This window comes from Mastigoproctus giganteus, chromosome 3 (assembly GCF_048544385.1).
Source record: "Mastigoproctus giganteus isolate SK-2022 chromosome 3, ASM4854438v1, whole genome shotgun sequence".
In the NCBI taxonomy this organism is placed as follows: domain Eukaryota; kingdom Metazoa; phylum Arthropoda; class Arachnida; order Uropygi; family Thelyphonidae; genus Mastigoproctus; species Mastigoproctus giganteus.
The window spans coordinates 21606954-21679042 of NC_143577.1; the positions used below are offsets into that span (position 1 = coordinate 21606954).

General features: G+C 39.3%; 1 pseudogene across 3 annotated transcripts; it reads right to left on the reverse strand.

The window, feature by feature from the left end:
* Window positions 1-28043: 28043 nt before the first annotated feature.
* LOC150087792 (innexin shaking-B pseudogene) lies at window positions 28044-41325 on the reverse strand (annotated as a pseudogene). 3 transcript variants are annotated; one of them, XR_016546726.1, is made up of 2 exons: window positions 41144-41325; window positions 28044-31341 (listed from the first exon to the last, which is right to left on the reverse strand). The product of XR_016546726.1 is annotated as an innexin shaking-B pseudogene, transcript variant X2 (transcript). The 3 variants fall into 3 exon arrangements; XR_016546727.1 differs by lacking the exon at window positions 41144-41325 and adding an exon at window positions 36950-36989; XR_016546725.1 differs by lacking the exon at window positions 41144-41325 and adding an exon at window positions 36486-36574.
* Between the last annotated feature and the right edge of the window lie 30764 nt (window positions 41326-72089).

Below are 72089 nucleotides of genomic sequence, written 5' to 3' on the forward strand. Positions count from 1 at the left end.
ACTGCCTTTGCCTGTCGAACCTTTTCTGTGGCTCTATTACACATCACCTTGTAGCTGTTATAGGCTTCAGTACTTTTTGTTGTTCTGTAACCTTTCCATGCCACCTTTTTCTGCTCAAGTAATGCGGCAACTTCACTAGTCATCCAACTTGGAACCCTCCTCGTGGAGTATTTTTTTAATGGTATATACGCATGCATTCAAGGCATCTGTGATTAATGTTTTAAAAGCGTACCACAGTTCAATTGTATTCATTCTCTGCGCGATATCTACCCAGTTAATAGAGGCCATGTAGTACCTTAAGGCATCGTAATTTCCTTTTCTGAAATTTTTTTCTTTCCTTTCCTTTTCAATCATATAAAACATGCTCCCATGTTTTATATGATTGGTAGAGCAAACACATCTTATTCTCTGAAATGCTTCAAACTTATTCAACCTTTCAAAGAAAAATCCATGACCCTTAATGAGAAACAAACTGCACAAGTTTGAAACAATTTACAACAGAATTCTTTCTTACATCTGGTAGAAATTTTCTTGTTATTTTTTTTTATTCAAAGTCTCCCATCGACTTTGCCAACTTGTTCCATACTCTTCTTTTCTCCCGATTCATATCTACTAAATTTAATTCTATTTCCAGCAGCCTATAATGTTTTTATCGTCGCAAATAATAGCACAGTGCCCTGTAAGACAGCCCTCGTGAGTAGCACAGTGGACCGGGTGGAAAAGACCTGAGTTCGAATCTCGTCGATCAGGTCTCCAGGAAAATACATCGGAAGCTAGCGAAGAAATACCAGTTGATCAAAGAAAGTAAACCGTAACACAAGTACGAACCCAGGTTCTACTAGAGACCCCTACTCAGAAATTGTAATGGGAGCTTGCCATAATAACGGACAAGACGATCCCCACACACAACCGTCACTGACAAGAAGGGAATGGCTACCTACCCGATCGACATTGAGGTGCCCAACACCAGCAACCTGCAGAAAACCTACGAGGAAAAGATCAGAAAGTACACAGACCAAAGACAGGAAGTCAAAAAAATGTAGCATATGGGACAAGCAATGACCATTGTGATCACAGTGTCAACCACTGGCATGGTGCCAAAGAGCCTTTATAAGAACCTAGCAGCAATAAGCCTTCCAGAGAACACTTTACTGCTGGCCATTTCGCCGTGACGAGTATTATTGTTCCTAGTACTTTTATTGTACTTAGTAGCAATAAAGATAATTTAAGGTAATTTAATTTACATGGAACTCCAGAAGCCGCGATCCTGAACACTTGTAAGATAGTTATAGTTTCTCGACCAACAGTAATAATAATAATAGTAACCGAACACAACCAACCACCACATGCACTTGTTGTGAGTACCCATCACGGGACAGAAAGAAAAAGTTTTAATAATAATAATAATAATAGTTACTAGGGGGCTGCGCCCCCTGCTCGCTTTGCTTGCCAACCCCCGCGCACGCTTTTCTACGTAAAATGTAGAGATATGATGGAGTAAGTCAAATCTTTTCTATGTAAAAGATGCACCTGTCGAAACGCACCGATTAATATCTAATCAGGAAATGACCCATGTAATTATTTACCTGTGCATTTGTAGTGACATAATTGCCCTCAGTTGTACCAAGTGACCCAAATCCCTCTTCTCCCATTGGCTACCTCAACACGCGGCATTCTCCAGGTCGAATAAATATAACTATGTAATTATTTACCTGCGTTTGGATAGGTCAGTTAGGAAAAGGCCTTCTGCTTCGGGTTCCATAATGCACGAGGAATATTGTTGCAACCGAAAGAGAAGGACTAAAATATTTACAAACTATACAAATATTTAAAATATTTACAAAATGCTAAAGTAAATACTAAAGATATAGAAGCTATATCGGGACGATGGATCCATTTTCCTATTAATATACAAAAGAACGTTACAATGGAACATCAAATAATTTCGAGCATGGTCATGTATTACACAGTGAAGCACGTGGACGAGGTTGTTATGGAGGCAGTTGTCTTGCAATGCGCTGAACGTTGGCATGCGTCCCACGTACACATTCTACATTGTCATCGCGTGTCTGATTCTGCTCAGTAACCCATTTGTGTTCCATCCACAAACCTCGTGCACGTGCTTCACTGTCTAATACATGACGACGCCCAGCATCATGTGATATTCTGTTGTAACGTATTTTGTATATTAATGTCAGCTGCCTGAAGAAGAGATCCATCGTCCCAATATAGCAGAGATATGATTTTAAATAGTTTAGTATTTTGTATATATTTGTATAGTTTTGTATAATAATATTATACTAATATACTAACATTATAACGCGCTGATCGAAATCTAATCAGGATTAGTGAGGAATACAGAGTTTAATAAGACCTCTAGTACCGTTTACTTTGTGGTAATGAGACCTGCAGCAGCATACATTCTCCTTTAGTTTTTCGTGCATTCTCCTAGCAGATCGAAGAATTCGCCAAAGTCAAAACACAATCAGCAGACAGAGCCAAAAAATCACAGATGAACCATTTCTTATCTGTGAGAAGCGGAGACCCCTGCCATGTGCAGTCCATTACTCTTGTACCTCCTTTTTGTATGTTAAAAGTAGGTTAACATGCACGCGGCATTAAAAGGCGGTCCACCGAGTAATTCCTCTTGGTAAACGTCCATTATGTGCGCACGATGAGGCAGATAATTTATAGGGACGGTATGTACAAAGTGAACGACACTAGGCTGATTTCCCACGCTCCCCGTAAGGGTTTCCCTAGTAACTGCCACCGAAATTATGGCGATTTTAAATCAAAAATATCGCTCACTCTGTCTTGTTTCGAATTAGAGAAATGGTCAACTCAGAACGTTCAACGAGAGAAATATATACACAGTTTTATATACACAGACATACCAGCTTTGGAACATACATTCGATTTACATTAAACATTAACGAACAACTTTCTAAGTATTGCGATTTATAGATATGAATTCACTTACCAAAAAATTAGAAGCTTTCATTCAATATTTGGTAGGTCTACCTTTTGCCCTAATTACAGCTTGTACAGTTCTGGCATGGATTCCACTAGGTGTCAGAAGGGAGGGCGGATCTAGCTCCAGATTTGACCACGATATTTGTTAGTTCATATAGTGTAGAGAAATGCGAAGTCTAACTGTCCTTTCCAACATATCACAGATATTTTCAATTGGAATTCATCTGGAGAATTATGCGGCCAGGGTGGATAATGGGAATCTTGGGAATATTCCTCGACCCATTAACATTTAATTTTTGCATGGTGGTTAGTTGTTTGTCTTTTAGAAAGAATCCATCGAAATCCGAGTAGATATTAAACATTGCACGGTGAAATTGGTATGATACGACAGAGAGATATTCATCAGAGGTAACGCGACCTTCTAACCATATGAGCAGACTCAGTCCGTACCAACGGAACATACCCCATGCCGTGATACCACCTCCAGCAGCTTGACCAATGAACACGAGACAGTATGGATGCTTGGCTTTATGAGGATCACGACACATTTTTACCCTAACATTGGTGCAAAAGAGTGTAAATCGAGACTAGTCTGATCATATAATCTTTTTCCATTGTTCCACAGTCCAGTCTTGGCGTTGGAGCACCACTCCAGTCAAATCTTTCGATTTTTTTACAGACTCTTTCCTAAGTTGAATAATTCAGTCATTTGCTGCACGCCGACCTATTCTGATGCACAATTCGTTTAACACTCCTGCGGTCGGTCCTCTTGAAGTACCGATTTTCTGGTTGGTTGTTATACCGTTTTAAGCACATCATAAACTCATCCAAGTTGTGAAAAAGATCCATAAAAATTCCTCAAGTCATTGACGGGATTCAAACTCAGGTCTTTTTCACCGGTGTATGGAGGGGGGGGGAGGTGATTATACCAATTCTGGTACACCCACGTGGACACCGACTTTTTACCGCATTTCTTCCTTTAAGAGTTGGGTTCTGCCTTCTATTGAACAGTGGTTTCCTTTGTTTTCTAATTACTGGAACTCCTACTAAGCATGCTCCAAGAATAACACCTACGTGAAAATCGGAAAGACCATTTTTCTTCCTCATGACCGAATCCTAAGAAGCCTCAAAGCGTAAATATTTATCTGATACCAAGGCACTTGTGATCGTACTATGCGACAACTTATATTTGCATACTGTACATTTAATTACCATGCTCATCTGTTAGACGAGAGGAAGGATTTCGTTCTTCAAAGACTTAATCACCCAAACATTTTGAATATGAGCAAGGAATCATATTTAAATTCCAGTTGAAAATAATGTTTTTGTTTGGTCATATTTCCCACTAAATTGGAAAGCTTTCTAGTACTCCAGCGTGCTGGTTAGGAGAGTGGGGAAAGGGATCCATTTTGATATTTCTCTTCAGTAGACATCAAGGTCGCGTTCATATTGAAGGAACGTGTGTGTGTATGTATTTCAATGATAAAGAAAAATATTTTCCCAAACAAAGATGTTCGTTTAGCTCCAAACTTTCAACTTCATCACATCAATTAAAAGGTGCAATATCGGACAAACTCTGCTTCCTCCCTGGAATAAATGAGAGAAGGGGGCAGAGGAAAGGGCTGAGAATGGGAAGAAGAAAGAGAAATCGCCAACGCACAAATCCAAAGGGTCTTACCACGTAGGTAGAGCACGAAAACCATTTTGTTTGGCTTTGTTACCGCTGAGGGCACAGCTGTGGCCTTTTCCAACAGCGGGGTTCTGACCAGTGTGTTTGAAATGAAACGTCACGACCAGGGCAGTGTCATCGACAACATTCACAGAGCGAGGAGGAAGGGAATTCGTGATTAGCAGCGGTCTGTAGTTGCGAACTTTCCGATTTCTTTTCTATATTGGAAAAGAAATGGAGATCGGCTTTTCAACCAGAGTCAACAACACCTGCCCACCCACAGATGCGACACAAACGCTAGTTGGAGAGTCACTTTGTAGCCTCCACATTTCAGCTTTCATTATTAGAAAGCTGAATTATTCTTTTATGTATGTGGAGAGGGATATGCCTTCGGATTAAATGACCATAAATAAAGGTCAAGTGAGCACAACATTTAAAAGACAACAGACGCAGCCCAAATCTGATTCCTCTATTTACCTGCTCGGATTCAACAAATGAACTGTTTCTTCTTAAAGCCCATAGGCTCTGATCGATTTTCAGGACTGTTTTTTTGGGGATGAATATCCAGATTTTTTCGGGAAAAAACAAAACAATCCATAAAATATTTTGCCATCTAGATGATATCCAGACTCATCTCACTCCTTGTCCAAAAATAACGTGGTTCCACTGTATTAGCTGCAAAGATTTTAAGATCTAGTTTGTATCTCTGTTATAAGCAAAGTGTTATATTAGCGCCACCCGAGAACTAACTCATTTCCCGATGAGTAATATGTCCATAAATTGAGTGTGTTCTAAGGTCGATTTGCTTGTTTTCCTGGACGAAAAACCAAAGTCTTCGTTAAGGATGAGAGGATAGCGTTGCTTGAGAGAGAGAGAGATAACTCTAAAACATGATTGTGCAGTTAGCATTGAAATTAAACTCTGAGAGGCGGTGATCGATTGCTGTTGACTGGAGGAGTTGAAGGACAGGGCTTCCATCGCGTGGGTTAGGCCGTGTTGCACAGTCATAAATAGGTAGAAGCTAGTGCAAGAAGTACCAGCTTTACAGAAGAAAGTTGTCTGTTGCGCTTGGGCCTCTAACTTTTGAGATGAAAGAGATGGTAAAGATTCTATCGTACAAGCTCCTGAAGGAGGATATCGCAGGAGGGAGGAGGATTTCAACTCGAAGATCTGAGAGAGGTCTGCACCAATTATGTTAGTAAAAGAAGAGCGACTATCTGGATTTCCTGGGCCTCTTAGAGTTGCCTCCAAGTCCAGGAGGGTTGGAGGCAATCTGTGCTTCAAAGACTGAAGGTTGCCCAGTTTTCAGGCGTTTTTCTTACCGACTTTAAAACGTTTTTACTGCAAGATAGAGATTTTAATATTCTTTGACTTTGCAATAGTTCTAGTTTTGCTGAATTAAGAGTTTCAATATAGTTACCGTAATTTTGTGAAACATCTGTAAAATATTTCCTCATTTTAATTGAGTAATCTTCGAGATTGTCCCAATTTTGGATATGATTACCAGGCACTGGATGCATTTGTTCATTTCACATTTTGTGAACAAAAGAGGTGCATTTGTTCACGAAGCTGCTCTACATCTTTGCATCTGCATTAGTCAGATGCAAAGAGAAATGGGCTGTTAGATGAGAGAATATCTTTTCAGTTCATCTACAATCCCAGTGGCCCTCGTGGGTAGCACAGTTGGTAGGATCGCCGTCCTCCCCACACCGGGTGGAAAAGACCTTAGTTCGATGGCAGAGGAATTTTTATGCGTCTTTTTCACAACATGGCTGAGTTAGTCGGTCTCAAGCGAGAGTAGCATGGTTTTTTTTCCCGGAAACTCGGGTTTTTCGTCCAGAAATTAGAAAATCGACCTCAGAACGCACGCAATTTACAGACAATACACACAGAGCAACATGTCGTTACTTGCCAATGTTCCTAAAACCCAACCAACCAATATTCTCAGTGGAATTGATCGGAAGATTGGGCTGGCCAGAGCAGATGTCCTGAAGTCTTCGCCTTTCTCAAAACATTCTTTCATATATTGGGAAGAGGGTTGGATGGCTGCTTTGTCATCTTGAAAGTGTGAAAGTGTTTTGAAGGTCCATAGGGATCTAGATGATATACACACCACGTAGATTCCTATGCCCCCCATAAATCTCCTTTGGCTACATGGTGTGTACACCATGTAAGCAAAACCTCCGTGATTCTAATAAAGTGTCCACGCAGTGTACAAGGAGGAAAGGAAATAATAATCTGGTTCCTCAAGAAAAACCATAAATGCAAATAGTACATTGCTAGTGGGGTTGGCGATTGCTGCTGTGGAGAGTAACAAAGTGACCAAACAGCTTTTCGTGCTCTCACCTAACAGATTTAAACCAGTTGAATCAGCATCGAAAGGAGCAATCCACCATCACCCTCTCATCAACAAAAGGCATTCACTAGCATGAGACCTTATTGATCGAGGGGAAAAAAACAGAGAACTTCAGCTCCGCTGTTTTTACGAGGCTCTGCGTTTGGACCGGTCATCGGTAACCTAGTTCTGGTGATAGATAGGCAGAGAGAGCCAGAGGTCGGCTATTTTGGTGTATTCGAGACTTCGAGTCTCAGGTGAACTGTCGTGTGTCAGTCACACATACGATACCAGAAAAGAACCCCGATGCTTAGCGACAATAATTTATATGGTTACGTGACGAAATTCTCTTTTCCGAGTTCCCCGTTCTATCCAGAGGGGAGGGGAGGGGGGTTCTGATGTGGACTTCTAAAAGTAGACGTTTTTTGTAGATATCGCTAAGAAGAACACCACGCACTAGTTCAAGGAAAAAGTGGCGGTATTAGGGTGGTTAAGTGGCACGAACAGATCGAATTTATTCCTTTATCTCATTGATTTAAGACATACCATTTCACCAATGAGCTAATGGAAAACTTCAAGGTCAACTGTCAACATTTCTCATTTCTTTAATAGGAGACTTCAATTTCCAGTCTCCTGAACAGATGCAGCAGTTACCGTTTTTACAATAATACTCCACAAGTCATGAGATTTTTAGAGAATCAAAACTTTGTTTAGTTCCAGATATCACCGAAAGGTGCGCTGATGCACAGTGACGTCAGTGAGACTGGCATGGGATCCACCTCAAGTCTTAGGATCTAGTGGTCAAAGGACTTCGTTGTCGAAAGAATTTTATTTAAAGCAGTGCAATAGCGAGGCAACTCGTTGTAAAGGTTTTTATCACGATAATAATCTTTCAGAGAATATTCGCAATTTTTGAGAACTGAAAAAAATTCGAGGAATATTCTCAGCATTCTTTATTCGAATGATGGTAGAAATTAAGGGTTATGAGAAACAAAAGCGTGTTTTTATTTAAAAAATAATTTTTAAATATTAATAATGCTGATCGTAAGATTAATATTTAATTTTAAACTGGTGCATTGCTGGGTCTAGAAATCGATAGCCCCTACTCTTGGATAGTTTTAGACTCTAAAATATCCTAATATTGTCACAAGGCAGCTGGATAGACGAATTTTATTGTCCTCATAACACTCTAAACTCCTATTTTTATTGTTTCGAGTGATTTTTTCTTTCCTCCTTTAGATATGAAAAAGTTTATGATGTCTATGAAATCTGTTTAAAGATAGAAAATGATTGCACTCTCTTTCTCTCTCTCTAGTGATGCAGTTTATAAATCAATGTACAGATTTTCAATGAAAAAGGTTTCTCAATAAACAATTTATCCATTCGGTTTCAGTTGAGATGGAACTGATTCCCCGCCCTCAGAACATAACCCAAAGAGGTAAACATGTTTCCCTAAAGTACTGTTTACGAAAACGATGAACGAAGCAACCCTCCTGTTCATAAAAATGAAAATACAAAAATTTCGTCGCGAAGGTATTCCTTCAGTTTTGGGAACAACCAGAAGTCGTTATAGCAGTTTTTAAAAGTCGTAGGATCAGCAAATAAAGGTAAATCGTTATTATAATAAACGAAAACAGAACGGATGCGTACATTTTCAATTTAATTAAATAATCTATTAATATTTTTAGGCACTGAAGTTGATTAGTAGCATATAAATGTCTCATAACTGCTACTCTTGACTAAAAAATCCCAATTTACGCCTCCAAAATTTTTTTTTTAAAGATGGAAGACATGACTGTTGATCCCTTGGAAAGATAATTATTGTCTTGTTTTCATTCAATTAAGATAATTATCATTCTGTTTTGTAAACCAAGAATAAATTTTGTTTCAGATTACTCAAAATAGTATTTTTTAAAACCGGTTTGCGCATGTCCAGTAACTTATTAAAGTGAATCATAGCATTCAATCGGCAAGTATTATTCATTGACAGTAATCAATTTTTTCTATATAAGGAAGTATGGAAGGCATGAGGAAGTTCCTGCTACATGTACAATAGAAAGATTGATTGATAAGTCCGAGTGCTGGGGTTATTAGGGTGGTCGAAGTAACGCTCAAACTATAAAGCAACTAGATCGAAAGAACATTTGAAAATCTATATCTCTGAAATGTGGTCAAGGATGACATTGATGTGGTGTCCATTCGGTTTGATTAGTTAAACGGAGTTTTAATGATGATTCATAAACCCTGAAGAGCAGATTTAGCAATTTTTATTAAAATACACCAGTGTCTAGCCATCAATTCATCTGAGTTATATTTCGCTTTTGTAGTATGTAGGCAAAAAAATGGTAACAACCCATGTTATGAACAGCATAAATAAATATGCTGCCGTCACAATGAAACTGTTCTGACAGCAATCCAATGACATCATATATAGTTATCTCGTTGCTATAGTTACCTCGGTACACACCGTTCACCAATAATCTTACGGTTTTGCAGATACACCTTTATTATTGATAATGCCGTTCAGCAAGGATTGATTTAGTGCAAAATGTTCACGGTCATTTTTGACATCAAGGCCAAAAAAGCTATACGAATGACGTAGTTCATAATAGAAACAGAAAGAAGGAAGAGTGTAATCTATAAAATAAATGAAGAGGTTATAAATTCTCTAAGGTTACGTAATCTTTTTATGAGGTGAAGGTTAACCATGTGGTTAAGTAGTACTGATTGTAATTTAAATCTAGGAATATCTACAGCAAGTTGGGAATTTATTCGATTTCTGGAAGTTTGAAGAAAGTTCGTTTGTATAAAAATTTAACAAACACTGGGATCGAGATTTAGTTGATTAGAGAAAAGGAGTTTTAATGATGATTAGTAAATCATGAAAAGCAGCTTTAGCAATTGAAAAAAATGCTAAAGTTGATTAGCTAAAAGGTGTTTTGATGATGATTCGTAAACCCTGAAAAGCAGTTTTAGCAATTTTTATTAAAATCCATCGGTGTCTAGCCATCAATCTATCTGAGTTTGTTTCGTTTTCTAGTTAGTCAACTTTCATTAATTTCTGAAAGTTTGAAGAAGGTTCGTTTGTGCAAAAATTTAACAAACACTGGGATCGAGATTTAGTTGATTAGTTAAAAAGAGTTTTGATGATGATTAGTAAACCCCAAAAAGCAGCTTTAACATTTTTAATAAAAATTGGTAAAGCTTTATTAAATTTTAATAAAAATTGCTAAAGTTGATTAGTTAAAATGAGTTTTAATGATGATTAGTAAACACTGAAAAGCAGTTTTAGAAATTTTTATTAAAATCCATCGGTGTCTAGCCATCAATTCATCTGCGTTTGTTTCGTTTTCTAGTTAGTCCACTTTCATTAATTTCTGGAAGTTTGAAGAAAGTTCGTTTCTATAAAAATTTAACAAACACTGGGATCGAGATTTAGTTGATTAGAGAAAAGGAGTTTTAATGATGATTAGTAAACCATGAAAAGCAGCTTTAGCAATTAAAAAAAAATGCCAAAGTTGATTAGCTAAAAGGTGTTTTGATGATGATTCATAAACCCTGAAAAGCAGTTTTAGCAATTTTTATTAAAATCCATCGGTGTCTAGCCATCAATCTATCTGAGTTTGTTTCGTTTTCTAGTTAGTCAACTTTCACTAATTTCTAAAAGTTTGAAGAAGGTTCGTTTGTGCAAAAATTTAACAAACACTGGGATCGAGATTTAGTTGATTAGTTAAAAAGAGTTTTGATGATGATTAGTAAACCCCAAAAAGCAGCTTTAACATTTTTAATAAAAATTGGTATAGCTTTATTAAATTTTAATAAAAATTGCTAAAGTTGATTAGTTAAAATGAGTTTTAATGATGATTAGTAAACACTGAAAAGCAGTTTTAGAAATTTTTATTAAAATCCATCGGTGTCTAGCCATCAATTCATCTGAGTTTGTTTCGTTTTCTAGTTAGTCCACTTTCATTAATTTCTGGAAGTTTGAAGAAAGTTCGTTTCTATAAAAATTTAACAAACACTGGGATCGAGATTTAGTTAATTAGAGAAAAGGAGTTTAATGATGATTCGTAAACCCTAAAAATCAGCTTTAGAAATTTTAATAAAAAATTTTAAAGTTGATTAGTTAAATGGGGTTTTAATGATGATTCACAAACCCCGAAAAGTAGTTTTAGCAATTTTTATTAAAATCCATCGGTGTCTAGCCATAAATCCATCTGAGTCTGTTTCGTTTTCTAGTTAGTACACTTTCATTAATTTCTGTAAGTTTGAACAAAGGTTCGTTTGTACAAAAATTTAACAAACACTGGGATCGAGATTTAGTTGATTACTTAAAAGGAGTTTTAATGATGATTAATAAACCCCGAAAAGCAGCTTTAACAATTTTAATAAAAATTGCTATTAAATTCAACTAAATTTTAAATTAAATTTAATAGAATTAAATTAAATTTAATTCTATTAAATTTTAATTTATTAAATTTTATTAAATTTTAATATATTAAATTTTATTAAATTTTAATATTAAATTATTAAAATTGCTAAAGTTGATTAGTTAAAATGAGTTTTAATAATGATTAGTAAACCCTGAAAAGCAGTTTTAGCAATTTTTATTAAAATCCATCGGTGTCTAGCCATCAATCCATCTGAGTTTGTTTTGTTTTCTAGTTAGTCCACTTTCATTAATTTCCGAAAGTTTGAAGAAGGTTCGTTTGTATAAAAATTTAACAAACACATTTAATAATCAACTAAATCGAGATTTAGTTGATTAGTTAGAAGGAGTTTTAATGATGATTAGTAAACCCCGAAAAGCAGCTTTAACAATTTTAATAAAAATTGGTAAAGCTTTATTAAATTTTAATAAAAATTGCTAAAGTTGATTAGTTAAAATGAGTTTTAATGACGATTAGTAAACGCTGAAAAGCAGTTTTAGAAATTTTTATTAAAATCCATCGGTGTCTAGCCATCAAGTCATCTGAGTTTGTTTCGTTTTCTAGTTAGTCCACTTTCATTAATTTCTGGAAGTTTGAAGAAGGCTCGTTTGTATAAAAATTTAACAAACATTGGGGTCGAGATTTAGTTGGTAAACTGCATGTGGAAGAGACGAATTTAAGAATCTAACATCTTGGCTGTATGGTTAAACTTCGTTATAATGGACACTTATCAGTCCAATGATAGAAATGGATTGGTTTGCTGATAAAGAAGTCTGCAAGCAATGACGATTGTGTCCCCGGAGAAAAACAGATAAATGCAAAGTAAATTAAAACACGTTTCTCTATGAGACTCAACCTCGTCAAGTGAAGGCAGAAATATTTCAAGAAGCCAGAAATAAAGACAGTCGCAGGAGAAAAAAAAGTGAGCTTCATTAAAACCTACAGGGAGAGTGCAGTTATCAGGAACACGAAAAAAAAAAAAGAAAGAAAAAGAAAAAAAAAATGCCATAACACAACTGAACTGCCGATAAAGGGAATAACCTTCGGAGGAAATGGGGAAATTATCTTTATTATAATTACCGTACGAAGCACAGAATGAAAAATCTGCCTTCTAAATGGCTCTCCCACAAGGGCCGGAGAAAGAGACAAGGAAAATTAGCCTGTGATTGGATATAATCGTGCGACTTTAAATCTCATCGAGAGCCCTTGTTGAAGCTTAAAATACGATTATTTCTCAGGCATCAACCCCCTACCCCTCCATGAGGAGACAGTAGTGAATTTAAATTTTTTTAAAAGTTATATTTGGAAGGTTATAAAACTCTCCGAACAATACCGCTCAATTACTACATCTTTTTAAAACTACGTTTCGAGTTTTCTCCGAAACCTTCTTCAGGCCAATATTGTGATTATTGGGTTTTAGGAGCATCGGCGACTAAGGACACGTTGCTCCGTGTCTATTGTTTTCTGAAAACCTGAGTTTCCGGGATCAAAAACCATTCTACTCTCGTATGAGACCGACTAACTCAGCCACGTTGTGAAAAAGTCCCTTTAAAAATTCCTCCCGTCATCGACGGGATTCAAACTCAGGTCTTTTCCACCTGAGGGGAGGATGGCGTTCATATCAACTGAGCTACCCACGAGGACTCAGGCCAATGAGAAGCCAGCAAGATACTTTTAAGTACCAATAAATCTACGAGAGCTGTTTAAAAAGTAAGGTACCACAGATCTTTGTGAGAAGAATCTCATAAAGATCTCAAACCATGTCTCGCTAGATTCAGAAACATTGCCATTCAACCAAGTTCCAAAGTGCCATTCAAATTCATTGAATCTAATTCCTGCCAGATGCTTTTAAAAGGTTCTAAACAGTTTAAAGTCAGAAAGGGCAAGGTCAGGACTATGTGGTGATGCCCATTTGTAACGCTTTTAGCTAGTGTAGAGTACATGGGTCATCTGCAACGTCTGTGTGGTCTTAATTGAACTGATTGTGCCAGAAATATTTTGTTTCCTTGATATGATTGTGGGAAAACACAGCTTGCAGATGCTGATGAGTTCCTGTGGGTTTGGTCCCCTTGACACATAGAAATCCGATAACTGAGCGCACTTCTTTATTCGTCCACATTTCAATTAGGGCGGCCATTTTGTTTTAGTCACCTAATGTGAACAAAGGTATGCAGTGACTTGGGAAGACAGTTTCTCTTCCAAAGGGGTCACTTACCTTACTTTTCAAACAGCCCTCGTACACCAATATCGTCATTTTTGACCTGAAGAGGAAATTTATGTTCGATCCGAAACGTAGCCTTAAAAATGTTTTAGTAATTAAGAGTGGATATTCGTAAAGCTTTGTACCTTCCAAGGATATTCTGATTGTGATTGTTTCTTTCCAAATCAAAAGAAATTTCAAACTAAAAATAGGGCCTCTCTTCGATTTAGGGGGCCTGAGATGCAAGAAGCGAAAGGAATAGTAAAGACAGATGTCAAGTTTTGCATTGTAAACACCGATTAAGACACGTAAAGTCTCATTTAATCTGAAGCTGGCCGATTTCCTAGAAATTAAACTGACTGTGGCAAAACATATTTGTTTCTTGGATATTATTGTGGGAGTACACAGCTTGCAGATGCTGATGAATTCCTGTGGTTTTGGCCCCTTAATGCGCAGAAATCGGATAACGTAGGACGGCCATTTTGTTTTATTCACCTAATGCGAACAAAGGTGTGCAGTGACTTCAGAAGACAGGTTTTCCTAAGGCACCTCCGTAGCCAGGTGGGAAGGAGCAGCAGTGCGTAGCACACGCTTCTTGATTAGACCGGGGTTCGAGCCCGTCACCACCAAATACGGAGGATGCCGAAAGGTCAGGAAATGACGACCGCATATCCCGGAGCAATATGGCCTTAGTTGCTAATGCTCCTAAAAAAAAAAAAAAAAAAAAAGGTTTTCCTCCAAAGCGACACTTACCTTACTTTCCAAACAGCCCTCGAACATCATATTAAAGAATTGAACTATATTATTATCGGATGAGATCGTCATTATTCACCTGAAGAGGGAATTTATGTTCGACCCGAAACGTAGCCTTAAAAATGTTTTAGCAATTAAGAGTGGATATTCGTAAAGCTTTGTACCTTCCAAGGATATTCTGATTGTGATCGTTTCTTTCCAAATCAAAAGAAATTTGAGAACAAATAAAATTGGGCCTCTCCAAAACGTCACTTATCTTACTTTTCAAACAGCCCTCGTGCACCAATGATAAGGAAATGAAATATCTTGTGTCATTATCGGATGAGATCTTACAGCGGATGAGATCGTCATTATTGATCTGAAGAGGGAATTTATGTTCGACCCGAAACGTAGCCTTAAAAATGTTTTAGTAATTAAGAGTGGGTATTCTTAAAGTTTTGTACCGTCCAGTGATCTTCTGATTGTGATCGTTTCTTTCCATATCAAAATGAAAATAGGGCGTCTCTTCGCTTTAGGGGGCCTGAGGTGCAAGACAGACACCAAGTTTTGCATTGTGAACACTGATTACGACACGTAAAGTCTCATTTAATCTGAAGCGGGCTGATTTCATAGAAATGGCTAAACCGTGACACCGAAGTTCACGGTGCGGGTGTACTTTGTACGAAGGTCGGGAAGCGGAGACGTAATGAACATTACAAGAATATCTTGCGAGGGTTTTCAGCTGCCAACGTTACACTTTGCTGTGCAAATAGTCGCTGTCCGGACCGGCAAACTACCGCCGATAACATCGGTGCCCGCGAGGTAAAACACGTTGGGTGCAGCCGCCAGTGCCGCCATAAAAACGAAACTTTCGTTTAAGTGGAGGCCTAACTTGGCGAGCTACTGAGATGCATTAGCAGAAGAGATCCGCACTAAAACTACGACATGACCGGAATGTACAGTCGTTATGCCATACGTTGACCTCCTACGGGCCCGCTACCTGTCTCCCGGGGGCTGTTCGGCGAGAGCTGTAGGTCATCTTTAGCTCCAACTGTCAGTGCTGAAAGAGAATGTCGGCCCGGACGGTGTACGATAGCAAACAAGCACCGTCCTGCTCATCACTCCCCTGATTAGCGTCTGATAAACACGAGGATTAGCATCATTACCTGAACTCCGTAATGGTTCCGCTGTTCTGCGTAAATATGCTCTTCTCGGAGACGTGTCCGGACTTGACAATGCCACGAATTACCCAAACAACAGCACTAAATGTTCTATTTTGGTTCTTTTACAAGCTACTTTGGCTCTTTGTACGCGGTTGGTTTGTTCTTTTCAATTCCGTGTCTTTCTTAACCAATACACACTATATTACCAAAAGTAATCGAACACCACTGGGATTTTGTAAAAAAATGAATGGCAGATGGCTCAGAATAATTATCAAACAAGATGGCAAATGCTATCTTGTCGGAGAATACGAGTTGAAGATATGTCCAGGATAGTTGACAGTGTATCTGTCAGCGGTACCAGTGGTCCCCAACAAAACCGCATAAAAAGGTGGTTGAGTGAGAGAAGTCAGAGAGTGGTAATCAATGCCAGAACAGGTCATGGAGTGTTGTCAATGATATACAGGGATTTTACTAGTAGGGAAAAGGAGTGATTATCCCTTTGTTTAAGGCAATGGTCAGGCCACACCTTGGGTATTTCCTACTGATCCGGAGGCCTCATTTTAGGAAAGATGTAGAGTTTCTTGAGTGAGTACAGAGAAGGCCTACAAGATTGGTGAGGGGGACGAAGGGGTCCATTTACCAAGAAAGGCTAAAGATCTGCAAATTGCGGCGACTGGAGACTAGGCACCTGCGAGGTGATCTGATTGAGGGGTATAAGGCCTTGAATGGATTGAGCAGGCTCAATTCTGATGTGATTCTTCCTCTTGCTCAGATTACGAACTCAGGGGGCATAAATTCAAATTGAGGAAAGACAGTTGTAGAATAGATGTGCAGAAATTTGCCTTTCTGCACATCTATTCGAATGCTGGAACAAACTTTCATTTGTTATTGTGGACGTTGATAGCTTAAATTCAAGGAGGAGCTGGACAAACGTTTAGAGGGAATGGATGTGTGAAATGTTTTTTTTTTGGCTGATGCTACATAAGCTTGCTTTCTTGCATCACATGCTTCTACTACTGTGAAGAAGCAAAAACTGCCAAGGCCAGATGAGGGTGTGAGTAGTGTAGGTATAGTGAGAACAGTGTTGTTCATCTGGCCTCTTAATTACTGGAAGGCCCCTCACCAGGAAGGGGCATTCAAGCATCCGTCCACGGCACGAGTAGCCGGGACAGGTTAGCAGAGAGAAGCCTCCTGCCTAGGAAGGAGGGAGAAGACCAGGGAAAAGTAGTTGGGGACGTTGGAGGGAGAGAAAGCGTTGAGAAAAGGCGGGGGCAACAAGGAGGGGTCCCTCAGGCGAGTTGGAAATACACTAGTGGAAGAACACTCAAAGATAGGTGGGTGATGACATTGATGTAGGACGCTACATCAATGTCATCTTTGATCACATGTCAGAGTTATAGATTTTCAAATGGATGTTCTTTCGATACAGTTGCTTTATAGTAATCTTGAGCATTATTTCGACCACCCTAATAATTCCAGCACTTGGACTTATCAGAAACAGTACATGACAAAGACGATAGAGACAAAGAGAGGAATGAATGCCATAAGACGACAGAGGATGGCACCCCTGCACCAAAGAGGAGACAGCAGACAGAACGAGGGGCCTGCGCGGAGAAATCCCACGCCAGCAGTGGCGTCAGCAAGAGATTCAACCCCGAAGTCGAAGCAGTGGCCAGCAGATTTTTTTCTACGCTTGAAAAGAGCGGTGCAAAATTGTACGAAGGCATTGATGCTTCCCTGTTGCCAGTTAGGGCATGAGGTGGAACAAGGGCTGGAAGATTGGTCTGGAGGAGAAGCTGCTGGCTGAGGTCAAGGTAAATTGTGCAGTCTTGGAGGAGGTGGGTTGAGTCTTCCCTCTCACCACACAGGCAGATGTTGTCTTCAGCAAGGCCAAGATGTTCGAGACGGATTTATGTCCAGAATGTAATCTGATACTTGTGTAAGGGATAGAGTGTATTTTTCCCATTTTCACAATCACCTAAATACAATGTGCGAATATTTGCGATCGCCTACCACGGAAGACAACCTTCCGGGTTATTGACGGGTGTTTACAACTTTGTTTCCCAAAATGACTCAGACTACTTGTATCCACAAGAAAAGGACATGAAAGTGGAGCAGAGAGGAAACGCGAGGGGTTACCCTCAAGTATTGGCAAAATAAAGTGGTAGAAAGAAGATAATGTGTCTGTTTGGTCACAGCCATTGTATTTTTGCTTCAAATCGAAAGGCGTGCACTGTACCCACCCTGTGTACCTAAAAAGGGTGGTGTGGCTCCGTCTTGTCCCCATCTCACTGATACTTTGGTAAGTTTACTAAAAAAAAAATCCTGATTAAGAAGCTTAAACACGCTGTGCTGAGAGTTCAGTTAAAGAAAACCTTTCCGATAACAGAACTTAGTGAAAAAGAAAAAAAAAAAAAAAAAAAAGCTAATCAATCTTCGCACCATCTTGGGGTGTCAACTTCCCGTCCGTGTTTAATTTCGGGGACAAAATAACTCATTTGTTTCTTCCGAACACGACCTGAATGGGCCCCCCCGCAAATGACTTTATCCTGTAACACGAAATAGCCCCGTGTTCGACAAATTATCAGACGCCACCTCAAGACCAAAAGAATCGATACAATTAATCACCAAATAGTACAGTCGGGGAGCGAAAAACAGGAGCAGCCAATGGACAATTGCTCTTGACAGATTTTAAGTAAAGAAGTGATTTCACATACACCGAACTACACCACGTTATCAAAAGTATTGGAATACCACATAATAATCACATATAAGAAAATTCGTTAATGATCGAAATCGATTGGAAAGCCGTGTGGGTGTACCTGACGCACGCGGTAACCGACAGACGGTGGAGTCGATTTTTTTTTTCCTTCTCCGTTTTGAAATTCGTTACGCGGTTAGTGAACTGTGCCTTTTATTAACACTCCTCCCCTACGAAGGGTGCAGTTTATAATTGCTGCACGTAACGGTAGCTAAGCACAGCGCATTAATGGTCGAAGGAGTTACCCCGAATCACATGACAAATGGTCTGCGCGAGCGTGGGCGATGCGCTGTTTCTCAAGGGAGCCGCGAAGAACAGATTATTGCAGTAAATAGATTAGGTTTCGGTGTGGGTCAAAAGGATTTTTACAGCTGATGGATGGTCCCCTTTATGCGTGCATGTTTTATTCACCAAAAACGATTTGCAAATGCGGTAAATGAGGTCGAGTGGGATGTGTCGCTGCAAATTCACCTTCGTATTGAGCAACGTGGCTGCTAGCCACGTTTTCTTCGCACCTCTGATTCATTAATTTCACTTCTGTTCAAAAACTACGTTTTTCAGAGCACAGTTACTTCTGGATTCTACCAAAGGTCATCTTTCAAGAGGTTTGAAGATGGACAAGCTGTTTATTTTGTAACAACAAATCAATGGACTAATTTCTTGTGCGATATCTCACAACAGTGGTGGGGAAAACCAGCTACGTCACTGCATGAATCAGTGGTATTGCTTAATACCAGTTGTATGGATTACACTTCAAAAAGTAAGCAGACCTCGTTTTCGTAGTCCGTTGGATCTTCCCCAATTAACAAGTGGATCAGACTGTTTTGGAAGAAAGACATGCGAAGCACAAGTTAAATGTTCTCGTCTTGCATGTTTGTGCAATTGCTGGCAGCCTACACAATTCATCGGCTATCGGTGATTTCATGAAATAGAAGCCACCAGTCCACGTGACCAGAGGGTATTAAGACAGTCTCGTCAGATATCCACGTAAGATATCAACTAGGTGTTTAAGATGTCAACAGGGACTAAGGTACTGAGGAGTGATGAATATGGCTACACCCTATTCCGATCTAATGGGCGGATGTAGGTGTGGAGAATGCCTGGGCAACAGACTTTCCCCAGGTGTACTGTGCCAATAAAGAAGTTCAGAAGAGGTGGAGTTATGGTGTGACGCTGTTTCTCATTGTAAGGCTTAAGACCTTTGATTACTGTGTGGGGAACCATGAATTCCGACGCTTACCTTAATATTTTTGACAATTCCACACCATACTACCGTGCTGTTCGAAGATAGTTGATGGACATGAATGTACATAAGTTGTAATACCTGGGGCAGAGTCCCAATTTGAACCTTATCGAACGCCTATAGGTGTTCGTGATGAATGCCAGGTGAGGGCCAGACCTACACGTTCCACATTCGACTTCAACTCGTCTGCAGGCAGACTGGAGGACTGTATCCGCTACAGTAAATCGTTTGTTGGCGTAAAGCTTCCCAAGGAAGATGGTGTGTCATAGCGCCAAAGAGGCATCAACACACTATTGAAGTGAGTGGAACTGATATCAATACGAAACTAACGCCTTCAATTATTTTTTTGGTGGTTAATGTAGATTCAGTTTGTTTTAAGTTAGCAGTAACTGCGCGTGTTTTTTTATTCATTAAGGGTCTTCAGCATTTTCAAGGACTGATCTTCCTCTACGACCTTTTTTATGTATGTTATCAAACCAAAACTAAAATGATTCCAATTTGAATCAGTTGAAGACATTTAGAACATTACGATGATACTTTGGAAGGGTATCATCATAATGTCCTGTTTTTCCACCAGGATAAAAAAAAAGATATATATACAAGTTTTCCCATCTTAAATGGACTCGAATTTACGAACCTTCAACCCAATATGATAAGGCAGAAATCATAACCACTGTACTAGTCGCGATGGTTGGAAAACCAGAATACGTTTATCTATAAACAGAGCAGATGGGTAAAAGGTTAATATTTTTATCATAGGAAGGCACTGGAGCCTACTCTAGTGACAACGATGAACAGAAGGTTGGGCTGAGAAGCGCCTTCCATTAAAGCACTAACGTTTTTATTTCTAAGCGCAACAAGTTTCTTCTCAACTTTCAACCATTCACGGTAGGTTCTAGTGTATTTTCTAGCTTAAACTTCCTGATAGATAGCCACTGAGGAGCAGTCAGTGTTCAGGCAATTTACATCTTTGTTGGAAATAAGGTTCATTTATTGTTAAGGGATATCAAGAGAAGGTGTTTATTTTTCGAAGACAAGCAGTAAAGCCGATACTAATTGGCAGTTTAAGAGGCTAATCAGAACAAATAGATTTTCATCAAAAAACGAAGGCAAATCTTTGATAAATAGCTTTACGAAATGGCGAAAAGTAATTGAGGATAATTACCACGACTATCAAGACCTGAGAGAAGAATTAGTGAGTTATGTGTCTGATCTTCAGTCGATGATGCCAGAATGTGAGGCATGCCTTCTTGCGATGAAGGAAACTTTTTTGACGTTCCAATTGTTTGCCTGGAAGGTTTTTCGAAGAAGACATGCAGAAGTACATGTCTTTTTCGAAGGTTTTTAGAAGATGACATGTACTTCTGCAATTTGAGCAGATCCAGGATGATTAGGCTAGTATGATATTGATCCAGAATGAAGATCCAGGATCAGTGGCGGAATACGCAGTAGTTTTCCTCTAGCTATTGGAGCGGAAGTTTTAATTGATTAAGGTAAGCATGGGATTTGCTGTACCCTTCGGATTAACGGTGCGTTGCTTACCTCTAAATAACACCATTCTTGACATCTAGAAGAAGGAGGAAAGTTATCATCATCTAAGCATCTCTTGTGGTGGTGAGCGTTGTTATTGTCTGGACTGGGCAGCTCCTTGTGCTGTTCAGTTTTGGACTGCCAAAATATGCTGATGGACTGCAGTTCTTATCTTTGTGAGAGTGAGCTAGATGAACTTCAGACATTGTTGCATAATTTAAATGGCAGTACCTCATTTTCTGTACGATAGCGTAAATCGTATCTGCAATACTGTATGTAAGGTACTGTAATACACTGTACAGCATGATGCTACAATTTGGCAGGGAACGCTATGTACATAGGGTACATAGAGTGGCATAGTGTTTCGTGGAAGGTGCCACCGGTGGTTCCCACATCTGCGCCATAGTACTTTGTGAAGAAATACAGAATCACTGTAAAAGCTAGAAAAGTGTGATGTCTGGTTTGTGTATGTAGTTTTATGTTCTGTTGTTGTGTCTCTGGCTTCTTGGCCGCAAGGCCCTAGTGGGACTCTGCGTTGCCAGCCGCCACCACTGGAAGATGAGTCAGGCTGCACCAGGGTCGCCTGAGACATTAAAAAGGAGCAAGGGGAGTATAGAGAAGAGCAGGGATAAAGTGTTGGTGGACGGCAGAGGAGAATATCCACCAAGATTGCTTAGGCGAAGATAGGGGAGGGGAAGGGGGAATAAAGCCACAGATGCTGATGCACCTGTGCGAACGACATAGACCAGGCGCTTTGAATTGTGATCACCATTCAAGAGAGTGCCTGAATTGATCTCACCTGGTCTAGAGTTTGCATGGCAGAAGCACGATGCTCCGCTAATCCTGCACTTAGATTAAGTGCTAGCACAATCCTATCCCATTTGGATTTGCATGATCCTATCCTGATACAGGGTTAACGTGGAGCTCGTCCTGTCCTGTTGGAACTCCTGGTACAATAAAAAAATCTGGACGCACTTTCAAAGTTATTGTAATACCCAGGTCCGACTCCACGTGCCAGAAATTGGCACCAGGGCAGCCGCTCAGGTATTGCCTGCTCCCTGGTGGCAAAGTGATACAAATCTCATATTTACATACTTGGGCGAAACTGGCTAAATTATCTCTTTGAAAAGGGCCCCCACTCAATTCCCTGATTTGCCTCCAAGTTTCGAACACCAGAGTTTTACAAATAGAACAGTTACAGAATTTTAATCAACAAATGGATCCGATATTTTGGCGCTAGTCAAATTTTATTACTTCAACTTCAAAAATAAAAATTAATCCTCTTGGATTGCCACAGTCTTCATCATATTTTGTGCAAAAATGCCAAAAATTTGACACCTCACCAGACAAAGATGAATGATTATCAAGTATCGGAACTGGCCCACAATGAACATTCCAGTTAAATGTTAACTCTGAAAAACTATGGCAATTTATCTTGAATCTTTGGTTCCCATACTTCTAATGCATAAACATTCGAAATTTTTTCAATGTATACTAGACTACAAAGTACGAATTTAAATAACTTCACCTACGTAAAACTTGGAGAGAAGCCATACTGTATTTTTAATATCAACGTGGTGCTGCCATCTAGTGTCGGGATTCTGGATTAGAAAATACTAAAAAAATACTAAAAAATGGGTTAATATTAAACAGCTAATATCCCACATTTGTATGCTGATGACGTATTACCCGCATTGAAAGAATCCTCGCTATCTAAAGAGGTACTTTATAATGTAGTACAGAGTTAGACGATCTTCAAAAGATGAGGGCTCAAAGCACTTGAAAGTAATATGACGCAGATGATAAACGCTTGATTCTTGTGGGAAGGTCAGTGACAGGTAATAAAGAAGAAACCTCCATTTTGTTACAGAGAAAGAGTGGGTGGACCACCATGACACTTACCCTCCCTATTAGAATCAAGGAAGTGCGAGTCATCTGATGAAAAATATTTTTTGTCATACCTCCGCAATGAAAATATGGGATTCTGGAGGAAATAAACGCGCTGATTCCGAAAATCATAAAACGTCTCTATCATGTCTACATCAAAAGATGTACCATTTTCGATATAAATGGTACATCTTTGGATATAAAGGAATATATAATCAGCATACCTGTAATTGTCCTTAAAAATGTTTGCTACTAAGGGATTTTCTCTTGTATTCCTGCTTACTTTCCCTCACAAGGAACTAGCAGTAATCTTCCATCATTACAGGATCCCAGCGACCTTGGTACCGCATTTCCATCGTGGAAATATCTTGATTGAAACCACTCCCCTTGTTCGTTACTCACATCTCCCAGATTTTCTGGGAAAAAAATCGACATGGGAATGAAGAAAATGAATTTTCAATGGCATTCGACAGCCCATGTTTTGGAAGCACTCGAGTGAATTGGACACCAACATTTCATAGTTTTCTTCTTTCCTATTGCCCAAAGAACCATGTACCAGCGGCCTTAAATGATCGCCAAGTTACCAATTCAACCTCCTTTAACTGGGTTTCAAACACGTCTTTCAGGAGTTTCCTAATTTTGGATCCTATGAATATTCCTTCCTTAAGTTCGGCGTATGTTAAATTAGGAAACACATTTCTCAAGTATGCAAACCGGTTACCTTCTTTATCTAGTCCCTTCACGAAATTTTTTGTCAATCGAAGTTTGATGTGCAGGGAAGAAGAACCTTGTTTGATTGCACTACAGGAATATATACTGGTGTACAAAACTTAAGAACTAGTCAGGTTTTCACCTGTAGCTTCTCATAGGCGTGGTCTGGATATGTGAAAAGCATACCAAAGCAACCTCGTGAGATACAGAAATGATGAAGGAAACAAAACGGTACAGAGCGACTTTATTCAAAAATGGCAATATAGCACTGACTGCCATGATACAAATGCATCACTGCCAAAGATGGAACAAAGGGAAGAGGTGGTCCTCAGTAAGAGATATCACTACCCCTAATGTCGATGCAGGATTTGCACCGCCTGTCCATACTTAGAACAATGTTGTTGATAAGTTCTTGCGGTAATATCGTCCATTCCTCTGTCAGCGCCATCTTCAGCTGGTGAAGGTTTTCTGGTAGGCGTGCACGTGCCGCTAGGCGTCTACCCAGAGCGTCCCATATGTGTTCGATAGGATTTAGATCGATGGAACGGACAGGCCCATCCATACTAACAATGTCCTCACTTTCCAAAAGCATATCAACAGCTGCAGTGCGATGGGGTATGGCGTTATCATCCATAAACACGAACTCGGGGCCAGTGGCACCTCGGAACAGACGTACATGGTTACAGTACCACCTTCCAGTATCTGCAGTTGTGTACGTCCATCCAGATAACGCCTCCCCAGACGAGAACACCTCGACCGCCATATCGATCACTTTCAGTGATGTTTGGGGGACGATACCGTGTGCCAACCTCTTGCCAGATCAGCTGACGTCCAGAATCGCTACTGAGACTGAATCTACTCTCATCAGTAAAGAGTACCTTACCCCATTGCGCTGCTATCCAATCCTTGTGTTCGATTCACCACTGTAAACGGTGTCTCCGATGGGCAGGTACAAACGGACACAGCGTACTGGCCATCGGGCAAACAGTTCATCTTTGTCAAGCGCCTGGCCACAGCAAACCGCAATGTCCTGCGTCCAGTGCTCTTGTGCAGTTGGTTAGAATGGATCCCGCTGTCTCGTGTCGGTCCCTCCTGGCCTGTAGGAGTATATAGTGGTCATCATTGGGCGTCGATTTTCGTGGACGACCACCACTGATCCTTCGAACAGCTGTATCTGTCGTTCTGAAGGCCGACCACGCATATGAGACAATGCTATGGGTGATACCGAAGTCTGCAGCCACACTCCTCGCATTTCGAGCTTCCCAATTATTCGACACCAGGGTAAAGTCCTCCAGATGTTGTTTACTGGCCATTTCGTTGTCTGTAGCACTCTATGAAACCAATCGAACGTCTGTAACAATCGTGCTCACCATTCAGTAATTTGCACATAACTGCTGAACTGCTGCTTTTATCTGTTTATGTGAGCCCTCTAATCACGATTCAAATTTTTGCATGTGCACCAGCTTTCTACTGAACGTAGAAATCGCCACAGGCTGTTTCGTTTGAAATTGTGGTTGTAACCTTTAGAAATAGTCTTGGTCCTTAAGTTTTTCACACTAGTGTATTTTACATTACATTGTTCTGGTACGAACTTGTCCCGCTTGTCCCAATGTTGTGCAACATAAGGTTCTTCTGCCGCATGGCTGTCCTACAAACACAAAAACAACAATATTTTGTGAAACCACCCTGCAACCAACAAGAAAACGAATAACCTTAAGATCACTGCATATGATCCAACCATAATCCTGGTAAGCCTTAGACATGCATTTATGACTTTATTTTAAGTCCAACTGAATGAAACAGAGGAACTGATGGAAATTCGTTGCCATTATGAAGCAAAACTGCTTTTAAACTTAATTTTGAGGCATCTATGAATAAACGCCATTCATCTGACTTATGCACGAAGCCTAGTGCTTTCAGAAGTCCAATAATGTAGGGATACTGTAGGAATAAAATACAGTCCAATTTGTAGGGACAGGGAAGCAATTGTCCCCTTGTATAAGGCAATGGTCAGGCCACACCTTGAGTACTGCATGCAGGTCTGGAGGCCCCATTTTAGGAAGGATGTAGAGCTGCTGGAAAGAGTACAGAGAAGGGCAACGAGATTGGTGAGTGGAACAAAGGGTTGCTATTACTAAGAAAGCCTTAAGTTCTGCAAATTACAGCGTTTGGAGACTAGATATCTGCGAGGTGATCTTATTGAGGTGTATAAGGCCTTGAATGGGTTGAGCAAGCTCCATGCTAATGGGATTCTTCCTCTTGCTCAGATTACTCATCTGAGGGGACATCAATTCAAATTGAGGAAAGAAAATTGTAGAACAGATGTGCGAAAATTTCCCTTTAGTCAGCGGGTGGTTTGGAGGATAGATTTACTGTTTGGAGGATAGATTTACAAACCTGAGAACATGTCACGATTAGTTAACACTTGGAAAACTTTGCCACAGCCTACAAAAATCCTCACCAAAACGCTAAGTGTGCTCTCTTCAAATTGCAAATTGGAATTTGAACCATAGGTAGAAGTCTGATTATGTTTATCACAAGAAAACGAAGGTCAGAATCGATTGCTAAAATTAAGAGAATTAGCTTATATCTGTTAAAATAAATCAGTATGTTTATACGAAATTGAATATTTTGGTGTGATGTAACGCCCTCTATATTTAATAACTGTAACATGATGTGAAACTATCATGGTGATTTTCGAAATATACGCATAAAAATTGCTTAAAAACAGCATTTAAGTTTTTGGATGTAAAAATCGTGTTGGCTAGTGAAATTTTCGATTAGAATTTAACCCTTTCCTTCTATCTATCATCTTCTCGTTGGGCGAGAACCTAATTCAGAGCAGTACGAAATAAAAACGTATTTCAGAATATTTATTTAAAAGTATCATAACTGTAAAACTACAGTCCCCAACCAGACATATTTATTTCATTATCAACACGACTCAAGTTTAAAAAATGACCACCAGGTGGCTATAACTAATACTTTGACTACCATATTCGCACTGTCATTGGCATTCATACGTGGGAGGAAATGATATTTACGTTGACGACATAAATCAGACACATAACGAAACGATGTCTGAGAAACAAACGAACCAAAACCAATTTCGTAATTGGCAGTTGAAGTCGCAAGGCTATTGGTGATCGGAAGTATTCAGAAGGTCGACCCACTCTTATTCCCCCCCCCCCCCCCCAAGTACTTTGAAGGACGGAATCTGTGGATGGAGCAAACAGGAAACTAGTCCGGTCCGCTTAGTGCTGTACCTTAAAATCAGAGATCCGATTTGATTGGTTTACGCGATTGGGTGATTGGGAAGATGAGTGGTTGTGTGTCTTTCTTTGCTTTTACAGCTGTTCGAAAGGACCCCTACTTTTAGGAGTCGTTCTGAATCATCTTAGCAAGGGCTTGCACGCATAGGGTACACAACCGATCTTTGAACGCGCTATACTTTAGTCCTGTATGTCTCAGCACTGAACCAAAACAAACTCCAAAGTGGAGAGAAATGTGCCTTGAAACGCTGGTGTTCAAGGTGCGTGGAAAACTGTTTTCTAAAAAAGTTTATTTCTGTTCCTTTCCTGTTCCAACGTCTTTGGTGACGGAAGTTGGTGGATATTACATTACTACCACAGAAATTAACTCTACTTCCAAGGTTGGAACTTTCACAATAAACAGGGGAGGCGCAACAGTTTCTGATCTACTGAACACGTATTATTTGGTTTCGCAAGAGTAAAAAATAGAACCAAGAGAAAACGCGTTTGTGTACAAACGGACCACATCAGTCAGTCTATTCTGACAGTTCTTTCTTTATTGATTTATCACATAAGGACGCCATGATGACTTCTTCCTGGATATTTCTGACCATAATGTCGGAAGTTACCATTACTCCTATCCACTTAAAATAGATTAATTAATAACTTTTGTCAACTTGATAAAAAAACATCAAGCGCATCCGCATACTGGTGCATTCTTCAACCCCCTTCTACGATTACTTCCCTCTCTCTCTTCCTGTAATTAATGTAAGATGGAGATGGTTTCACAGACATCCTAAGTCGCCATAGAATGGAACATTTGGGATTTATAGAAAAAATAAAAATTGGTGTTAGAAGACATGCAAAAACACACGTGTGTTTTTTTGTTATTCGAGAAAAAGAAGGTATATAAACAAACAAGTTGTTGTTTTTCTCTTTTGTTTCTGTCTGTGGTATGTTGGAAAATACTCGAAAAATAAAATACACTTTTTTACAACAGCTAATATATATTTTTTTTATTTAAAGACTAAATCGTTCTATCCGTACATAGCAAAAAAGATGATCATACAAAGGCACCGCTTATTTGCAAAACAGGAATAATCGTTGACTTCGTAAACTGTACAGAAAGATCAGCTGAAACATCAGATAAAAGGTCGAACTACAAAGAATCTGAGCAAGTTCTGGAATGTCCACTTGCTAAAATACATCCTCATTATCAAAATTAAGTACTGGCGTGGAAGAAATTGAGGCAAGGCAAATATGAACTCTGAGGAAGGCAGTACAAAAATGTCTTCGAAACGTCAGTATGTATTCCTTTTAACTCGTGAATACCTCTGTTAATAAGAATTGCGTGTTCATCACAGACATGTACAAGGCACTAACTATCATTTTTAACTTCACAGTTCAAGGCACTAGTAGGAAAAAAAAAATTCTTGCAGTGAACTACCTACACAAGCGCCCTTCTCCCAAAAAAAATGGCCAGTTATAATTTTCCCACATATTACGATCTTTCGTCACTATTTTCTTGTTTATTTAGATCTACTTATGTGATTCCCTGAGATAAAATATCCCTGTAAAATCTTTCCATATCTAGAGATTTTTCATATTTATATGACAGGATTCATCGGCTGTCAGGGCCATATCCGGCTTGATCCCTAATTCCCATAGTTCTAACGAATTTCCATGCCTTTTCTTTTCTGCGTGTTCTGTAGTTTTAGATAATTCGGTACATTGTCTTGCTGGATACAGGAAAGCCAGGAGTTGATTGATTTATCAGTAGGCATTATTTTGGAACCTACTGTACATTAGGCGATTTTTTTTTTTACAAATAATAATACAATATCTATTGATATAACACATTATAATAGCTATTGCCTGAAGTTAAATGTACGATTTTTAGAGGTATATTTTCTAGAATAAAGGCCATCAGTCCAAGATAAACATGAGCTCTGAGAAAGATGGAATAAAAATGTCCTCGAAACGTTAAGCCTTGCCACACCCTCATCCTATTGGAAGAATATTTTTGGTCCTGTTTCATTTATGTTCTATTTTGCATTTCCATTTACTGCTACTGGTTACTTGGATAATGGATGCGTTTCTGGGATGAAGCACTCCAAACCAGTTTTCTAAAACATGTGATCGAGGCCGTGTACATTTGAATCAAAGAATTGTTGTTAAACTTGCATCAAAACAAAGTTTTTGAAATTCTCTTTTTCCTTTATCTTTTCTTTTCTGCGGATCTTTTTAGATAACTGTCTTTGAACCTTTCGAAGAAGGTAAACTATTTCGCATACACACATCCGAACAACATTTATCCACATTTAATCTGATGTAAACAACTTTTTACTTTGATGCCATTTCCTTGTTTGTGCCTATGTCGGCATTTTTCTATAAATAGAACATTTCCCTTTTCTCTTTTGCTTCCAATATCGAGCCTTCTTTCTATTTTATTCAGCATCCGACCGTACATGGCCAAGTGGTCCATTTCCTGTTTCCAAGATCATTTCCTTTCTGACATGTTTCACATTAAACGCTGTTTCATCTGCTCAGCATGCATTTTTTATTCTAAGCAAGTTGCTGGCCAATCCAATGAAGCCGAGTGCTCTCTCATTAGAATGGATGATGGGGTCATCACATCTCGTCCGTAATAACTGACCCCGATTACTAAATTACCATTGGCTACTTCTAATCCCCAATTTTATACAATTTCAGAAACAGAGAGACGAATAAGAAAAGCGTTTTCAGGTAGTAATAAACATCAAAGGGTTGCGCAATACTCACAAGCTTGGCACTTTGCCAAAAAAACGTATTGTGTCCCTGATGAAAGGTTGGTTGGCTGTACGTTTACCAAAATCGTAGCGTTAGCTAAAAACCCCTTTCCTTGTACATCTACTCCAACTGTATACGTCTATGTATGTACGACGGTAGTATAAATACACAAATTTACTATACACGCTATATACATACTTTGAGATATTTACCTACACTGATGGACAAAATAATGATAGCCAACATCATAAATACTGTTACAAAGTTGAGATACCCAAACAAAATTAAACTCTTTTCATAGGAGGATAGGATAAATCTTGACTCCTGCTCGAATCCGCGCATGCCTCACAGTTATTCTGGCTTTTGTGATGATTGCTTTGATTTTGTCCACCGGCGTGGTTTCTAATATTCCTGATTATAGAGAGGAAGTTCTTTGAACACAATATGACACGAGTCACGTTAAACACTCCACACTGGACGCTCATATTACCACGTTTTCACCCTCACTCTGCCTCCTGACTTTCTTTGCCAGATCTGTTACGATGTCCCGGAAGAAAATGGAGTCGACATTATTTCCCAGCATATAAAGCAGGAACCAGTCCCCAATATTGGTATGTCTCACGATTGCGTCGACGTGGTCACGCAACGCGAGACGACACCTGGCGTGAAGAAAGGGAGCGCGAGACCGCGGTATCAGGATCAGTACCACGCGGAGTAAGACTACACAAGCGGTGATGGCTGTAAGGAAAATAAACCAGAACCAGAGAAAGAGGTAAATCTTCTCGTTAAGGATGTTCAGAGGTAAGAGGCAAAACACGTCGTACCTTTCGATGTCACCCGAAGGGCCGTATTTGTAGAAAGTGCACTTGGTCATCCTGGGGAAAATAAACATCATCGGATCCTCGCGGTCCTCCTGGTCCAGTTCGGCGAACTGGACTACTTTGATGCCATAAGTGAGAAATTCTCCATCGAAGAAGCGGTTCATGAGGTACATCTGGCCCACAACGTTCACCAAACACAGAAACTCACAGAAGTAGTACTTAAACACGTACATCCTGTGGCGGCGAAGGTTCCTCAGGAGGTAGTCCATCAGCGTCTTCTTCTTGACCTTCATCTCCTCGTCCGACACCATGGCCGTGTGCATTCCGAGGCTGATCACCCCCATTTTCCCTCCTTCCCAGGTCTTCCACAGGTAATGTGGAACGTAGAAGGTAATGGCTTGCAGGAAAAGCACGAAACACACCCACTGGTAGTAGGCATAGTACTTCCGGTCCTTATTGGCGGAGTTCTCGATTCCGGGATAAGGCACGTCGACCCCCACAGGTTTCCTGAAGGCTGACGGGATCGTGAAGGTTACATGAATCCAACAGTACATCTCAATCAACTCTACGGAGACTTTGTCGACCTTGGTGCAAGCGATTGGATCGCCGACGTACTGTCGGGCGGCGATAGCTATGCTAAACGCCGTCAACACAACGCAAGTGACGAGCCAGTGGAGGCGGAAGACGGTGTTGTCGATGGTTATCGTTCTCCGTTTGAAGAGCCGTCGAAGGCTTCCGAAGACATCCAACATCGTCGTTCTAAGGCACGGAAAGAGAGCTCGTAAGGAAAACTCTTTGGATGGCAGCGACGATAACCATTATGGCTTGTGGCAAGACGACACCACTGCAGAACGACTCATTTCTCCCTAAATAAATAGAGAGAACTGTTACAAAAGGGGCGTTACAAGGGTTTATTGTTCAAATACAGAGAAATAGTGAAATTAAGGGTAGGGGAGAAGCAGAAAACATTGACATTACGGACACGAATTACAGCATTCACATCACCATTTTCATGCACACGCACACCCCCTTCAATCGAAAACCAGGGAACTGATACATCTACGTGGCCTACACAGTAAGTTGGTAAAAAGTGGACAGTTCGAAAAGCAAGCCAATAAAGTGTAACAGATCACCAGCGTGTACCCAATGCAGAGCTGCACATCCTCAAGAGAAGAACTGCGAGATTCTGGGCCAAATACTTCTATCTTACGCCGTTTAATGTGAATTTCATACGGCGTTGTCATGCACCGGCGAGGAACTTCAAACTCCGAAAAAGTGCATGTCATGCAGACTTTTGCCACCAGACTGCCGATCATAATAGAAAATATGGATGAAGCACCTCAGATGTTACACTGGCTTTCTTTTTTGACGAGGCTGTTCATGTGACTGAGTAGGTGTAGTCTGTGGTGTATGGAAATCCCCACGCAGCACCTGAAACTTCCCTGCACCCTATCTAACGTCATTTCCAACATCACTCCCAATAATGCAGGCAGTGTTTCTGAGTATGCCGATTTATGCTATGACCACGCTGGTGCTTATTTTAATATTTTTTTTGTAGTAAATCATTCAACTTCAAATAATAAAGAATGTTACTTGTAAATTTAATGTCTCTAGTACTCTTTTACTGGAAGTTGGGATTTTTATGAGTTTTCTTTTAAAATGACTACCTTCTATATGTTATTTATTGAAATGCTAACCGCTCAATGTAAACTTAATACAGATTGGCTATGTTTCCTGTTCCACCAAACCCCATAATCATACTTCTGTGGGACGAGGATTAAGGCTTAAATACTAATGAGAAATGACCCTATAATTAGTAACTGAATATACCCTAAAACACCGAATGAGAAATGTTTATTTGAAAGGGTCACTGTAGATAGCAGATTGGGCCTCCTTCTCTCCAAATGGAACCGAATTAAAACGAATAAAATTCATGTAATCAAAACGGCCACTAAAAAAAAATTTATTTGAACACATGGAACTGGACATTGCAGTTATGCAAACAGTATATGAGATACATTGTGAGCAATACCGCGAAGGTAATAATCCATCACAGATCTATTTTCACGATCGTTCACAACCATCATTATTCTCGTTTCTCTCTCGACTGTCACCTTCTTGCGTTTTGGACAGGATCCACCACCAAGTACGCATTCAGCCTGGTTATTGACCTGTTGCTGTTCTTTCTGAAATTCCTCGATGATCCTATATAAGCCGATATGTGCTCGTCCAACTATACACTCTCATCTTCTATGCCAAGCCTCAACACTGTTAGGCGCCTCCGTAGCCAGGTGGGAAGGAGCAGCAGTGCGTAGCACACGCTTCTTGATTAGACCGGGGTTCGAGCCCGTCACCACCAAATACGGAGGATGCGGAAAGATCAGGGAATGACCACCGCATATCCCCGGAGCAATATGGCCTTAGTTGCTAATGCTCCTAAAAACCAAATAAAAACAAACGTCAACACTGTTTTGGGTGAGTGGAATTCCCAGTTGAATGGAATCGTATATGGGTCATAATTTGGGTGGAAATAATGGTGGAGCGTGAATTACCGTACCATTATCCATCTAATTCTTCTATATATATAATTGTCTTCAAACCACTCTATCACATCACTAGCTTCCCTCGGGAAATGTGGCTTCAGGACATTGAATGCTTGTGGTATCTCACCAGAAGGAATAAATGCCAAGGCACACAAATGTAGAAGCAGCAAACGAAATTCTTCATCGGTGCCGTACTGAAATGTCAGTCCACTTTTTTGATTTTTCTCCAAACATATTGTCCCAGGTGGAAAAAACAAACCTTATTAGAGACGTTAGGGATCTCACCTTTGGGGGACATTTATTGCAGCTAATTCCAGGTCAGTTAATATGGCCAGTGGTCTCAATTCAATTTCATTTTCTTCGGCAAAGCCAATCATATCTTGAAACAAACGTTTATAATTGTCTTTACTCTTATTCGTCATCAACACGTCAACTAAGGGAATAATTCGGGTGCATGTATCGTATATAACTAATTAAAAAAAATTGTGGGCACGGTTTTAAATGTACCATCCCTAATCCAATACTGAAGACATGATAGGCGTTGAATATTTACTTTTGTTGTAAATAGAATTCTTTCCCACTGCAAAATCTTTAACAAGAAATCCCATTTTCTTAGTAGAAGAAGAAAATGGGATATTTATTCCTCTTACCCCTTTCAAAATATCCTGCTGGGCCCCATGATCATGCCTAATGTACTTGTCAAAGAAATTCGTGAAAGTACAGATAATAACAAATACCTGTATAATTACAGTTTTAGTTATGCTAATGATATTTATGACAAAATATTAGGGTTGGACTGTCCACCTAGAGGCCTGATGACGGAGTTTGGTGGAATTTCGAAACGTAGCCAATCTATAATAAGTTTAGATCGAGGTGTTAATATTTTAAGAAATAACTTACACACACAAAAAAATTCTCATGTGCTGGACCTTAATTTCATTAATTGATAAGATGACAAACTGCAGAACGTCTCCCTCGCAATTAACTTTCATTAATTACAAATTGCTTTACTGGAAGGATAAATTCAATGCCATAACAACTCTGATGCACTGAATCTGAGCCTGCTATGATTGTGAAATAATCAAATTCATGAGCAAATCTCCGTGTTTCAGCAATAGTTCATAATTACTTATGGAACCTACCAATAAGTTCATAATCTGTACTTCCATAATGCAAAATATCCTGTACCAAAAGGCCTTAAAACCTTAATTTCTGTCCATCAGTGTATATTCACCGACAAAAACACAAAAAAGTTTTAGATTACAGTCGATTCTGAGTTGATTAAATTAGTTGAAGTGCAGAGTTGGAGAATAGCCCATTTATTCGTTGGAACATATTCAGTTTAGAAATGTAGATTCTATATGCATCAATTTTCGGCTTGTCCCTCATCAGTTTGACGTTCTTAAGAAAATTGATTAAAAGGGACATCAATCCATTCTCATAGTCTAACGATGCTCGTGGCCAATAAAAATACTTACAAATCCATACGGCCAGTACCTTCCAGAAACTGGAATACACAAAACAGAAGATACTGAGTAAACTGTCTCGCACTCTAGTTAGGGAAATGACATTGTGCGCAGTTAGGTGTGGAAGCAGAGCAGCTGGTTATCCACAGATTGTATTTAGTATTTTTACAGATCCGGAATGGCATATTTAAAATCTTCAATTCCTTTCATCTAGTACCTTCAGTTGGAAAATCCTTCCACTTTACCTCACATACAAACTGTGTACTCCGAACTGATTTAAGCGAGAAATTCGGGGAACCTGTCCAATTTTACACGCGATTGAAACACAAATCTTCCGTGTGTAATTCTCCACGAAGGCGGATCCTCTGACGTCACAACGGAAAGGTGAAATGTTCGAGAATCGGACGTCACAGGATATTCAACCAGGTGTGGGTGAGTGTGCTATGAAGATGTTTGTGCACCTGCCCAGGTAAAAATTAAATGGAACACAATGAGATACTATCCAGTAGCTGTCAGTATATTATATAAAATCTGTCTGACCAAACTCGTGTGGTTTTTATAAGAAACCTTCCTCATTTGGAGAACGTACTTTTCCCTAATAATGTAACCATTAAGGATTAGCCAATGCTGTCTTCAAGATATTCAAGCCATCCAGTATGTCTCGTGAAGTTTACTGCTGGATCTAGAAGAAAGGTTTATCCAATTTCTTAGAAAGATGTCCTGTCCCCGTAATTTTTTAAGCTTCCCTCTAATCAAAGAGATTACAATGAGGAGGTAACAACCCCATCTCACCTTGCACGTAAGAAGTACGTTATTAGGACTGCACATGGACTGAACATAATGGATTCACTTTTGTTAAACTCCTTGCATCTTACTAAATGACTCATAGTACTTTCTTTTGGACAGCTGAAGATTTTGTCACATTAGTCTTAATGGTTGTCTGATCGTAAAGTAGATTTAACTTTGAGAAGTCTGTGCTTCTTAAGTCATTCTTCTCCTCGTACAAGTGACATTATGACGTCGATAAGTCAATGAGGCTTTTCTCGCGAAATGCGAAGAGATATATTTGGAAATTGCTAGACACAATCATTGACGTATTAAACGAGCAAAAGGTTTTTTCCTTCACGTAATGTCCTGAAATGGAATACAAGTCAAACTACAATTACTGCCAGTGACTATAAACACTTTCCAAACTGCTAAGAGTTTGAAGTGCTTCGCTAACTGTTTCAAATGTACACGTTGGGCCAAAAGTGATGAAACACTGTAATTATATATAAAGAGATCAGTGTAGACAGGGGAGAGGAACTTTTATGAGAAGTCTTCACACGTGACCCATTTTGATCAGTCTTGGTAGGGTCAAGATTTTCCTCCTTAAATTACCGACTTTTCATCCAGAAAAACTGAAACAGACTATAAAATATGTCCAATTTACACAAATACACTGACGTCTTCAAGGAACAGAAGTTCATTAGAGGATGGATGGTTCTCTCCTATCTTTATCTCATTCTGCACCACGATATCTGGATAAAAAATGTCTTGTGGGCTGTGTACATTGTCGTGGACCTATTGAAAGGCCATCGACATCACAACAACAAATTTAAGACCCTTTAAATTTTTCTCCAGGGGCTATCTTGAAGATAAAGGAGGTTACAAAATTTAATCCTGTGGACCACACTTTTCCAAGATGGGATGAAATAAATATTAAAATTATTTTATACGTTCAACAGTTGTCGCTTACATATTTATAAAAAAAGGGTCATCACAACAAACTTCGTTGTATGGAAAGTATGACGTCATATTCATGCAGAACTCTGAGTCTACAGAAGACCCATCTGATCCCAGAGAGGGAGAGAATCAATAGATCGCATAAAAACGAAACCCAACAGTTCCCAGTATCGAACCCATCTTAATAACCATACATTCCCGTGAGACACAGAAGAGAGGGGTACAGTACCCCAAATAATAATTACAACAGTCTCGTCAAAAAAAACAGCAACTTACCATGGGGTCAAGGGAGTATGTAATTATTCCGCAGGTCACAAAGCGGCGAACGCAGAATATCCCAGCGACGGTCGTACTACATTTGCCCCTTTTTTCACAACACACCTCCATTCGCGATATTTCCGTGTGACGTACGCTGTGCGCACCACACCGAAAACATGTCTGGCAGGTGGTTTACAGTTAGGTAGCGGTGGAAGAGTACACGCCGACTGTACAGCGGGAAGGAGTACACCGTGACAAACGAGTGAAGCAAGCTCCGAGGCGAATTAATATTCATCTGATGTTTGGGAGGTTGAAACCAAGAGGGGAGAGGGAGGGATTTCGTGTCATTTCGAGTTCCCGGAATGATTGTCCGATGAAGGGGGATGCAAAAGACATTCACAAAAGCACATTGAAACAGACAAACACGCTACGGCAGGGATGATTATTACGTAACAATAGGATAGGGATTTTTTTTTTCTTACCTGCGATGTCCCCGGTGGTGCATCGAAGCGCGAAAAATGTGTTATGGAAGAACGGAACAGAAGGATTAACGCATTGGTACCTTCTGTTCTTCCTGCGGCGACGTATGTCTCATTTAAACGGTCAGTAAAACTATAGCACCTGCATACATGTCAATAACTGCGCGTGAGTCATCAACCCCCCCTTCTCTAAGGTACGCTGCACATGGAGTATCAGACCCGAGGCATTTTCGACATTCGCCCGTACGTTTCGATTTCTTTTCTCAGAGGTTAAGTTGGCAAATGAACAGGCTATTGATTTCGTAACATTAAATAGAAGTCTGTTTCACTGTCAGAGCGTGACTCATCAGAGTAATAGATCACGTGATCAGTGGAAAATTAACTGCTTGCGTGTTTTACGAGAACTGTGGTCAATGACGTATGAGACCGGTGGAAAATCTTTACCCGTATATGATGGATGGCGTTATAGCCTTCATAATGCGCAGTTCATATTAAAACCCAAATAAAAACTCCATTTCAGAACTAAAACTCTTTAAGTTCAGCTTCATCTGTGCTGTTTGTGTAGTTTTTAATGTTCCTGGTGTGTCAATAGCCTTGGACATACTACGACAAGTATTTGCTGTCATAAACAGTCGATCAGCGTATGTTCTTTATATTTCAATGCCAGATGTTGCCCTATAACCAGTAAAATCTTTGCAGTTTAGTTTATAGTGTCTTGTCCGAATCCAGTAGAAGGAGAGGAGGGATTTTTATAGGCTTTTTTAAACAGTGGAGAATTAGTCAGTAGCGAAACTTGCATGGCCTCTTCTTCTTCCTGTAGAATAACGAGTTCTTCATCCCACAAACCAGGAAGCCGGCCACAGAAGACGCTCAATGTACAAAAAACTTGTCATATTAGATCCATCCGAGAACAATCTCATCTGTCCGTATGCAATATGTCCATAAATTGCGTGTGTTCTCTGGTCGGTTTGCTGGATGAAAAACCAGAGTTTCTGGAGATCAGGAACCTTATTATGCATGAAAATTCCGTGTGTCATTGACTGGATTCGAACCCGAATCTTTTATTACCCAGTTTTGGGAGAAAGGTGATTATAACCACTCTGCAACCCACGCAGAAATTGATTACATCTACTCATGTGTATTGTATCTGTAAATTGCGTGTGTTCTCTGGTCGATTTGCCTGTTTTGTTGGACGAAATCCCCCCCCCCCAGTTTCTGGGGGTAAAACCTTGATACGCCTGAGACCGACTAACTCAGCCACGGAGTGAAAATAACCCCATTAAAGTTCCTCGTGTCATCGACGGGATTCGAACCCGGGCCTTTTCCACCGGTAGACAAACACCCAATCAGCAATTGAAGATTTTCGATCAAGTTTGGAAAGAAAATTGGATTTAGAATTGTGGAATGAAGGATGGGCACAATGATGAAGTATACAATGTGGAGATTCAAAGTTACTGAAGTTTAAAAGCAACAAGCACTTTATAAGTCCTGTACATCAAAATCTCGCAAGGATATGTTGATGTAAATGGCAAATACTGGGCAATCAAGGAACGGCTTATGGATGTTTCCAATAAGACTGGAAGGCCGTGTGAAAAAGTTAACGCTTTCGTGTCCTGATGAAGAACTTAGAACGAAGCCAAGAAACGTCTATTGGGTTACTCATTAGTAAGTTCAGCGCGTTAAACTGTGACTGAGCTTTAGTAATTGAGAACGAAATAAGTCATTATTATTGTGCGCGCATGCGTACAATAATACTGAACAAGTCTATCTATTTATGCATACGTGGTATTAGCTCAACCCCATTTTTTATACTCATTTTTTTAAATACAAAAAGTAAACGTAGCCAATTTAAACATATTTAATAGCAAGGGGGATCTACGTAGAACCCTCTGTAGTTAGGTACGGCAGGTGTGTTCTTAGTGGAGCGTGGAATAACCTGTACCTTACTTCCTTAAGCTCCTAATTTCAGAGAAAAAAAAAGTTAATAACTTTAGCTATAAATGTTAAGATATCATTTCCTTGTTTATTGCAATTTTGAAAAAAAAAATCGGACATTTATTATCATCGTCTACTGATGGTACGTATAGATCTACACAAAAATAAACTGAATTATTTTAATTTTAAAAAATCAAAATATTTACTGCCGAGGGGAATAATAGCAGCAGGATGTAAAGTAGTATATGGGCACTATGACAAAGTAATTTCAACTGGAATACCACCATGTCCAGACGTTGCATTAAGTCAAGAAAACAATGAACGATATACTACATCTACACTTTACATAAGTTGTTTCTTAAATAAAGGGAAAAATCATAAAACCTACAAGGGAAAGTACGCTAACTGGCCAAAAAATTAAGAAGCTGTATTCAATGTAGTAGGCCACCCATTGCTCGAATTAGAGCCTGTACTTATTGTGGTATGGATTCCATTAAGTATCCGAGGGAGTTTAGCTCCATATTTGACTATTTGGACATCAGAATATTCGTCAGCTGCTGTATCGTGGTCGATAGAGACCGGGAAGCCAGCAAATGCCCTTTCCAACTGAAAATATCTGCCCATCCCAGACATTCTTAACTCGAGTCAGGTCTAGAGAATTAACAGCTAGGGCGGACGTTGGAAATCTTGAAAATGTTCCTCGAACCATTCAGATACGATTTTTGCGTTGTCGTCTTGAAAGAATTCATCACATTTTGGATAATAATAAAGTACTGTAGGGTGAAGTTGGTCAGTACCAAGAGAAAGACAACAGCGATGTACCGTCTCAGCAGACCTGGTCGGTACTAATAGAAAATACCACGTACCATGATACCACTTCCAGTCTCTTTAGTGGTGCATGGCTTCACAAGGTTCATGTCACACTTTCACTTTAACATTGGTAAAAAAAAAGTGTAAATCGAGACTAAATTGAGAGCACATGATTTTTTCTACTGCTCAATAGTCCTGTCTTGGGGTTGGTGGCATTACTTCGGTCAAATTTTTCGATTTTTAACAGAAGAAGTGGCTTTCTGTAGAAATCGATCTTTCTTTGCCTAAATTGAATTCTTCAGACATTTACTGCTTCAATGGACCTTCTATTCTGATGCATAGTTCGGTTTAAATACTACAGTCTCCTTCTTGGAATTCCTAATTTCTCTCGCATTTCTTCCTTTTTGAACTACATTCTCCTTTAGTCTTCCATTCATTATTTACTTTTGAGATGGTTGCTTTTTACAAACCATTGATATATATATATATATATATATATATATATATATATATATATATATATATATGAGTTTATTGAGAGGATAAGAATATAAAATGAACCACAAAAGAAGTTTGGAACTACGGAAAATTAGGAGAAAATAATAAGAAAGTACTTATTGCTAAATAACTCATGATTTCAACTTCTACACGAGTCAACATTGAAATCACAGGATAGACAGCAAAAAGCGGGCCTATTACAGAAACAGAGACCCAATTTTTTGCTATCTATCCTGTGATTTCGATGGTTGACTCCCGAAGAAGACATTGAAATCATGAATTATTCAACAATAAGTACTTTCTTATAATTTTCTCCTAATTTTCTGCGTTTTTCGTAGTTTCAATCTCCGTTTGTAGTTCATTTTCTATTCTTATCCTCTCAATTAACTTATATGTCCATTATGGTGGTTGCGTTCCTTCTGCTATAAAATGCAGTGTCGTTAGTCCATTTATAGAATTTAGTTAGTAACGGAAATGGGTATCCATCAGACAAAAAAAAATAACATAAATTAATAGATTTATGTTATTTTATTAAATTAATTATTATTAATGATATACTAATTATTAGGTTAATACGTACGTAGGCAAACTAAATCAGATAGATTTCTAAAATATTCATCCATATATAAGAATTCGTCTTCTAAGAATTGGAAATACTTATAAAGGCATCGTAACCATAATTGATATTAATATTCAAAAAATGAGATCGATACCAAAGATGTATTTTTCTTATTAATTTTCATTGGTTATTAAAACTGCCATCTGGTGGCTATAAAGTACGTCACATTAACTGCATTTTAGCATCATAGCAATATTTTCATAAAAAAACTCCTTATATTGGATTCGTAATTTAGTCTTTACCATAAAAAAGAACTCAAAAACTTATTAGTTTATTAATACAATTAAAACAGTCCTTATAACACACACACACACACGAGAGAGAACTGCACTCACCTTTCTATCCATCTGCTGTTGGATGTGCACACCTGTCGCTGCTTTTGGGTCACAGGTCGTGGGGCGAAACGGAAACAGCATAAATTATCAAAGATCAATCTGTAATAGAGCGCTGAACCCGATAATTTCGTGCCAATACCAGCTTCAAAGAAATGAAGCTACATTCATTCAAATAAGTTGGTTGTTTCTCTGAACTACAGAGAAAGAGAGAGAGAAACTATGTTAAAAGGACTGAAACTCTCACTGGTTATTCGAAACAGGAAATGTATGAACCGGCCCTCACCAGTGGTGGATTTTACGATTTAGAAATAGCTCTCTCCCATCAAAATATTTACAGCTCCGATGTCCCCAGCAGGAAGTACCCTTGTCCACAGGAAACTGGGCCTGGACAGTCGCAGCACTGAATTCACTGCTAATGACCTGATTTCTTCTAAACTATCTCAGTATTACTTTCTAAACCAGTTTGGGCTCTAAGTACCAGTTGATTGAGGACGTGGGACATTCTTGAGTAGGAAACGAAACTTCCATTAGCTGTTGCAGCCATTCGTTAATTTAATAACTTAAACCTTAACGGGATGCCTACCACTCCCGATCATCTGAGTAATTTTTTTTCCCCGAAATGCTTCTGCCATGCTGTCTGAGAAACCCACATCCGCTGAGGTGTTATCGAAATCCGGCCAAGGAGATAACCAATACTGGGGATCGTGTTATTTTCTTAGAAAAAGAGTCCAATTATCTGGGATGCATTCAGCAAACCACAAGAGATAAGGATTTCCCCCCCGAAGAGCGGTTATTTTCATTTAGTATAAATAACTCGAGGTCATCATTAGACATCATATTTCGTAGAATTACTTATTATTCAGTTAATATGCTCTCTGAATTCAACATTTTGCTCTTAATGCAAAAGGATTATTCCACATTTAAAGAATGAACGATAATCAAAGATAATGCAAAAAAAATTACGCAGTCAGAATTCACCAATTGACCTTTCACTATTGATGAAGTCTGAACTGGAAGTATGGATTGACCTCTGTCAATCAATTCTTCCACCTCTGTTACAAGCCGATTGGTTTATTGCATCCTCAGCTAAGGTAAAAGTTTATTTATTAGAATCCTAAGTTCTCGAATCGTTAATCTTAATCAGAGATCATAGCATGGGTTGGTGAGGAGGAATTCTTGCTTGACCAATATGGTTAATTATTATGACGAAATCTCAGTTGGATGCAAGAAAGAACTTCAACATTATTTGCCTGGACTTCCGTAAAGCTTTTGATAGCTTTCCCATGAAAGGTTATTATATAAACTGGAGAAAACTGAAATGATTGGCAAGATCCTTCTTTAGATCAAGTGCTCGCTAAAAGATAGGAGGCAGAGGATAGTCAAAAATGGACATATATACACTCAGTGATCAGGGAATTATGACCGTCCCATCCGTAATGGACTATGCTCCATAGCTTGCAACATAAAAAGCCGAACAGCTTCCTACGGAACGTCTTGTCGACTGCTCACGGCTCACTGTGGTTAAGGTGTACGATGTTAAGGTGTTAAGATGGTGTTGAAAGGGTCAAACCACCTCCCACCGACAGAACTGTAAAGGATTATTCAAGGTGGATGTTGGGGAACGAAGGGTGCAGGCTCAATGTCAGGTCCTTGTACGACAGTTGATATCGTATTACAACATGGAGAATGTAAGAACAATATCCCAAAGGAAGATGCGCTATATACTCAGACGAATGGAGTTCTACAGCAGACGACCAAAGAGACACCCTCTTATCACTGCTGACCATCGTCGACGGCGAATGCTGTGGTGTCAACAACACGCTGGTTGGACGCTGGAGGACTGGAAACAAGTGTGCTGGTCGGATGAGTCCAAATTCCTGGTGCAACACGCCGACGGGTGCCTTCTTGTGTGTGGTGCAAGCAACACGAGTCCATGAACCCATCGTGCATGGTGCTCAATATCCAGGCAGTGGCGGTGATTGCTTCACATGGGGAATGCTTTGCTGGCAAGAACCAGGACTCCTGGGGCGTATGGAGCAACGTTTCACTGGTGCGGTTTACTGGCAGTTCTTAAAAGACCACGTGCACCCTGCCATGCTTCAATTTTTTCCAGGACAGAAACTGGATCTTCCAAGACGATAATGGAGTGGTTCGAGGAACACGATGAAGATATCACCCATCTTCATTGGCCTCCAAATTCGTCTGACCTCAATCCTCTTGAACACCTCTGGAATGATTTGGAACGGGAAATGAGGCGTATGGACAACCAACCGTCATCTATTACGAAACTGGAAAGCCTTGTAGACAGAATAGCTGCAGATCCTACGGCCATCTTCAGACATCATTCGATGGTCATGAATCAGTGATCGTTCAGTGTATATGCTAAGCGCCTATTGTCTTCACCATGTCCGTCCATCCATCCGTCTGTCTGTCTATCTGTCCGTTCGCATATAAGAGAGGACCTCTCAGTGGACGAATTTTCACGAAAGTTTATATTTGGTTCATAGAGAAAGATTTGTTGAACCAACCCAAACCCATTAAAATCGGATAAACTGATCTCCAGAGCAATTAATATTTCTTTTTTTTCAATACAATTTGTATGGAAAAAAAAGACCAACCCACAATTTTTGATTATTTATTTTATATTCTATAAGTCCTTAAGGACGCTCCGAACTGCAAATAATGCGAGTGGTGTACACTGCCTTATCAAAAAGTATAGGATCACATTAAAAGACAACAAAATATTTACAGATGATATTTTAAGAGGTTGTCGGATGGCCCATGATATTAATTTCTAATCTGCCTTCGAGACAACCTTCACTTACACTGCAACAAGCAATTAAGGAGGTCCTTTGAGACAACACGCAACGTACTTGTCTGCTGCTCATCCGAGCAGAACCAACAATCCTGTCTTGTGGGAACGCTTCCCGATGGCATATGTTGGAATATAAGTCCCGCTGTGTACTGGATTTTACGGGAATTATTTCAACAAATAGAGGCAATCGAAATGGGAGGAGATAAAGTACATCGTGGATATCTTTCCCTAGCCACATCCGTTGGTGTCACTTCCGGTGGCACTCACGGTCCTGTTTTTATTTTCTTGGGAAAAAACTGAATTACGCATAGCCTGTTTACTAAAGATTAAATATAAGGAATAAATGGTAAAAATAAATTCATATTATTTTAGAAGATTCGGTTAACCCAGATTCGATTTTTGAAATGTTTTATTAAGAAACATTGAAGATGCACCTGTTATTCGGAATCGGAGCTATTTAGAAAACAAAGAACAGTTCCTTCTTGAAATAATCGTCTTATTAACGGATTACTTTCAACTTTCAGTCCTCTTCAAGGCTTTAAAGCAAACTTCCTTATCATTTGCAAAATTTCACCATCTGAATCTGAAGGTGTTTTAACACGTGAGGGAACTTCCTGGTCACGTATCAAAGTGGAAATATATATACACTCCAGCTGGAAAGTTTCGAATCACATTTCATTTTTTTTAATTTTCAAAGTTTTTATTAAAATAGGACCAACTTTTTTACCAATTTTGGTTATACTCCAGATTATGGGTACAACTCCAGAGGAAGTGGCTTCTTTTGTTTGAATCCTTCCAGAATTACTGGCGTAAACTAACCTAACATTTTTTTCACTAGCGAAAATGAAAATCTATTAAAAAAACCCACACTTCTTTTGTTTGAATCCCTCCCGAATTTGGCCATGCCCGCAACGCAGTGACCCCATAATCTGGAGTGCAGCCCCAACTTTTATTAAAATAATTCTGTTATGTATAAAAATCAAAAACTCAAATAATATTTGGGAAATTTCTATAATATTAGAGTATATTACGAGTATTGGCAAAAAAAAGCTAGGCGTTTCATTTACAGGAGTACAAACTACCATTCGAAGATTCAAGGAGAGTGGCAGTTCAAGGTACAAATCAAGATCAGGATGTCCGCGCGTAAAAAAAGAAGAACAAAATAGGTTCAAAACACAGATTTCTAAACGCAACTGACGATACTATTCATTGCACCTGAAATCCGAGCTGAGTTCAATAGGAACAGAGAAACTCCAATGTCTATATCCACCGTAAAACTTCGTCTTAAACAAGCAGGACTTCGTGGTCATCTAGAGGACCGAAAACTCATATGAAAATCGCGCAAAATCGAAAGAACCGGTTGGCTCGGGCTAATAGCCATCAACATTGGACAATTGAAGAGTAGAAAAACGTACTGTAGACGGATGAATCCAAAATTGAAAATTTTGGATCCAAGCATACAGTTTGCAAGACGATCAACTGAAGAAAAGTTGGTGGCACATTGTTTAGTGCCTATAATCAAATACGGCCATGGTTCCATTACGATCTGGGGTTTCTTCCGTTTTTCTGGAGTGGATGACATCGTCAGAATTGAAGGAATTTTAAGAAAAGAAAGCTATAAGACATTTTTGAAGATAATGCAATATCCTCTGGACTTCGACTTTGTGGAAGAACTTTTAAATTACAACCAGACAATGACCTGATATGCTGTGATTCCAAACTTTTTGAAGGAACTGTTGGGGAATTTTAGGAGCATCAGCGACTAAGGTCATTTTGCTCCGTGTATATTTTCTGTAAAGTGTTGTGAGGTCGATTTTCTGTTCGAAAAACCCGAGTTTCCGGGAGAAAAAACCATCGTCCGAGACCGACTAACTCAGTCACGTTGTGAAAAAGGCCCATAAAAATTCCTCATGTCATCAAATATCTCGAACTCGTCTTTTTCACCGGTGTGGGGAGGACGGTGAATCTACCAACTGTGCTAGCCACGAGGGCCGGACGTAACAATCAACATCATAACAGCACATATAAATACGAAAACTGAAGATGGCTTACTAATTACGGACTACAGCATATTTCTTTCCATCGCCGCTGAAGGCATCGCAGTCAGACACCCGGCCCTGATAAAAATCTGCAAGTAAATTTCGAATAAACTTAAAATAAATAATAATGGGCATCTATTTCAGTATGCAGCACTGTACTATATCATTTGAGAACTACTCTAGTCGTATAAAAACAAAAAGTTAAAATTTCCAAAATTACTCATACCAACATTATCATTCGAGATTAGACGAGATTAATTATATTTTATTTCTGTATTAATTATAATTTTAAATAGTTTAAAATCGCCTTGGTAAATCAGCATGTTTACTAAAGCATCTTGAACAGTTTTACACAAAATAAAAAAAAATAAAAAATAAAAAAAAACAGACGGGTCCTCGGAGGACCCATTTTTTTAATTAGCACGCTTTGTTTATTATTATTTATTTTATTTTATATTTATAGTATTTTCTGGGTAATTTTCTACTAGCAGGGACTGCGTAATACAATAAAAAAAATAATAAAAATGTATGTGTAGTTTCATAACATTATTCAAACAGGAAGATGTTTCAAATACGATATGAAAATTATTTTTTGAATTATTTAAAGAGGAAAATTAAAAAGCTTTTTAATTTTTACATAATTTGGAAAAACAGCTTAAGGTAATTTAAGGTTTTTAAGGTAATTTAAAATATTTTTCAAAGCGACGTTCGAAAATAAAAAAAATCTTAAAATAAAAGATGGAAATTATCTTTGCTAAATTAATTTGTCATATCTACAGCAGATGGCAGCACATGCAACTACAAGGAAAATCAAGTTGCACGTACACGTGTTATTCGTTTGTAAAACAGGAAGCCATCATTGCCATAGCAACTAAATGAAAGGTAGACGTATAATACTTACTCCCATCCCGGATGGTGATTTCAAGCTCCACGATCTGTCCCAACTTCACGGTGTCTACGAACACGTCGTTCTCAAAATCATAAACGCGCAGCAATACCTCTGGGGGTCGCACCCCTTCGGTGGAGAGTCTGATCTTCTGGGGCGATTCGCTGCATTAAATAAAAAAAAAAGAAAAAAAAAGTGCTTCGATTACTGCTCGTGTATTCATCCATAACTGGTAATATATACGATGGATGATCATTTAATTCGCGGAGTGGTACAAGATGTTATCTTGATCTTCATCAATCTTCTGTGGATTTCTCTTTTTCGAAATATTCTCTGTTGAGCTTTACACACTTTCGCCACCATCGTATTGAATGCTTCTTGCAAGCCATTTTTCTAAAGAATTCGAAGTGCTTTCGTTGTGGCTCTTCGAGCAGTGTTCTGTCAGACGCGAAACGCTTGCCTTTCAGAGCTTTCTTCAGACGTGGAAACAGAAAGAAATCACACGGAGCTAAGTCCGGTGAATAAGGGGGATGTGGCAGAACCGTTGCACTTATGGCAGTCATCACTGCCTGCACAATTTTAGCCATATGGGGCCTGGCATTGTCTTGATGGAGAAACCACTTCACACCAGAATATGGCCGTCGTACCAACACACTCATTACCATACGCTTCATACATCTCTTTATTTTGGATAAATTTAAGCCACGTCTGACATAATAAACAATCATAAATCGCTGTTCAATCTGTATGTCCGACATGATACTTGCTTCAAAACTATCGTCAGTGACACACGACTAAAAAAAAAAAAAACTCTTCACGCAACACTAGCTCGACAAGTACTGGCATGCCGGCGCCTCCGTAGCCAGGTGGGAAGGAGCAGCAGTGCATAGCACACGCTTCTTGATTAGACCGGGGTTCGAGCCTGTCGCCACCAAATATGGAGGATGCGGAAAGGTCAGGGAATGACCACCGCATATCCCGGAGCAATATGGCCTTAGTTGCTAATGCTCCTAAAAACCAAAACAACAAACAACAATACTGGCATGCCCACACAGAGTCTGCTCAGTAGTGATCAAGGAGAGCGCGCCTCCAGCGGCAGTTATGGAAATTTCACGCGGTAAACATAAAATCTTGCACCAGTCGGCGAATTAAATGATAATCCCTCGTATCAATAATAACGCGTAACACTTCCAGATTGATTTGATCTTGTAATGATTAATTAAGTTGTTGGTCGAATGTTTGTTTATGGGGGATATAATCCTTCGTGACACGTCTTAGGCATGCTCAAATGCATGGGATTTCAAAACTGGGTTCTACAGAACCTCAACAACCTCTTTCAACTGCTGTTCTGCTGAAGACTAGTCATGAGCACTTGTTGAGGTTCCGTGCGATTTTTAACACGAGAGAGAGAGAGAGGATATGTTATAATTTTTTTTTTTAAAGAAAGAGGAGCAGATGGCGCTGGAAAAAAAACCGCGTGTGTACCATGTACGCACGAAAGGTGTTTCTTTTTTTAATGTGAAAACATATTTGACGAAAATCAAAACCGTTTAAAATTTTAAAATCGAACAGCTAGAACCGAAGTTATGAACGATGGTACTTTTTATACTCACGGCCGTCATTTAGAAAGTGACGGGATTTTGCGTAATTTCCGTCTCGCATTTTCGTTACCAATGGATTTTAATTCAGTCGGAATTTAGTATGAACGATGTAACGTTTTATGCTCACACCCGCTACTTTACCGAGTCAACGTTAGTGACTGAGTTAGGCATACATGTCTACATAAACGATGCTAACTCAGTCACAAACGTTGATTCGGTAAAGTAGCGGGCGTGAGCATAAAACGTTACATCGTTCATACTAAATATTCCGACTGAAGTAAAAGCAATTGGTAACGAAAATGCGAGACAGAAATTAAGCAAATGATGTCACTTCCTAAATGACGGCCGTGAGTATAAAACTATCATCGTTCACAACTTCGGTTCTAGCAGTTCGATTTTAAAAATTTACCGAATCAACGTTAATGACTGACTTAGCATCATTTATATATATATAGGTATATGTACATATGGTCTTTGGGGGCCCCTAGACATTAATCTAAATCCATCTAATTTTATTGTCTCTAATAATCAAACCGGAATTACCACAGGTTTGGAAGAGAAAAAAAAAACAAAAAAACTGTAAAATTTATGTTGTATTCAGGCCATCTAGCCTCCAGACAGCAGCCAAAACCTGGGCAACTGCTGCCTGGTGCCTGTCCCAAGGCACGTGGAGTGCATGGGTCTACTACACTGTGTGCTAACAGCACAAAAATCCCGCACCTAATGGTAGAAGTGTTAGACTAAAGGGTGCCCGTAATCCCGTTCCTAGGGTGCCCACTCCTGGAAGCTTGCAAAACAAAAAAAATAAATAAATAAAAAAAAATAGTAAAAAATAAAAAAATTAAAAAAAATTAAATAAATAACGGGAAAAAGAATAAAATAAAATAAATAACAATAAAAATATATATATTTTTATTTTTATTTATTTATATATATATATAAATCAATATAAATTTTAAAATTTTTTAAAATAATAATTTTTTTTTGGGATAAAGGTTTTGAGATACGATAATAATAATAATACAGATTAAGAAATACTCAAGATTCAGAACTGTTTATTGAACGATATCACCACACACGTTAATCTCGAAGTAGTCAAGCGACAGAGTACAGCAGCACACGCGTTTGAGTATACTGCACTACATTTCAATCCTACGTGACTGTTAAATACGGTCAATTGTATTCATTGTCAAAATGATTAACTGTGAACTGATGTGACTCACAATTGTCTCGGTGTGGTGTTTGAACAGAACTTTTTTTATGAAAAATTAAAAATTCGATCCTCAAATTCGATCCTGAATTTGAGGATCGTTATCACGTTTGTTTAGAGAACCGGCATGTTCTACTAAACTACCCTGTTCAGATGTCCGAATAAGAACAGATTTTAGCTCACAACTTACACAAGGCTAAGCGTCTTTTATTCATAATTTTATTTGCATTTATATAATTGATAATTGCTGTTTTATATTCGAGTACTGCAAAAGATTTAGATCTGCAAAAGCATTCCGGAATCAAAAAAAGTTAAAAAAATCCTGCTCTATAGGACTGAGACTGCAAATTCGCCCTACATATCATCTCTGTAGAGTCATTGCTTCCTCCCACCAAAAGCACATACAAATCATACTTTAACAAAATGAAGTCTGCCCAAACCAGCACACTAACCAGATCGGCATCCCTTTCAATGATTTTATTGGGAAAACTATTATTATTATTAGCAAGGGAAAATGATGCACATGAAAGTGAGCTTTTTTAATGTTCAAAAAAAATTATTTGCAAAATGAATCTTACAGAACATGAGAAGGGATATTTCCAACTACCCGAATTAACTGAGGGTTTTCGGTGTACGGATGAGATACGTAGAAACAAACGACGGGCGCTGACCTAATAAGGTATGTTAAGGTCAGTTTGGCAGAGGCTTCGCAGGTTTCCTTATGCTGCTTTGAGAACTGTGGGGGTGGCCATAACTTGCTGTAGTTCACAGTTTGGATGCTTACTGACCTACGCAAGTGATCGAAATGTTTGCTTCTGTTCCCACACGGAAGTATGTCTTGTCAGAGACCACCCACCTGCCAGTTCAGTGAACCGTAGAAAGAGAACTGATTGAGTTCAAATGACGTTCAAAAGAAACAAAAATAATTTTAAATTCAAAACAAAAAGCTAACAAGACGTGGTAACAATTCTACTTACGTAACTTGCATGTGGTTGTCACTATCCACGTGAATATCGCCCCTAAACATTTTACATCCAACTTCGTATTCTCCATCTCCAGCACTTATGATCATATGATGTTGCTGAACAGTGATCAGGGTCATGAACAGACCTTCGGGTTTCTAAAAAAAAGAGAAATTATTTGGGAACTTTAAAAAATTAGCGATTAAAATTGATATTTGAAATTAGTTGAAAGACTCGACCACAGAGGGAGCCACCAGGTGGTAGTGAATTATTTTGATAGTTGAAGGGATTAAGTAAACTTACTTGAGTTGTTTTGCACCCTCTAAAGGGTACCGGTAATAGAGTGGTCTGGTTACCACGTCCACGTACCGAACATCGGGGGTCACCATACATATCCGAAACGTAGACATGACCCAGAAAGGGAACGTCGGTGTCTACAGCTATGATCATGTTTTGGGAATCACTGTGACAATCTACAGTCACTACAGAGAAATAAAAAAAAATAATAATAAAATAAATAAATAAAACAAAAGTTCAATATTATCCAGTTGGAGTATAAAAATTACTAGCTTTTTATCAAGAAATGGAGATGGTGACATAAGGATAATATTTATATTCAAATATATGAAACAAATAAAATAAAATTGTTACTCTTTTTGGCAACAAGATTTGTAGCAGTTCGGTACCAGTTGATGGTACCAGTTGGTACCATTTGTAGCAGTTCGGTACCTTTTGAGGAATCGCGAACAATATGCTGTGGTATCAAATAATAAAGTAAAATATAAGATGAATTCATTTCTACTGAAAAAAAACAGCAACGTTTTATACCCAAGAGGAGGGAGGGCGCGGACAATTGGAGTAAAAAATGAAGCATTTCAGGGTCCGATATGATAGAAAGATATTCATTGAACGTAACATGACCTTCTAACAATATTAGCTGACCCAGTCAGTACCAACAGAACATACCATGATATCTCTTCCAGCCGCTTAAGCAGTGGGCCCTCGGAAACATCCGAGATTAGCATCGGATGTTTATGCTAACCTCGCCTATAACGACTAACTCAGCCACGCTGTGAAAATGGCCATAAAAACCCTCGTCTTATTAACGGGATTCAAACTCAGATCTTTTCCACGCGGTGCGGGAAGGAGAGCGATTATACCAACTGTGCTACCCACGAGGGTAATGTGACTTCTGCTAAGCACGCTCCCAAAATAACGCCTTTCCTTAATCTGAAAGATCATCCATCTTCCTCATGACCGACTGGAAGCCTCATGAAAGGGTATAGTATGTATCTAATATCATGGAACTTGTGGTAGTAGAGTTTTTTAAGGAGCATCTGCGACTAAGGCCATATTGCTTCTTATATACTGTCTGTAAATTGCGTGTGTTCCGTGTTCAACTTTCTTGCTGAACGAAAAACCAGCGTTTCCGGGAGAGAAAAACCATGCTCCTCTCGCCTGAGCCGGATTAACTCAGCCACGTTGTGAAAAAGGTCCATAAAAATTCCTCCCATCATCGATGGGACTCGAACTCAGGTCTTTTCCATCCGATGTGAGGAGGATGGCGATTCTGCCCACTGTGCTACCCATGAGGGCAAGGAACTTGTGATCATACCATGTGAGAACTTATATTTGCATATCGTACGTTTAATTATCTGTTGGTGCCAATTGCAAGAGGCTTCTAATTTTTTTCTTTCTCAGTAACATGAGAAGACCACATATAAGGAATGTCGAAATACCAGACGATTTTAACGCACAGTGTGGAAAGTAGGTGTCTGCAGGTTAAAGACTTCTGCTGACTGAGCACCCACGTGTGTCACGGAAAACATTCACCTTTCAGCCTACTCAGTGTCACACATCCACAAATACACCCTTCGCACTATTATGATTCATTCTAACGTTTCCTCAGCTCTTTCTTTATGTTGTCACACTATTGAAAGCAGTGAAGAGATATCGTTTTCACTTTCAGCAGCACGGGATTTACCAAATGTGGTATATTGGCTAATTAACTCCAAAGGGTCCAATTCGGATTATCAGCTCATGAAAACATTTTCTAAAGAAATCAGAACTGAACCATCCATACGTAATATTGCCCCTCAAGGAAAAAGAGTTTCTGGGGAATATCATATCCTTGAAAGCAGTCTGTATGGAGTGTCTACGAAGGTAGGTTCCCCATACTAACTGGTTTCCATAAATTGCTGAAATCAAATGTGGTATATTGGGGGAGTAACTCCAAAGCGTCCAATTCGACGGCATTTTCTAAGGAAATTAGAACTGAACCTAGCATATTGTAACGTTGCCTCTCAAGGAAATGAGTTTCTGAAGAATATCTTATCCTTGAAGGCAGTCCGTATGGAGTATCTTCGAAGACATATTCCCCATATCGATTGGTTTCCATAAATTGCTGAAATTAATCAAAAAAGATAATTAAGACCATTTCTTCATATAGAAAGGATCTAGGAGCGAGTCCTATTTAGATGGGAGGAACTTCTGCGGCCTTTTTGTCCTTCCACAACCTAAGTTTTTAGTCCTTAAGACCTTAGACACTTCTGTACAAAATCCAAAACGAACACAGAGACATTCAAAGAACCATTATATTTTAATTACGACCGCAACTTTATCGAAAATCAATTCTTATTGAAGATAATCGAGGATAATATTACAATATAAACAGACTACAATAACCAATTAGAAATTGTATTCAATTCCCTGGATCAAGGCCACATTCCCCGTACTTTCAAAATTACTAAGGTAGGTAGCGTCCTTCTACTGTTCGTAAAATTCCTTTATGTGGGCAGTAACTAGTTTCTCTGGAGATCTCAAACACAAGATTTCTTTCATCCTCCGTATTTAAGCGAGTAGACTGGTCAAGGTAAACACCCGTGTGCTATTCTTGAAATTCCAAACTCAGATGAACAGGGTCGTCTTGTGTCTGGACTGAGTCCAGCATTATGCCTATCCCCCTCTGGTTCATTGCCGTTCCTCTGTCTCTCTTCAATCTCACGACTGATTAACCGAGCATAAAATCAAAGCTATCAAAAACGTAAAAATAATGACATAACACAGTAGGAGTTTTGCAAATTACAAAGAGGCATAAACAAATAATAATACACTCGCTGACCAGAAAATTAAAAACCTTTTCCGATTGACGTCAATAGACAACTAAAAGTTATCAAGTGATATGATCACAAATTACGTGGTATCAGAGATATATACTGGACGCTTTCCTGGGGCTTTTTAGTCGATCTACCCATGGGGAAGACAGGTGATCTTTCAGATTTTTTCAGAAAGGTTGGAGCACGTCTAGGAAGAGCCACAATTGAGAAAATAAAATAAATCGATGGCATGTCTAAAAAACCATCCTCAAAGTATACAATTAGTGGAAGACGAAAAGGAAATGCAGCTTTAAAAGGGAAGAAATGCTGCAGAAGGTGGATACTTCAAGAACGAAACCGCACGAATTTAAGGCGAATTCTGCGTCAGAACGGAAGGTCCAATGTATAGAAAATTACTGAAAAATTTAATTTCGACAAGAAGACTTGTTTCCAACCAAACTATGTGGCAGGAATCGAAGAATCTAGAATTTGGTGCAATACGAAAGCTTTCTTTAAAAAATCGCAATATTTGACTGGAGTGCTGCCGCCAACTCAAAGACTGGACTGACTGTGGAACAGTGGAAAAAGATCATGTTGTCTGATGAGTTCCGGTTAACACTTTTTTTGCGCCAATAGTAGGGGAAAGTGAAGCGTGAACCTCATGAAACCATGCATCCAAACTGTCACTAAAGAGGCTGGAGATGGTATCACAGAATAGATTATGTTCGGTTGGTACGGACTGAGTCCGTTCATATCATTAGAAGGTCACGTCACCTCCAATGAATATCCTACCGTCATGTCGGATCAACTTCACCCTGCAATGGTTCATTGTGTTGGATTCTTTCAAGACGAAACCCTCCACCGTGCAGAAATTATCTGAATAGTTCGAGGAATATTCCCATGATTTCCGTCCTGAACCCCTACTTCTCCAGATGTTAGTCGAATTGGGAATGTCTAGGATATAATGGAAAGGTCAGTTCGGCTTTGTAGTTCTCTACCGACCACAATGCAGTAGATGATAAAAGGATGGTCAAATCTGGAGTTACACTTCCTCAGACACCTAGTGGAATCCATACCACAATGTGTACGGGCTCTAATTCTGGAAAACCGTGGGCTCTACGAGATATTGAATAATGGTTTTCAATTTTTGGCCAGTGAGTGTTTAAAAATTCAATTTAAATAGCCATTTTATCCTATACATCGGCTGGTTAGTCAATCATAAATGCATAAGTGGTGGGGGTAATGGTATTTGTGCAAACGCGTACTTGGAACATGATCTTTATTCTTATTTTTCGATATGAAATTCAGCTCCATGTATTACGTTCACGTAGTTAAAATATTTGCACAGAACACGGTGACATCAAACGCTAAAAACTGCCTACACCTGCTGTCAGTTTAACGAACTAAACCTGTGGTTGACCACGCGCCACTTAAATCCCACAATAACCAGCTGTTCGTGAAGTATGGTAATTGCTCAAAACATGATGGCCAATCCGTCTTCTTATATCATGCCGTTCTTGCCCCAAGAAAATATACGCTTCAACTCGTTTCACCACAGTTGGGCATGCGCAGTCTTGATGGCAATATCATGAAGTATTTCGTAAGTTTTAACAGTATCAAGCTACTATTTTCTGAAAATTTAATATTAAGTTGCATTTTGTAGGGCAAGTATTAACAGACCATGGCAGAGTTAGTCAACCTCTGGTGGAAGTAGCATTTATTTTTACAATTCCATAGAGAAGTGCTCTTCTTGACGTCCACAGAACTCGAAATATATGTCCAGACAAGTAAATTTATGGAACAAATCCATACGCAGCCCTATAAAAAGATTAACTGTGGCCTCGAAGAGCAAGTTGTTGACGCTCGCATAATTTTAAACAGCCCAGGTTTCTTAGAATACTGCATTTAAATTTTATACCATTCAGGTCTTTGACACCACAACCCCCCCCCCCCCAGTCACATCACATCAAACCAAGAAGTAAACTATCTTCAAATAATAACTCGAAAAGATTTATTTCATATCAAAAAGATTTTTTTTTTTCGTTATCAGTACATGGAATGTTTTCAAAAAATAAAAATAATTCGAAATTTCACCACCAGGAGTCTAAAAAATTGCCCTGTCGGATAAATTTCGAACTAATTTTGTTAAAAAGCCATTACAAAGTTTTTTAACAAAATAAGAGGGACCTTATAACCACTTATGGACATCTTTATAACTTATTTAGCATGCTTGTGTGTGTTTTAAGGCTGGTTTGATTGCAAGAGGGGAGAGCTTTCTCAGAAAACTTACAACCACCTCTTGGGAGCAGCTAACTCAGCTGTTAGTAAAAGGCCGTTAAAATTTCATAGCGTAATAATCCACTAACAACCACAAAAAAAAAAAATGGCGGAAATATACTGGTTTAAAACAACATCATTAACCCATCTCGTAAGCAAAGAGAATTAATTAATTATACTCTTTCTTTTGTTTAATTAATGTTAATTTTATTAAATAATTAATGTAGTTTAGAGTTGAACTGCCCTCCTTGTAAGATAGCGTTTATCATTCTTCAGCAAGTTTAAGCATCCCCCTAGTCTAGACAGTTCAGTGGTTTTAAGTACACGTGGCAGGTTTATCAGCAAAAACCGGTTATTTCATGAATATTTAAAGATCAAATTAAAATCCTCAGGTAAAAGGGCAAGTCTCGCTGCATCCATTCATTTCCCGTTCGGAAGACTAGCAGATAAGAACAAATCGTTCCTTTTTCCTTTGATTATGCAAATAAGCCGAAGATAATTTCAGTCGATTCTTGGAATGGAATAAGAATGAGTTACTGTATATCTGAATAAAATTCTTATACGATGACATCACATAAGAAAAAAATATAAGAATCCCTCACTGCGCAAACAAATTTTTTCTATACGGAGATCTGACGTTTCAAGTTCGATAATACAGCTCTTCTTCAGGGCTATATTTAAGTTACTCCTAGCTGAAATATCCCGAACTCGGGTTAATTCTTGGAGAAAGATTACAAGATTTAAATTATTAACACTATACTTGATTGTAAGAGTGATTGTTTCATAGTGTAATAATTCAGAAGACGTTATGAGGAAAGATGGACAAAATCAGTCACCGTGCAGTCATTCAATATTTGGGGGTGGGGGAATGGCTAACGCCACAGACAATTCATGAGGATATTGGTACAACGCTGCTGGAGGATGCCCCTTCCTTTTTGTCAAGTGAATATTTGCAGCGTTTTCTAGCAGATACAGCAAAGTTTGTGACCATGGATGAGACGTGGATCCATCACTCTCGACCAGAGACAAAGGAACAGTCCAAACAGTGGAAACACAGCTCTTCTCCCCTCCCCTCCAAAGAAAGCCAAGTCGATTCCTTCTGCTGGTAAGGTGATGGCATCGGATTTTTGGTATGCTGATGGAGTGCTGCTAGTGTTTCAGAAAGGCTAGACAGTTACAGGAGCATATTACGCAGACCTTATGAGGCGTTTTCATGAAAACTTGATCATCGTCACAAATTTTCTAATTGAAAAAATACCTTGCTGACATCCATTTTCCACCAACAGTGACGTCATTGCTGCAGTGGATGCATTCCTGAAGGCCCATGAGAAACTTTCTTGGCAGCTGGAATTAACGCATTGTAGTATCGGTAGCAAAAGTGTATCAACTCGAAACGGGACTATGTTGAAAAGTAACATGTTACCAGACTCCTCAAATAAACCCTTCTTACTCAGGCCACGAACTTTTCAAACGCTCCCCGTAGAAGATAGTGGAGAAGATACCACCATATCCATCAAAGCGTAGGTAGATCACAGAAGCTCACTCCACGTCACTAGAGGATTCTAAAGGGTGCAAAACATCAACCAGGAATTTAAGGCAACTGTCGCACTATTACGAAGCTCCAGCCTTGGTTTTTCATGGAAATGGCGGTGCATAAGCCAAACATCAGTAACCACAATCAGCAGTCTCGCCTTGCGTGATGCAACGAACCGTAACTGGTCCATAGAACAGCAATGGAAATTTATTCAGCGGAGAACCGAATCTCGTTACACCCTATTACGACAGATGGGCGGCGAGTGTAGGTGTGGAGGATACCTGAAGAGCGTCTGCTTCCAGAGTGCATTATGCCAACGATGAAATTCGGAGGGGCTGGGGTTATGGTGTGTCACAGTTTCTCATGGTACGGCCAAGGATCTTTGGTGGTTGTGCAACGTTCGTAGGAACGCCGACGCCTACCTTAGAACTTTGGACAATTCCATGCTCCTTACGATCTAGCAGTTCTTTACTATAAACCGAAGTTATTTTCGAAAATGGTTGAAGGCCTTGAACGTGCAAAATTTGGAATGGCTGCAGCAGACTTCCCATTTGAACCCTGTGGAACACCTATAGGATGAATTGGAAAGCCGAGTGAGGGCCGCACAACCGCATTTCACATCGGTAGCTCAACTAATCACTGTCGTGCAGGAGAATAGAAGGCTATACACTCAATGCATTCTATCGTTCGTTGGTATAACTGCCTACTCAGGAAGATGGAATGTATCATAGGTGCCAAAGAAGAACAGATAAGCTATTGAAGTGTTGATGTAGTAGGATTTTAGGAGCATTGGCGACTAAGGCCATATTACTCCGTGTATGCTGTCTGTAAATTGCATGAGTTCTGTGGTCGATTTTCAGTTTGCTGAACGGAAAACCCGAGTTTTCTGGAGAAAACCATGCTACCCTTGAGCATGGGACCGAGCTACCCCTGAGATCCATTAATTCACGAGATCTTGCCTGATAGCAACCAATTGTGCTACCCACGAAGGCAGAGAGAAAATATGCTGAATTCATCTGTGACTCCAGTAAGATCACAAGGATATGATGTTATCACTTCAATAGCGAGAGGCGCTATTGAAGTGAGTGGCAGCAATGTCAATGTGACACTGACACGTGTCCAAATAGTTTTTGGAGGATAGTGTATATATAGTGTGTTATCTGGTTAAAATATTCATTATAAGATCATACTCCTGACGCAGCTACAGTCAGATTGTTTGATAACGTCGTATGCTTTTCATCTTATTGGAGTCACAGATGAATTCATCATATTTTCTCTCTGCCCTCGTGGGTAGCACAATTAGCAGAATCGGCACTCTCCAAACAGCGGGTGGAAAGGACCTGAGTTCGAGTACTGTCGATGACGTGAGGAATTTTTATGGGCCTTTTTCAAGACGTGGCTAAGTTAGCCGGTCTCAGGCGATGTGGCTTTCTCTCCCGGAAACTCGGGTTTTTCGTCCAGCAAACAGAAAATCAACCACAGAACACACGAAATTAATTTACAGACAGTATACACGGAGCAATATGGCCTTAGTTGCTGATGCTCCTAAAACCCTACAACAACGTACTTCTGCAAAGAGGCAGCCAATAAAAGCTACAAATGAAACTTAATAATCTTAACCACAAATAGAACCTCAGACCATGGTAAAGTCTGAAAACCGTAGGTGAAGAAGAGTTGGAGGAATTCATTTTGAAATATTTAAAATAGTATACAACCTATATCTCAAAGGTTCCGGTTTTTACTGTATACATACAAGAATTCATATCCTTTTTTTCTACTTGGAATCGAAACCAGAAATACCTCATAGAAATCGAAATTTGCATCCCAATTAATGGATCTACTGATCTGCAGGTTGATCAAGTTTAGGGAAGTTACTGTTCCGGTTGTACGAGTGTTAAAGCTCTGATGTCGAAATAAAAACAACAAATCAGAAAAATAATCCTCGCTTTATTGACAGTGATGGGCAATTATTACAATGGATCTGTAGAGGACTCATGTGTCATCTGGTAAACGTAGATTATTATTATTAAAAGAAAACCGGCTTAATCGCTGAGACTGCTGATATTATCTGACCAGGTTTGAGCATGCTAGTCCTTCTCTGAAAGATGAAAGAACAGTGAACAAAACAGCCTCTTGGAAAACTAAAATATCATCAGTGAAATAAGCCAAATGTTCATTGAAAATTGGATGAGAGAATATCTAAATTGATAATCGGTTTGGCAATACCAATACCTAAAACCTTTTGGGGCTGCCCTTCAAGTACGAAAATGAAAATGGTATCACGCAATGCGTGCTATGGATTTCATGCAGGAGACTCATAACACGGAGAGGGAAGAAACATTGACCCCAGATTGGCCAAAAACAACTAATCTGAATGCAAGACGGTGAAATTTGATAATAGAAGAATACCAATTATGGAACCAGTTTGGGATGCTGTTCTGATGAAGAAAGAATGCATGACATCAGTATCTTCTCGCGGTATTACCAAACTAATTTGGTAATCAACAAATGTACTATTTTTTTTTTTTTATAAAAAGTTGAAGCAGCTGGTCTGAAAAGAAGCGAAAATCGTCTGCCAAAATGTTTACAGTCGTCTGCCAAAATGTTCACAGTCGTTTGCCAAAATGTTCACAGTCGTCTGCCAGAGAGTACCAAAGCTTTTAAATGTAATCATTATAAGTTTTGATATTTAACTTACCAACAGTTTCCATGGAGAGTACTCGGAACACTTGAAACACCTAAACAGAAGAGAACAACCAATACAAAATTTTTAAATATTATAAATTATTTAGTGATATTAATACGAAAATAAAGTAACTATTTTCATTATAAAGAGTATTTGTAGAATGAAACGTTTGGAAATCATTTTTACCTTAAATATGAAGATGGATTGCAAAATGCAGGAAGAAGACATCTGAAAGTAAAGAAATGTTTTTATTTTATTCTTTCGGAACAAATTAGTTTTGTTATATACTCACTGGTTAAAAAATTAGAAACTTTTATCAATTAGCGTCAATAGATAATTAAACGTACGGTATGCAAATATAATTTGTCATATTGACTCATATGGTATAACCATAAGTGCCTTGGTATCAGATAAATACCGTGCGCTTTCCTGGGGCTACATGGATCATGGAGAAGACATGGAAGTGATATCATGGTATGGACCGGATCGGCTCATACCATTAGAAGGTGTTGCCTACAATGAATACCCTTCTGTCGTATTGGATCAAATTCACCCTGCAGTGCTTAATTTTTACCCAGATTGCAATGGATTCTTTCAAGACGACAACGCGACTATTCACCATGAAATACTGTATCTGAATGGTTCGAGGAACATTGCCAAGATTTTCAACGTCTACTCTGGCCACCTAATTCTTCAGATATGAATTCATAATGTCTGAGATATGTTGAAGAGGACGGTTCGGCTTCGTGTTTCTCTACCGACTGCAATACAGAGTCTGACAAATACCCTGATAGAAGAATGGTCAAATCTGGAGCTAGACTTTTTTTAATAAATTTTTTTTCTTCCTTTATAATTTTTTTGACACTGAGTGTATGTGTTACGTATGAATACCACTAATATTTACAAGTAACAGTAAGATTAGAAAAAAAATCTACATTGAATCGATCCAGGGATGGGGAAACCACGTATATGATGGATAATTCTTCGATATCTAAATTCCACAGTGAATAAATAAAATCACATAAAATTGTCTCTTAACAAGTAAACCTCTTATTTCGTCTTTCGGAATCTGTTGGCTATAAGACCACATAGTTCTTCTCAGCGGCATCATCATGGCAATGAAATGCTCTTAATGTCCCTGTAAGATTATAATTATTTACTGTGAATCAATAGAAAGAAAGTTACGGCTTGCCGCTGCATAAAACCTATCCAGAAGACCAAATTTGCATCCAAATCTCTAGGTTCATTTTCTGCATACACAATCTGTTTTACAATTATGCTCCCAGTAATTGCAAAACAGTTATTAACCAATCCAAACTTGATTTTGAAAAGACTACGAGTAGAAAACCTACTTGTTGTCCAAATGGTAGTCCAGCATTTTGGTCTCTTGCCAAAGTATCGGCTGAAAATTATGCCACTTCCACTTCTGTTAAGCCTGATGGTTCTATTGCTTCCTCAGCTAAAGATAAAGTTCACTTTCTAGCATCCTACTTTTCTTCTAACTCTCGTATTGAAAATCTTGTAAACCACCTCCAGTAATACTTCGTACACTCCACTCAATGCCTCCTGTAGTCTTTCGTCAAAGGTTATCAGAAAAATTCATAACAATCTTGATGCCAAGGAAGCACAAGGTACTGATGACATTTCTTCACTTGTTTTAACCTGTGCCTCAGAGCTTGTTCCTGTTCCGCGTCCCTTTTCTTATTCCACTGGTGTTTTTCCTTCTGCTTGGAAATTTGCTATCCAACCAGATCTTAAAAATGGTGACAAATCCTTCTCATCCAATTATCGTCCCATTGCACTTTCCTCTACTCTTTCTAAAGTAATGGAAAAATCCATAACCTGCAACCCCAAAACTATCTCGAACCTCCATCTGATGCAATCGCCTGGAAAGATTCCGTCACTGTCAATCTCCTGCTGATATATTGGCTTATGTTACCCGTCCATAAACAAATTCAATGGAAAAATTCGGTGAAATTCAAGCGGTTGATGTTCATGTCATTTCTAAGGCCTTTGATATCGTGTCTACCATAAAGGTCTTCCAAATGAGCTCCCTTCTTATGGATTACAATCCATGTTTTTTTGCAAATTGGGTATCCAGTTTTCTCTCTTACCGCTCTCTGCTGGTGGTGGTGGTAGATATAACGCACTGTCTTCTAACTGCTCTACTAATGTGGGTGTTTCCGAAGGTTCAGTTCTCCCACACAATCTCAATGCAAATTGCATTCCACCTTCCAGTTTGAAAAACCTTGCCCTGCACAAACAGCTTCAACTTCTCGAGTATCCGCCACCAGTTCCTTAAATGCTGATCTCCAGATAATCCAGAACAAGAACTCCTTCTAAAACTCAGTCCTATCTTATATCTCGCAAAAAAAAAAAAAAAAAAGAATCAACTGTTACTGTTCTCGTCTTCAATGACACTGAGATTTTTAGACAAGACAACATCTGTTAGGGATTATCCTGACATCTAAATGTCTCTTGGCAAAATGCACATCATAAATATCTGCACTAAAAATTGGATTTTCTCTTTCGCTTTTACTTTTCTTCTAAACAACTACTCACTCCATACGAGCATCAAATCCGCGAGGAGTTTTCTCATCAGAAGAGTGTCATTTCCCAGACTTTTAAAAGGAAAAAAATAACTTCGAGTACAGGAAGGAAAAGTAAACGTGAGAGTGTGCCTTCTCTTTACTCCCACAAGTGAGTTTAACAATGAGGTCGGATAAAAGGCGGCGAAAGAAACGGAGGCGAAACAAGAAAACGTACACTGTCCGCCCATCTAGTCGGCCTTGAAATCGGCACGGGCTCTGAAGATAGCGTCTCAGTGCACGTGAAATAAAAGTTAATGGGGGGGGGCACAGAATTAAAGGCAAAGTAAATTCGCTGGCAACTCGTGATTATTTTCCAAGCTCAGTGATAATAATCAGAATGGTATCTTCCTCTGATTGGTCAGAATTCAGGCATTCTCTGTACACATTTCACCCATTCACGAACCTTCTGATAAAATAAATTAGCCAAAATAAATGAAAGACAGCAATTTAATTCTTAAAAATCACGCAGTTCTCGATAATAGTCAGGAACATCACAAGGAATTTTTGACTCCCAGACAACGAAACCTTGAACTCTCCCTTTCTACTAGAAATTTACACTGAAAGAACAGTATTCATGGTATACCTGGTTCCTGGTGTAAGATGTAAAATCTTACAAGTATATATTTTATACAAAAGTGAGATTAATTTAAAGTAAAAATTATAATATAGCAATATGGGGCAGCGAAACCTTACAAGTCACGAATATTATTTAAATAGTGGGTCACTCGCTAGGAATTAAATTAGACAACGTTTATAGAAGGAGAGCGGTAAGCTGAAAGGCTATTAGCAATCTGGGTACACTTCGACTCCCAGCACATAGAAACAAACCAAAACAATGGAAACGAGTAGCAACTGCTGTTGGTAATAGGTGTTAACTCTGGAAAACAATGGTGCGGTGGACCATGGTACTGTCGGGACATTTCTTTGATCGGTGACATCTGGAGAAGAGACAGGAAGTAAATACGGGACAAATGCTGGAATTAGAGTTAAGACTGGCGTCTGGCTGTCGGTGATGGCAAGTTTTGTAGATCTTGTGAAATAAGTCTGCTAAAGTATAACTATAAGCGGCTGACTTCAAAGGTACAGACAGCCTGAGAAATTTTACAAATTTCTTAAAATAAGAAGTTAGATCGAGCAATAAGGAGACAGCTTGGGAAAAGATAACATGAGCAAATAGGACAGAGTGAAAGTTGATAAAATGAGAAAGATTGGTTAAGACTCAGAACAAGGACGTACATGACACATAGGGGCGGTACGTAATTCAGATGAAAAAAGTGAGTGAACAGCGGGAGAGATATAGAACCCTGAGTTGAGTTATGTGGGTGTGTATGGAAATGAGTTGGGGGAGACAAAGTTGAGATTCTTGTCGGCATTTGATAAAATGAGTTAGGACAGACAGTTGAGTTTTTTCGTCTGTGTAAGTAAAAATGAGTTAGTAACATGGACAGTTGAGTGTTTGGTCGTGGTAGAAAATATGAGTTGGTAACAGTTGACAGTTGAGTTTTTTGTCGTGTTAGAAATTATGGAGTGTAAGGAGAATAAGCCTGTCCGTCATTGGAAGGCAAGAGCAGTGGCCGTTTTGCGAATAGTCTAATCCATCATGGAGGAAGGCAAGGGTAGTGACCCGTATGCAAACGAGCGCTGTGAAATATTTCTTATTTTAATAAGAAGTTCTTAATAGGTGGACGGAGAAGCGAGGGTGGCACCCTATGAGCTTTCTCCTTGTGGATGAGCTGTAAAAAGTGGAGTAGGGAAGCAGTTAGTGTGAGATGCCCTGTGCGTTTTTTTCCTGTGAATAAGTTTTAATAAGGTGGAGAGAGAAGGAGCGAAATCCGCGGAATTAGTAGCTCGAGAGAAAGAGCGAAAACGCGGAATTAGTAGCTCGATGAGAAGGAAGGAAGCGGCGAATAGAAGGTAGCCCGAATAAGGTGGAGAAAGGACGCCAGACCCATGCAGCCAAGAGTTCTGGAAAATTATCTGTATCAGATTCAGGTGAAAGCAGATGAAGGAGATCCTCAGAGAGCCAAAAATGGAAGTTTGAAACCTCCCAGGAAAGGAAAGAAAAAAGATAGAAGTAGGTGAGAAATATAGTAAGTACTGTAAGTTAACAAGAAGGACTGTTAGTGAAACAGTATAGTAATTAATTAAAAAAAAGGGGGTAGCACTAGAAAGTAAAATGATAGATAAATTATCTCTGAAGTAAATCATATATACTAACAGAGTTTATTATGTTAAAAAAGGTTATTGTAAAATGCAAGGGAAACGGAGGATGAGTAATAGATTAAATTCTTGTTCAAATAATTATAATGTGTTAGAAAGGTAGTAAGGTTTATATGAGAAATTTTGAATATGTTTTAATGATAGATAATTGAGATATATGAGCAACTTTGAATATGTTTTAAGGATAGATAATTGAATTATATGAGCAACTCTGAATATAGTGTTTGTATTGATGAAGAATTGTTGGTTTATCTGAAAGACTAATAACAAATAGAGACTTTAGGAAAGTTAAGATTGGTCTTCAGTATGTTGTAACAGAATGGTGAGAACACAGAGTATAATGATGAAAGTAGCATATTGATTGTTAATATATGAAAGAATTGAATCCAGGAGTAAGTGAAATAGGCATGGTGAATGTGTATAAGTGTTAGGAGTTAGTTAGGGCAAGAAGAATGAATCAGGTGTTTTCGTATAATGGTCAACTCAGATTAGCTAGTGAAGGGAAATAGGAATAAGAATAATATATACAAGGCATTTTTGATTTAACTTTGTATGTCATATTACATGTTTTTTAATTCAATTGTATATTATGTTGTATATATATATATGTAAATAAACTTTGTTGTTTATTAATTTGTGAGTTTGTTATTCCTGAACACTCAGCCTTTCCGAAGGGAAAGGCTGAGGTTGAAGGGAAAGGTTGAGAAGTTCCCTTGAATCTGGAATTCTCCTGGGAAGCAAAGTCAGATGTGTAAGTGGGGGTACAGGAAAGGAGGTCTATAGTTATATAAGGGAACAGAACAAATAAGGAATATTTAATAGCATTATTATTATTAATATTCAAAATAAATTTAAAGCCTTCTCTTTCCTCCCCACACTGGGCAACGCGACGCTGTGACCCCTCTCCCTAGTGGACAAACCCACCGCTTGGCAGGTATATAAGTACACTGCATCACTGCATTCACATAGACGGCAATTCGATGTCAGTATGGATAAACGTCGTGAGTTATCCGACTTTGATAGAGGAATAATAGTGGGTGCCCGAAGCATGGGTCACTCTATCGCGGAGGTGTACAGAAATTGCACTAACCCCGTTCGACAGTATCAAGAGTGTCTCGGGAATGCGACATTTCCGGAATAACATCTCATCGTGGACAGCGCTGTGGAGGTAGAAAGGTGGTGGATGAACGACGGGCAATGTCGCCGTCGACGTCTGTCTAGTATTGTTTCAGCCAACTGGAAAGCGACAGTGGCACAAATCATCGCCGACTTCAACGAGGAAGGTGCCAGAAACGTCTCTACCAAGACCATCAGGAGATCATTGCCGCAATAGGTTATGAGACCCACCAGTCCCATTGCTAACACACAACGCAGGATTGTACGCCTCAACTGGGCGAAAGAACATCGGCACTGGATCTTGGATGATTGGAGACAGGTCTCCTGATCCAATGAGTCCCGTTTCCAGTTATTTCGAGCGGACAGGAGGCTGCGTACCTGGCGGAAACCGCACGAAGCTAGGCAACCGTCATGTCAATAAGGAACTGTTCAAGCAGGTGGATAGTGGGTAATGGTCTGGTACGTGTTCAACTGGCACACGTTGGGACCTCTGGTACGTCTAGATGCATCTCTGTACGGTCTAGGTTACATGTCCATCCTTGCAGTTCATCTGCATCCCTTCATGATCATCATGCACCCACAAGGCAATGGACTCTTCCAGAAGGACAATGCACAGAGCCATGGTAACTAGAACATGGTTCGAAGGGCATTCCGCAGATTTTACTACCATGGAATGGTCTCCCCGTTCACCGGATATGAACCTTGTTGAGCATCTTTAGGATGCTGTGGAAAGGTCCGTTCGACCTTTGGATCCTCCACCCAGGAATGGGGCAAAATTATGGACAGCGGTGCAGCAAGCATGGATGGAAATAGCTGTGGAACACTTTCGTGAATTAGTCAACTCAAAGCCTCGCCGTGTAACTGCCCTTATCAGGGCGAAAGGTGGGTCTACCTGTTACTAGGTAAGCATCCCATGATTTCTGTCCACTCAGTGTATGTATACACTTTAAACGTTACGCTAACAAGTTCCAGAAATTATATATATATATATATATCTTGCCACAGTCTGGTTTTTTTTTTTTTTTTTTTGGTAGTTGTTGGCGCATAGGCTTCTGTGGCCATAATGCACCTCCCAAGGTTTTTGCAGTACTTTGATCCAAGCCCGAGGCGGGAATCGAACACGCGACCTTTGGGTTGCTAGATAAGCACTTTACCCACCCGGCTAGCCCGGTCGGCACCACAGTCTGGTAAAAAAGGACAGTGTGAACTTCGTAGTTGACGGAACTGAAGGAGTACATTTGTTTTTACCCTCGACACTTTTACAGCTTTCTATTCTGCACTTATCGATCAGATTCATTGGCGCCGTTTGTCCTAAATCACCTGGCGTTAATTCCATCAGCTGAATCTTACGTGATCTTCGACGTGGTCCCTTTATCTTGGAAACTGCATGGCTACTCTTCCCACGGCAGTTTTAACAAGCAAAGGTGATGGATAATTTCGAATTCATGAGAGAACTGCGTCACTGCTATGACGACGTCTTTATGGTGATGCATACTTAGCGGTATCAAAGGTCTTCACCGTGAATGTGGGCTAATAAAGACTTGTATGCCAACGTGACCAACCTTCTGTTCAAGGGCGTCTATTTAAGCTGCTACCGTTATTTAAGAATGCTACCAACAACCAAAAAACCTATCCTCCTGAAGCAAAGGGGAGTAGTTTCGTAGTTTATTGACACTATCAGAAACAAGATCCATCTCAATCTACGACTATAAAGGACACCGGTTGGTGCCTCACGATAACGTGAAAGATTGTAGAACTGCGCGTGTTCAAACCTGCCCTACGCTAATATACAGTACAACCAGTGTTTCAAAGTTCCACGATCTCCTTTATTTTCGCACATCGGACCGCCTATGGTGAAATGGTCAGCAGACATAGACAGAGATATCTGTAATACTGCAATGGAATTGTCGCTAAGTATTAATTGATGAGAGTTTTATGGTCACCACTGCATGCCGAATCTAAAAATAGTATCTTTTTCCCCATCACTTAACGGACTGTTTTTTCCTTATAGATGTAACGGTATACAATGCTGCCTCAAGACCTGAATACGATATTCAAAATATGTCCAAACTGCTTCTTGGATCCAACTGTTTTATAACCTCATCATAATAATTACCAGAATTATTAGGCAAGATCTCTCCTTCACTAAATCATGTTGAGACACAATTAGGATATCATTGTTGTTATTGTCCTGTATTGCGTCTTTGATCGTAGACTCCATAATCTTAGTCACCACAGAAATTAAACTCACTGTTCTGTAATTGACCATCACTTCTTTGGATTGGGGAGATATTGGCATTTTATCCGACTCCCGATAGACTCTTAATATCTTTCTGGACGGTTGCTTTAGTGTACGGATCATTTTTGGTCTAGTATTGAAGATCCACCTTGAAGATTCGTGTGTAATTTTCTAGTGACTCCTCTACCAGTACAGATGCAGTATAACACTCCCAGTACAGATGCAGTGTAACACTACCAGTCCCCAGTAGTTGAAGAAAGCATGGTCATAACGTTCCCAGTGCTATGACATGGAAAAGAAGTCTTGAATTTCTTTGACCGTGGTGATGAGTGACGTTTCCACTGCCTACTCCATCGCTTACTCTCTGGGTCAATGTGTCTGAACAATGTCACTTCTTCAATCACTATACGATTACAGAAGTCAAAGGGAAGTTCTGTTGGATATGAAAGCAGTAAACATAAATGGATGAATTTTTACAATATTTTAGACCAATCTTAAATTTATAAATCCAATTATAAATTTAATTTCATTCATATGATCCCAATCCCATTGAGAATGTGTGGATATTCTGTCGATAGCTATTCGACAACGAAGTCCTCTTCCTTCAACTTTGTTGCAGCTACGCATACTTTGCTGGAATAATTGGTACAATTATCGGTGGAATAATTGGTACAATTATTCCACCGTATAAAATATATATATTGACTGTTCTGAAGTCTTCGCTAAAGAGACTGTGAGTATATCCTTGTTGTTTATAGATTTTACACAGAACAGCTCACAAAAATGGTAAAAAAACAGAAGCAGAAAGACCTAAACAAAAGCGCAAAGGGTCTCTGAATCGTGTCTTCTGAGGGATGAGGAATCGATACATGGTGTCTATAAACTACGCGTATTATATTGTCGGTTTCCTCTTTATCGGGATGAAAAATGGGTTGATTTGTTTCCGACTATGAAATAGCCGGATTATAAGGTGAAAAAGGTCTGTGGGAAAGGTCTAGATTAGAATCTTAGACTTCTAAAGTGGTTTTAAAACTTAAAAAACAAGTTCTGGGAATCTTCAGTGAACAAACTTTCAAAGTAGGTCTTGAAATCCAAATGGGCAAAAGAAAACATGGCTGACCGACGAATAGATGGAAGGACCAATTTGGCATTGATTGAGGGTAGATAATCTTAAAAATGTTCTTGATAATGACGATGAGAAAGGCCAGTAAGTTGTCCCTAGTTTTATCTCTGCATAAAGATATGGTGAAAGAATTCGACTCACGTACTTTATTGGTTGCTGGCTTGTTATACGGCACCATTAACAGTGGAGAAATTGGCCTCCAGAGCAATTCTGAACAAAATGAGCCACTGAAGACAGTTCTTGAGGGTTTCTTAAAAAAACATTTCTAGGTCATGCTACAGACAGGCCTTCAGTGGAAATAAACCGGATTATGAAGTCATCGCAGGGATGAGAAATACGTCTTGGTGACCTAAAAATCTTAACCATCGAAGAATGACACCTTTGACCAACACTTCCCTCTTTTAACCTATGAAACTTAATATAAAAGTGAACATGGCTTAGGATAAAACTATCAAGGCCATGCAAACCTAATAATGTAGAAACTTTGATGAAAGAGAAAAATAATTGATTTCCTTCTTTCAATGAATCGAATAGAAATCAATTACAACATACATAGTGGAAACATTTTTCGTATTGTCTTTTGTACAATTTGTACTTGATGGGATTAATAACCAGGAAGGTCACTGATTATGGCAAATGGCCTCACATAGTTGTAATGCGGGAACCTAGTCATCATTCTTACAATGGTAGGCAGAGAACTGTGCAACTTCATAACACAAGCACAGCAGCCTTTTTAAACCTATGAAATAAATTCTTAATTGGGTGCTAATCTGGGTGGTGCCGATGCCAAAAAAGAACTACTTAAAAAAGTTCATAAAAGTTCTTCCGTCTCAATGGCTACATTTTCTTGGGGACTGCGTATCTGATCAACAACTGTATACAGTGGTTGATCAAGTGAAACAGCGATGCCATTAAATCCGCTGTCAACTCAACGCATTGGAAGTGAATAGGGGGAAACAGCTCCTTATAGCGTGTTACTGCAACAGCTGCGTTTGAGGATACATTCATGCCAAAACCTTGAATGATAAAAAACTTCTTAATCGGCCTTGAAATTTGTCTCTCACCAAAGCCAAGAGACAAACACCACAGATCATCAGTAAATTTAGAATTAGGAAGATTTATCATGCCACAAGTATTGGCATACTAAAAGGAAAAACAATGGCTTTTCAATTCGGATTTAAATGTCACGTACAACTTTGATTTATAATACAGCTCATGTCCTTCGTCGAATATTTTCCACCAATCTGTGACGTACAGACGGAAATATTTTTCCATTCCTCCAACACAACAGTTTTAAATTGGACAAGAAACGTTTCCTCTATAAACAGGCACTCGTGCAGCTTTCCAGTTTATCTACAGCTTTTCTGTCGATTGATATCGGTGCCCTCAAGGGTCGGTCCATCAGGAATATAGATTTTCGCCAAAACAAAGCTGTCACACACATACACAAAGAAATTTGTGAAAGGGAGAATTTTTCTGACTGTTGAAAACCTGAGATCCATAACGACTATATCGAAAATGATACAGCACAGCTTCTTCCTTAATGAATCCATAGAAAACAATGGTTAAACATAGAATTTAGTGTACATAGTGTTTGGGGGGGGGAGGGGATGCCACCGGTGGTTTCCTACAACTACGCCATAGGTACTCTTGTGACGTACACATTATTAGCATCAGTAAAGGCACATGATGCAAGAAAGCAAGCTTATATAGCATTATTACTCTGTAAAAGCTAGACAAAAGTATTGCGTGTGGAATGTAAGAAGTATTATAGTGGACATAGTGTTATTGTTATGCGGTTCATGTGGTTTCCCACAAATCCGCGTTAAGTACTCTGTTAACATAGCAAAGCCAGTCAGTGTGGGTTATGTGTGTGAATAGTGTGTTGTTTGTGTTGTTTGACTGCCCTCTTCGTTACTGGGAGGCGCGATCACCAGGAAGGAGCCTCCCAGCATCCGTCCACTGGCACGAGGAGCTGGACCAGGGAGTAAAAGACATCTGGCGGGTCGTCCACACTCCTGCAGGAGCGAGAGTGGGGAGGGCCAAGGAAAGAGCAGAGAAGAGACAGAAAAGTGGAAGACAGGCAAGATAGCGGGGGATGACAGAGCGTAGGCATCCTCCCAGGTGAAAAGGAGCAGGAAGAGTGCTAGGTGCATTTGTGGGAGTCCTGGAGAAGGACTGAGGGTAGGAAGAAGAGAACAGGTAAAGTTCAAATTAAAGAGTCCAGGATCGTCACATTGGAGAATCACGGAGCGGCGTCGGCAGGGCTGGCCTCAATTTTAAATTTCATGACTGGAAGTTTCCGGTGCTGGGTATCAGTTGCTGTGTGGAGGAGATTATCCAGGAGTAGTGTTCGGGAGTTGCAGGTGATGCCAGCGACGATGAAAGACCCCGTTGGCATAAGTGGTTAGTGCACGGAAAGCATCGTTAGATTCCAGTAACTTGGTTTCTGGCCGAAGTGATGTAGTGTGGAGGTCTAGGAGTAGTTGGATTCTTAGGTCTAAGCATACGTTGCATGAGTGCATCACGTGATCCCAGTCTTCAGGTTCTCC